The 58,593-nt window shown below is 31.7% G+C and overlaps 3 protein-coding genes and 2 non-coding genes across 5 annotated transcripts; 2 read left to right on the top strand and 3 right to left on the bottom strand.

Annotated features, from left to right (window-relative positions):
- The first annotated feature begins 4,062 nt into the window (after window positions 1-4,062).
- LOC25496881 (ATP-dependent Clp protease adapter protein CLPS1, chloroplastic) lies at window positions 4,063-7,261 on the top strand. Its single transcript, XM_013597590.3, has 3 exons — window positions 4,063-4,220; window positions 4,831-4,975; window positions 6,569-7,261. Exons 1-3 carry the CDS (start codon window positions 4,145-4,147, stop codon window positions 6,828-6,830), a joined length of 483 nt encoding a protein of 160 aa, XP_013453044.1. The 5' UTR covers window positions 4,063-4,144; the 3' UTR covers window positions 6,831-7,261.
- A 15,572-nt stretch (window positions 7,262-22,833) lies between these two features.
- LOC25496879 (protein ASPARTIC PROTEASE IN GUARD CELL 1) lies at window positions 22,834-24,889 on the top strand. Its single transcript, XM_013597588.3, has one exon. It carries the CDS (start codon window positions 22,928-22,930, stop codon window positions 24,401-24,403), a length of 1,476 nt encoding a protein of 491 aa, XP_013453042.1. The 5' UTR covers window positions 22,834-22,927; the 3' UTR covers window positions 24,404-24,889.
- Window positions 24,890-28,697: 3,808 nt separating this feature from the next.
- Window positions 28,698-31,921, bottom strand: LOC25496878 (40S ribosomal protein S7-1). The gene is made up of 6 exons (XM_013597587.3): window positions 31,771-31,921; window positions 30,164-30,253; window positions 29,986-30,059; window positions 29,772-29,895; window positions 29,097-29,279; window positions 28,698-28,974 (listed from the first exon to the last, which is right to left on the bottom strand). Exons 2-6 carry the CDS (start codon window positions 30,236-30,238, stop codon window positions 28,855-28,857), a joined length of 576 nt encoding a protein of 191 aa, XP_013453041.1. The 5' UTR covers window positions 30,239-30,253; window positions 31,771-31,921; the 3' UTR covers window positions 28,698-28,854.
- On the bottom strand, window positions 30,460-30,598 carry LOC112416145 (small nucleolar RNA snoR136). The gene has a single exon (XR_003006458.1). It is a non-coding gene; the product is annotated as a small nucleolar RNA snoR136 (small nucleolar RNA).
- On the bottom strand, window positions 30,691-30,776 carry LOC112416167 (small nucleolar RNA SNORD25). The gene has a single exon (XR_003006475.1). It is a non-coding gene; the product is annotated as a small nucleolar RNA SNORD25 (small nucleolar RNA).
- Window positions 31,922-58,593: the final 26,672 nt, after the last annotated feature.

The raw sequence follows: 58,593 nt of genomic DNA, 5'->3' as shown, positions 1-58,593 counted from the left end.
TTCTCTGTTTTCGATATCCACAAGCATATACTATTATAAACCACTAGCAACCGTGGCTAGCAGCATGAGTAGAAGACACAATAAGAACCTAAAATATCAACTAAAATATATGAGATATCGATGAAAACTTTAGTATATAGTTCATGTAAATAACATTCCATGTTGATGATGAAAACCTTAGTTTATAGTTCATATAAATAATATTCCAAACATTATTGACAAGGTCGTTTCTATGAAATTGGAGACTCGGTTAATAAAAATAGGTCCCTAATAAAATAAAAACACAATTCTGCAAAAAAGAAAGGATTATTATGATTAATTAAATAGCTTTTTAAATTGAGTGATTAAGTGATTATACAATTGGATGGTTTGATAACATTGAATTCTTGTTCAAAAATGAGAACTAGAGTTTAGAGGATAGATGGATGTTGAATAGGTGGTGGTTACCCGTGTGTGGAGGCGCGCGGCTGCAAGATGGAGGTCGGGATGGAACATGAGAGAGGTTTAGAAAAGAAAGAAGCAGTGTTGTTGTTGGAGGAAAGAAGAAACAAGAGCATGTTTTTTCCCTTTGATTGTGGGGTGGGTATTGTTATTGATGGTCCAATTCGGTTGAACTGTTTGCACCCCCTCAAGAACGGATCTGGTTATTGATAGTCGCACAAAATATAGAGGCATTACTGACCTGTAGAGGGTTTAGGCACTGAAATAATATTTCACGCAAGGAGATGTGGCTTTGATATGCTTCCTATTTTATTTAGTTTTCATTTTTTTTTCTAATCCAATCCAATAATTGAGCAGTACACACTTATGAGTGAAAATAGAAAAATGACAATTTAATTATAAAAAAAATGGTGCTATAAGGACAATTTAAATTTACCATGAAGGAAATAAACAATTTCGCCGCAACTAATGGATCGAGATAAATTCACGTTTCACTAACCTTAGTTCCTGTGCTTTTCATTAGGATCCCATAAAAATTTCAAAGGGAGGTTAAGAAAAACTCTTTGGAAAATAATGTTATTGTAATTTGTTTGGATTTTCATGTAACATATATAAGGCCGGGACCCTTTTAAATTTGCATACACATTGTGCGTCAAGTGGTCAAGTATTCATTAACGTGGATTATCTAATACAATTTTATTTTGTATTATTATGTTTTGTTTGTATTTATCCCAAAACGATCAATGTGTCTTCTTCTCATCTAGCCACAATTTAAAATGGTGAAGAATTCATTCATCTCCTTATTATGCTACCAAATCACTAACTGCCCCTCAACCATTAAGATTGGAGCTTCTTCAAGGCTTTCATATTTAAAATTACATTTATAATAGCAATTGCTCGTGGAAGTAGACATCGGAGAGAATTCAAAGTGGTTTTCTACACTTTTAACATGTATGAAACTTCATCTCAAACATGCAAATGATAATAAATAACAGTTAAACACATTTTATTTTATTTTTCGCATTTATTTGACAATATCATAGATCAGTTTGATAGTTAACATAAATAATACAAGAATCGATTTAATATTTATATTTTGTCTATAATTATTATTAAATTATCCTCATTATCTGTGTGTTTTTCTCATAGATTTCTTTCATTTGAGGTAATCCTGTTTCATGTAAGAATGACAAGGGGCGGAGTGGAGACGTGTTTTACTTTCCTCGTCCCTATATTCTACTCCTAAATACTTATTTGTTACCTTACCCGTATCTAATAGGATGAAAAATCGAATCTCATCCTCATCCCCAACAGGTTCGGGGTATCCCCGCTCCATCCTCGTAGTGGATAATTTTTTTTTAATAAAAAAAGAAGTATTTTTAAGCCACATGTTCAATGTTATAATGCATTATCCAACAAAGAGAGATGATGACGATCGATAGCTATGGTTATGGAGAAGAGAGAGACCGAGGGTGTGAGGTGTAGAAGGAGAAGAGGAGAACTTACAATACAAAAGTGAGTTTCGTTTGAAAGACTAGGATTTTGATTATGTAAGTGAAATGATTTAGGGTTTGAGCTTCTATTTATATAAATAAAAGGATAATATATTGATTTTTTTTACAATGGACGGGTTTCTATTTAGAGTTTGAATTTCTATTTATATAGAAGGGACGAGTTTGTGTATGAATTTGGGGTAAGTATTTATATCTTCATTACTCGTCTCATACCCATGTTTTGAAATCAAGAAAAACCCAAACTCATACCTAACCCAGTAAAAGCGGGAAAAACCCGTCAATTCAAGTTTGATTTGGGCTTTGTTTGTCCTGTCTAGTTTCTTGTGTACCAAGAGCTCTTTAAAAAAATGTGTACCAAGAACTGAATGTTATATAGATGTATTTTATTTTATTTTTTATATAAAGATAAATTAATAGTATTAATTAAATTATAGTAAAAGGGTAATGCTAACAAATGTCTTTAGGGTATTTGTTAAGAAACTCAAAGTTGAAACTTTATGTTGGAAATTGTGTATTTAACTTGTTGAAATACCAAAACATTACTTTTTCTACATAAAATTTAACAATTGTTTTCTTTTTTCAAATCATTAACTAGTGTTTTTTTTTTTTGTTGGTGGCCGGAGTTTGAACCACGAACCTTGCATATATTATGCATTGTCCATACCAACTGAGCTAAGCTCACGAGGACATTAACTAGTGCTTTAAGAACACTTGTTAGCATGACTCTAATTAAAATTATGTTTATAATAAGAAGAAATGCACCTAGTAGTTCATGTTCCACTTAATATGTTTCACTAATTTGACAACTTGATTAGCTTAATTAAGAAGCTCTAGAGTCACGATTGGATTGCTGATTTGTGTCATATTCTTCGGAAAGGCGACTCTATTGATTGATTGGTTAAGTTAGGTGTTAAAAGATTTGAGAAATTATTACTTTTAGATACAGCTCCCTCGAATTTATCCTCCATGTTGTTTGTTGATGCGCTAGGCATCTCTTTTGCTAGGCATTAACTTTTTTAGTTTTTTCTTTTCATTTCTATTTCTCTATTCCGTTTGTAACAAAAAAAAAAAAGGTAAAACCTCCCGTAAAAATAAGAATAACTAGGACTAGAGTTCGATTATAAATATCGGTAACATCTAATTCAATTGATAACATCGAGATTGTTAGACTAAACATTCTTTATAGTTATTCAGGTTTACATATGTAATTAGACATGGCAACAAAACCCATACCCACGTTTATCCGCCGGACCAAACCCAATTTGACGGGTTTTCCCCGTTTTGACTGGGTTTGGGTATGGGTTTTCCCCGATTTCAAAACATGGATATGGGACGGGTAACGGGTATATATGTACCCACCCCAAACCCATACCCAAACCCGTCCAAAATGTAAAAAAATACTTTATGTTGATATGTCATGTTATTTTGTTTGATAATTATCATGTTAATAAAAACTTACAATGATATTTTGTCAAAAAAAAAAAACTTACATTGATATTTAAAGGATTAAATAAATCATTCCGTCTAACAAATGTTAAAGTGTGCGTATTGTAGGATAATGTATTACAATGTTGCTCTTGGGGATGTCAAAAAACTTCTATTTTTTTTAAAAAAAAATTATTCAATGTGGGGACGGGGATGAGGCGGGGATACCGGAACCCGTTGGAGACGGGGATGAGATTCAATTTCTCATCCCCGTTGGATATGGGTAGGGTAACGGGTAAGTATATGAGAATCGGGTATGAGGACGGGGAAGGTAAAACTCGTCTCCATCCCGCTCCATTGCCATGCCTATATGTAATTTATCCTTTGTATTTATGACGAGTTTTCAAATGGTACTTAGGACTCCCTCAATTCAAGAAAAAAAAAAAACTAAAAATAAAAGAGAAAGATTATAAATTTCAATATTTTTGTATTTTTTCTCAAAAAATATTTGGTTGGAATTTATTCGTTCCATTATAATTTTGCAAATCCATATGCACCTTATCTTAACCACAAATATTTCTAAAGTACATAACGTGTCACCTTATTGACTTGTAAACTCAAATTCAATGTACACCTTACATTTTGTCACCCCCAAAAAAAATCAACATAGTAAAACGACAAGACAACATTACATTATTTCACTCCCAAAGTATAGAACTAGGTGCCACATCTTGCCATTATTATTTCCAATTGCCACCACAACCATGAAAGCTTCATTACGCAGTGCTACTCCACTTGCTCTAATTTCACCTAACCAACTACTCAATGCATCCACTCCTGGTAATTATAACTCATCTACTTTGTCTAGATGCTTATTTTCACTTTCTTGAATTCAAAACTGTTTTTCTTTGTTAAATTCATCAACATAAGTAGTTTTTAATTTTTTTTAACCCTCGGATTATGGAAAAGATCTCTGGTAATTCAAAATTTGATCGAGAATTAATTAAAATTTATTTAAGGAACGTTTCATCTTAGAATTTAGATTGAGTTTAGCTCAACCATGCAAAACTAGTTTGTAAAATTAGAATTGTCCCACTAATAATATATTTAGATGTGTTTCAATTTCAACCAATGTAAAACTCTTGTCATTTTAGCCATAATTCAAACTCCGATTCTTTGAAGTAATGGATATTAACTATTAAATTCGTTAACTATTTAATTTCAACTAACTATTTGAGTCTAAACTCACTTGGATAAGATATTGATGAAATTATGTAAGAGGGATAAAACTATAGTTGTTTATATTTATGATTTTTTTTTCAAAAAATTAGAGGGATAGAAATGGTTGCTAGCTAATATATTTCAGCTCTAATTTTAATACATTTTTTTTAATTTTATTTGATACATGGAATATTAAAATGGTTCGGATATATGAAATTTGTAATTGCAGGGGATAAATATTTTGGTTTCAAATATAGCAAGGATAGGAGTACTGTAATGACAATGGTAGCTAGTGGAAAAGGTGGTGGTTTGTTGGAGAAACCTCCAACCATAGAGAAAACAACACCCGGTCGAGAATCTGAATTTGACTTAAGGTAATCCTGAAAAAAGTTATGTTATTTGAATATCAAAATACCGATATCTTATATGATATTTTATATATTTATTTCTATTTTTCTCTTACTTTTTATCTTATGGAACTTAGACTAATTTCAAAAGTATGCATACAAACCAAATGATTCCGTATTTCACATCAAATTTTGATGTCAAAGTACCATTACTCTAATGATAACATTAGAAGTTGAAAGATTCGTGTAGTATACGTTACTTTAAACCGTCTCAAATTACCAACATGACAATTGGTTCAAGTAAAATTTGAGTCAGAGAATCTTTGAGGTCTTAGGTTCGAGTATTGTGGATAGAAAGAATGTTCATTAGGTTCTTAGACATATATTAATCATCGACAAGCTGATAGATACTTCGCACCAAAAAAACAGCTTCAAATTTTAAATTCAAGCTGATAGACACTAGTAATTTTTTTATGGACTTATATTGATAACATGAAATATATAGTTCACATTAAATATTCTTCCAATTGAACTAAACATGTGAAGGCAATAGAACTAATTAAAGTAGAATGGAAAACATGCTGATCTTTATATTCAAGTTTCCTTGTCTGCTATAATAGTTGTGGTCACTGGTCATTTCAATTGCTAATGATTCCACCCTTCATGTGTAGTTTAATTTAAATGTCATGCTGATAAGTGATAACAATGTTGAAAATCAGTCTTTTTGCTTTCACAATTACTAACATTTAATTATAGGTCCACCATATATAATTTTTTCATTTCTTAGATAAACTAATTAAGGCATCATTATCAAATTGTCAAAAGAAAATTGGATATATGAATGAATGATTTCTTTCACTTCTTGTGTCTTTGTAAAGAAGTGTACTATGATGAAGTCTTTCTGCATGTGTAGTCCATTTTCTTTGTATTTCCCTGTCTCGTTATATCACATAATCACATTAATTGAAAGGCAAAATGAGTAGTCAAAACTCAAAACCTATGTAAGTCATGTCATATATAGTGACCGATTTAGAGATCGAAAATATCAAATCAATCGTTAACATTAGAAATTAGCAAAGATTTGGGAGTGTGATCCTCCTCAAGGTCTCAGATCCGATTCTTTCCGATGTCAATTTGGGTAGGCTAATTTAATTTCTTAAAAAAAAAAAAAATTTAGAAATCAGCGGTTTAAAAACATTTCGTAAATCAGTCTCTATATTAGTCAAAAATCATTTACAAACCGATAAAAAAAATATGATCGCTAAATTGGTCGTCTAATAGCGATTTTCTTAGTACTTTAGATTGAAGGCGTGTTCCAATGCCTGACATGATATTAACACTTGTGATTATATGCATCATTTCTATTTTGCAAGCCATTGACATATATGATGTATGTGTCTGTATCCATGCTACATAGTTCAAAACCTTTGATAACAATTCCCGTGAGCTTAACTCAGCTGGTAGGGATATTGCATATTATATGCAGGAGCCGGGGTTCGAACTCCGAACACTCCACTTCTCCACAATTAAATTGTGTGAGCTCTAGCCACCAGGCTACTTGATCCAAAAAAAAAAAAAAAAAAAACCTTTGATAACATATTTTTTTGTTTTTGTTACTAGGAAATCAAAAAAGACATCACCACCATACAGAGTAATGCTACACAATGACAACTATAACAAAAGAGAATATGTAGTGCAAGTGTTGATGAAAGTGATACCTGGAATGACAGTTGATATAGCAGTTAACGTCATGCAAGAAGCACATATTAATGGATTAGCAGTGGTCATTATTTGTGCTCAAGTTGATGCTGAAGACCATTGCATGCAATTGAGAGGAAATGGTCTTTTAAGTTCAATTGAGCCAGCTGATGGTGGTTGTTGAGTGTTGTGACCATCCAAAATTTAGTTGTCTCAATTACAATACCTCGCATTCACCACAGTCGGTAAATCGGAACGTCAGATGAAGATCAAACGATTCATATTTTAATTTTGATAATCAAAATTATAATATGAGTTATTCCATCTTCATTCAGAAGGTTCTGATTGATTGACTGTGGTGATTACTGATTACAATATAATCAAACTATAGGGTGCTACGTGTATATTATACACATTTTCCACGGTGTCCTCCTTCCCAATCATTAAAGATAGTTTGTATACAAAATTTGTGACAAGACATTGAACGGTATATATATATAGTGCTAGTTAGTACCAATTTCCAACAAATCTTGATAGTCTTTAATCTACAAACTTGGAACATGTATAATACTTCCTCTGTCCTAAAATGTATACAAAATTGTGGTTATTCTTGCACTTGACATAACCATAATTTTGATGATTTTATTGAATTAGTCATCTAGTCAACTAAATTAACCAAATATCACATGTGTAGGAAAAAAAATCAGTTTCTGAATATCATTACTCAAACCAAATTCAAAGCATTATTATATGTTTAATATGTTGTTGTGTGACTTCTTTAACCAACAAGACTGATAACTGTATTCTATCAATGCTTATGACCATAAATATTGTTGAATATAAAATCTAATAACCGAAAGTGATTAACATATTGTTGACACTTGACAATGTCTCTTAAATTAATTAAGCCAGAATGCTCGACTAGAAACAACGTAAAATATGCAAGTTACACCAACAATAAAATCTTTTTAAGGTTGTGGGTCATCCTCGTAAAGTAAAAGTGCTCCTGGTATTGCGGGAATGGTGAAATTTTTAATGGGAATGGAGAATCCTCAATGAGGATTCAGGATTGCTTTATATTTTTAATCATCAACCTATTTAAGTTTGCTTTATTTTCTGTAGATACAATTTGGATGGAGGATTGTCCTCGTCATATTGCTTCTTAAGTTGCAGTCGATATGATGCTTAACGAAATATCTTTCACGTCAAAAAAGGGGGGGAATGGATTCGCATCGGTTTCCGACCCATCAAAGGTTGACGACTAATTCATGAGGCATGCACACTGACCAAACGTTGTTCTCCCTGAAAATCGAATCTGATATTCCTCGAGTACATCCTTGGAAGGAGCTCCTTACCACTGGAGTCCAAACAACTTAGTTACTTTAGTGTGTTTTAGATGCGTTAGAAAATTATGTTAAGAGAAAGGTAGAGAAAAAGTTGCTAAAAAGATGCACGATTCAAAATAACTATAAGTAGGAACATAATCATAAACAAACTTCAGCTAAATTATTCGTTTGCTTATGGACAAACAAACTTCCTCAAAGTTACAATTTAAAACTAAGATTAGTCTGATATTGTTAACAAAAACATTAAAATTAGATATACCTTTTATTCTTTCATAGAAAGCGTTAACTAAGAATATGTGAATTGCTAAGAAAGTCACACTTGACACTCTAATGTACATGTTTTCAAGCCGTGACCAACACTCCCTGCTATTAGATGTGAAACATGTGATTTTTATTAGCATTGAAACATGTGATTTTTTTTGAAGAGTCTCGTTAACGAATGTTTTAAAATATTTTTTAAGAATTTTTAATTAATAAACTATTCATTGAAAAAAACTTAATAATTTAATTTCTGATATATTGAATGTACAAAATTTTTATATAATACCTTTAAGGCACTCATTAGCATTATTATTTTTTAAATAATTTAATCCAAAAAAGAAGTGATGGAACTACTCCAAATTATCAAAAGTCTGAGGCGTTACATTTTTCAAAGTGACATAGGCTCTCCTTGATTTTTCTTTCTTTTTGTGCTGAAATATCCAGAACGTTCTAGAGTGTGTAGATGCAATGGATGCAAGCTGTCATGTGATGTCATCTTAGCTGGTTTTGATGATGTCATCTCATTTCTTGTGTAGTACGATCAAAAGGTTTTGGAGAATGTTATGGTCTATGCTTGAGATCATTCTCGACAAAACAAATCTTGTTTTAAGTCCCATTTTTTTTTTTTTTTGAGATTTTTTGGAAGAGATTAATAATGGTGGAAAACAATAAAATATCACTTATTTTTGTGATTTTTGGAATTTGTCCGGACAAAATTAGGGTACAACAATTATTTAGGAAAATTATAACAAGTGCTCCTAAGGTACTGGTTAAGAAAATAAATGTAGTTATCTTAGAACATATGTAGTCAAAGTTTTAAAAGTGTAAAAAAAAGGTGAGGTCGACATTATCCCTTGATGAATTGAGGATAATTTACCTCTAATGATAAGTAGGATTCAATTATGGAATGAAGAAGACGAATATCATATGTTGAATGAATGAGATGAAGAAGTTTGATGTTCTTGAGATGAAAATGGTAAATGAATGTACGGAAAAAAAAAAAAAAAAAAAAACCTACCGATGCGACCTACATTACCTCTTGATGAATTGATGGTAATTTACTTCTATTGACAAATAGGATTCAATTCTGGAACGAAGAAAAAGGAGATCACATGTTGAATGAAGAAGATGAGTTTTTTTTTTTATATATTTTTAAGATTAAAATGATAATTGATTGTAAGAATAAAGATAGAGAAAATAGAATTTTTCTTTGATAGAAGTAAATTACCTCCAATTCATTAAGTGATAATGTAGGAAAGATATGTTCTCAGTTATACTAGTTAGCATAAACCAAGTGTTATTTGAACAACCATTTGGTTGACAACTTATGGGACAACCATAATTTATAAAGAAAAAGTTGTTATTTGCACAAAATCCAACACAATAGAGAGATAAAGTAAAAAATAATGTGAGTATGAGAGAGAAGGTTGTCACATAAGTTGTTACAAAATTGATGTTCAAATATCATTTCTCTATTTAATAGCACCCTCTCTAATAAATCTAGCACATTATCTACTTGGCTAGTACTCATAAGTAGATTCACTATAGCAATCTGGCTTTTTTTTCCTCATCCTTTACCTCATTAGGAACTTGTATTCCTCCTCCACAGTACACCATGTACAACCACCCATGGTTTGTTTGGCACTAAATGACCATCAGTCTATCACCCTTGTGAATCTCGCAAGACTCATCATCAATTGCAGCCACCAAATTTGTTCAGAAGGAACCAATAATGTTTCTTTTTAGGCTCCCTAATATATCTAAGGCCTCATAAATACACATTGGGTAGTTCCATCAATTTTTTTGGGGACTAGGGTATTAAATAAATCGAAACATGTTATGCCAATCGGACTTAACTGACCTTCTCATAACGCACAATTTAATGGATATGGAACATAGCATCTTTCTATAAATTCTCCAAATTAAAGTGTGCACTTTAGGTGGAACTTGTGCTCTCGACACACAACTCCAACTCCAATATATGTAGGACTATAGCCAAGTTTAGTGTCAAGAAAACATGAATGAGGAAAACATGAAATTATCTACCAACTGGCAACTACCTTCCAGTTTATACATGATATTCCACCCTTGCTTGGTTAGGATGGCTTGTTTAGACGTTTTCAAATCAAGAAATTCCATCCCTCATTTCAATTTGGGAAGAAGCATATCTCTCCCACTCCCACACCATCCAATGAATACCTTTGTTATGGTTCCATCCTCCCCACCAAAAAGCATTAATTATCCTCTCGATGTCACCAACAATATAAATAGGAATAAGGAAAATACTCTTCACATAAGAATAAATAGATTGTGGTACCGACTTTATCATAACTTCCTTACCCGCTTTAGCCAACGCCCTATCCAAGAGTTTATTTTCCTTAATATCTTATCCCTAATATAAGCGAAATTTGTCTTGTTGCTTCTCCCACTCATTGAAGGCAACTCAAGGTAAGTAACAATTATCAACGACAACATGTGACGAACACCAAAAATATTTGCGGCGTTACAAAATTTCTTTGTGGATTCCTCTACATAGATCTTTATCTTATAATATTTGGAACAAACGATTGGTGGCCATGATCAAATATAATGTGGACGTATCCTTTTTAACATTAAGTTTATCCTGAGTGTGATATTCATGCTTGGAAAATCAAATTATTTCTATTCCACCACTACCGTTCATGAAACTGAAACCATAGACTTGCTGGAATATATCAAAGTGGCTGTACTAAACAATATGATGCTCTTGCTGAAATCTCTATATGATGCTCTTGCCACCACCAATGTTCCTCTTAATGAATTTGGTGACCTTATTCCTTAATGTAGATGTCTCTTACTTAATTGACATTGTGGTGTCGTATGTTAGAAAGCAACTAAATATAATTGCTCATAATAACTTGAGCATTCTTATCTTATCTCAACATAGGCCTTGTATTTTCAATATTGTACCTATACTTTTTACTCCCTCCGATCCTATTTATAAAAGATATTTAACTCAACAAAAGTTAATGTATATGATCTAAATTATAAACTTAATACATTAGTTTTTGTTGTCTTAATACATTTTATAAATAAGACCAAATAGAGTATTCAAAATGAGTTAACTTTGCCTTTGAAAAAGAAAAAACAAAAACTTATCTAAATGACTTAATATCTATATCGAAAATTGGGTGTTTAGTTTTTCTAGAAATAGACTTGGACCAATGGTGGTTGCATGACATAAATATGCAATGAGTATTACTTTCCCCACCCTATAGGATTCTCGCCCGCCCTGCATTTTTTTCAAAAATGCCCTTGAGGTTTTCGGATTTCATAATCTGGAATCATGTTTACTATTTCGGATTTTATAATCCGGACAATTCTTATGTATAATCAGCCATCAGAATCTCTCACATTTCAGTAGTTTTGAGTTTTGCTTTTAAAAACAACAAAAAAAATTAAGTAAAAAATGCTAAAAACCTGTCAAATAAAATCATAAAAATATAAAAATTCCACCAAAAAATTCTAAAAATCAAATAAATCTAGTGCAAAACAAGTAGCCCGAAAACCTGATTTTTGACTAAGAACAGGTAACAATGATCCAAAACAAAAGGATAAGAGTTAGGAAGATTAATATTGTCCCTAAAATGACTATGTTGGAATATTTTATTATTTATTATATTCCAAAACAAAAGTAATTATCCATGTGAATAATAGGATACCTGAATGTGACTATTATTTGACAGGATTTATCACCTCATTTAATATATATTAAGATTATCTAGTAACTGCAGTTGAGTTGGTTGAAACAATAATGTTGCCCAAGTAACCTCTGTTGCGTAGATTCGATTCAACTGAAGTTACAAAAGATGTAGTGTGTAATTATTTATGCGAGTTTTCGTCGGCCCCAAGGAAGGCACAACTTGACCGGATAGTTACATACCTGTGATGGTAAATATGTGGTGATTATAACGTAATTATCCATGTGTATAATAGGATGTCCAAAGGTGACTATTATTTGACAGGACTTATCACCAATGTTTGATCATTACATTGAGAGTACCGCTTGCAGTTAATTCTTAGCAATCCAAAGATTGTGTTTTAATGGTGCGCTTGGTATCTTGTTAAGGTCTTTTATTTACAAATAAAGAAGCATGTTTGATGTTGTGTTAGTGTAAACTTATTTAATTATTTAAGAGTTTACATTCACATATATTATGATAAACATATGACAATTATAAGAATTTATTCTTTGTCAAAGTAAATTGTCAATGTTTGATCATTGTTGTAAACTACCACTAGCAATTGATATTAATGTTTGAAGACTTGATATTGATGATGCACTAGGTATTTTGGTGAGTACTTTTGCTTCTCTTATTCTCTTTAAACTAATATAGTTTATGTATCTGTTAATTTAAGTTAAATTTTAACTCTTAAAAATTCTTTTAGGAATTAAAGAATAATATTAATATTGTTCTTGGATCTAGACCTTAGATAAGGGTGGTGAAACTCACATTCTCTCACAAATTCAGCACCTAATGTGAGAATCAAGTTTGACAAATGAATATACACCAAATCTCTTAGGTCACGTAAGATCATAAAGCCAAAATATCATACGTATTAGAGATGTTATTTAGAATGACAAAAATTTTGTCATATTTTCTTTGCTTAAACTAAGGTGTTTTTTAAAAGCAATATAGAGAAAGACAAGCTCTCATTGGAGAGTGGGTATTTCGTTAAGGTTATTAGGCAAAGAAAATGTTAGGAGCACATTATGTAAACATTTAATCTTGCTAAGACGCTAAAAATTCGACTATCATATGACTTGTTCGAAAATTCAATAATTTCGACTATCATATGACTTGTTCGAGAATTCAGTATTTTGTATTATCTTTGCACAATTAAGTTTATAACTGTTACAGTTAGAAATGATCGTTTAAATGATCAATTCATAAAGTGTGCAAATAAGAAAGGCTGAAGCAAGAGAAAATAAAATAGTGCTCATTCGAAAAATACCTCAAAAGATAAGGGCAAATGAAGAATGGTAATCTTGACTGACTTATGTCCAATGATGTTGAAAGATATGTCAATTAAGAATGGACAAAGTCGATAAAGATTTCTTTATTCATTTTTAAACCAATTTTAGATTGTCGTTACTAGCATTTTTATTTTTATTTTTGTATTTAAAAGACAATTTAGTGAATCATTATTTGAATTAATTTTTTGTTTTAATTTCTCTTTGATGAAATCAAGATATTTTGAGTTTTATTTTCAAACGATGATTTCAATGTGTCTTTTAAGTTCAATTATTAGAGTCAATTTAGTTATGACTTGTGACATTCTATATTGTTTAAGGTTTTGAAAACTATAAGATTTTCGTCCCACAAAATTAAGGAAATTTTGAGACATAAATTGTTAAGTTTTCTTGAGGATATTGAGTTTGGGGGAGAGATATGGTAATAGAACAAAATTGAATGAGGAAGAATTAGTTCTAAACTAATTCATATAGTTACTTTTATTATAGTATATTTGGATCTTCATGAGGACATTATTGTTCTACCTCTCAATTAAGTTAAGAAACTATTTCATCTTGATCAAACTCAACACCTTCAAGAATTAGGGCTTCTAGTGTCATAAAGAGTTGACTTGAAAGAGAAATTCTATTTAGTGTAATTGAAAGACTCTATTAGGATAGTCATGACACTAGTTTGCTTGTTATAGTTTTGAAGCTACATAAGATGGATGTCAATGCATTGTTTCTCAATGGTGACATTAATGATACAATATGGTGCTACTTAAGAAAACTCTTGTGTCAATAGATACAAAGTAGATGTTTTGCAAAATCATGAAATCCACTTATAAGTTAAGAAATTTGTCTCTTTATTGGTAGGACATATTCTCGTAAAGCAATTATCTCATTTGGTTTTGAGATAATATTATGGAGAATTGTGGATTTAGCAAATTCAGTGGGAGAAAGTTTATATTCATAGTTTAATATGTCAATTTTATTTTATTTAGTCAATCATGATATATGTTTGTTATGTGAAACCAAGGAAATCTTTAACAAAAGTTAGTGATGAAAGATCCTGGAGACACCTCTTTTGTATTATGCATTTCAATACTTAGAGATTCTTCTCAAGGTATTATTCAGACATCACAAAAGAGTTATATCAATAAAGTTGAAAATAAAATGACATAATTTTTGGATGACCTCAATCACCGAGAGAGACTTTTCAGTCTTAAATATTTCCCATTAGGAAATTTATGAATTCAGAAATTTAAGTATTTTCCTACACTTTGCCTATATGTTTTTTATGTATGATTTCATTATACACATTTGGAAATAACGTATATAATAAGATGGTTTGACAGATACTTGAGCAATTCAAAGTTTGAATTGTTGAAAAAAGCAACCATAAAGATTATTAAAGAGAACAAGAGAGCTTATGCTCACGCAAGAGATCTGACAATTTGGAGATCATTTATGTGTCAGACTTTGGCTTTTGGATGTAAGTAGATAATACACATCCTAACTCAAGAAATGACTGTAAGTATTCATGTCACTTGGTTGCATATTGTTAAAAGTATTGAAAGACCGCTCAAGTTATATAGTGACATAATTCAGTCGTGTAGTTGTTTAACAACAAATTTCTAAAAATTCATTACCTTATAGATTATTGTTGTTAAATGATAGAACATGTAGAGACAAACTTTATGCTAGCTGATCCACTAATCAAAGACATGACACATAAGGTCTTCATATGGTTGTTGTCATTAAGGATGTCTTGGATTAGTGGGAGTCTCTTATTTTATGTTCTATACTTTTGTTTTGATATTGATACAGACTTTATGTTATGATTTTCTGCAGAAATAAAATTCATGAGGTTATTATTGCTATAACCATTTCTGTATCATTTGTGCAAATTTTAAATTTGCAAAACTTCAGTTAGATCTCATTAAAGACTTTAGTTGGATCAGTTGGAAATAGGCATGATTCAGAGATCACAATTACATGAAATTTCCATGCCACTCATCCATATCAATCTATGTCATCAAGTGCATTGGTATGGTGGTCGCCGGGGTTCCGTCACGTTATACGTCAGTGACGACAGCCGCGGTGGTCCCATTATTAATGTATGAGGTGGACCAGATTGTAAAGTTGAAATCTAAAGATAAATAGCATTCAGTTGCGCGCCTAAAGAATTCTGATATAATTATTAAGATATGTAGCCCAAGTGGGAGATTGTTGGAATATTTTATTATTTATTATATTCCAATATCATTATGTGGGAAAATATCGTAACAATAATTATATTAGCTATTTATCAATTGTGGGCCTTAGTTGATTAGTGATCAAATTAAGTAATAAGGCTGTTAGATTTCTAATTGGATAATTAATTAAATATTTAATTAGTTGATATGGACTCAATGAGTGGATGTCCGGATGGCCCATTAACGGAATAATGGGAAACCCTAATGGCCATCCAATATAAAAGAGGCTATGGTCCCCAATATACCGTACACGGCAAACTCTCTCTTCTCCCCATCTGAAGAGAATTTGAGGCATAAAGGTATCGGTTGAGGAAGAACCAAATCAGCCGCCGCTAACTCTATTGTGTGTTTCAGATCATCTCCTCTCTTTGGTTATCGTTGTTGATGAGAGGGCTGCCTTGAAAGGTTTATCCAGGTATTCCTAATACCCTAATTCTTAATATCCTTGATAAATCAAACATGTCGTAGATCCGATCATAATCATGTTCAATGTTTTGTTTGCTTCCGCTATTGATTCATAATTGTTGAACATGTTTTATGAAATCTGTTTATATTAAGACCTAAATTTCCAACAGACTATACATGTTACAAATATGTTTAGGATTTGTGCTGATACAGATTATATAATCCGAACTATTTTACCTTAAAAAAGGGTGTTTAGGGGGTTTCCGGATTATGTAATCCGGAAACATCATGTAACGCGCCCTATTTTTTGAAGTTTCCGGATTACAAAATCCGGAAAAATCCGTAACTCCATTTTTCATCATATAACAAAAGAAAACATCATTCCAGATTATGAAATCCGAAAACCTCAAGAGTATTTTTGAAAAAAACATAGGGTACGCGAGAATCCTATAAGATGGGAAAAGTAATACTCATATGCAATCTTTATGATCCGACTCTAATATTTTTCAAAAAAAAGAAAAATTATAAATTATTGTAGTGTGAGCTAAGCCGACTCTAAATAGACGCTAGTAGCGTCGGTGTCGGTGGCCGACGCTAAAATTGGAGGCTAAAATGCAGTTTTCTTATAGTGATAGCCATCATTCATAAATAAAATGATATGCAGCCCAAACAATATCCTCAGCTGTACGTAAGACCAAAGTTTCTATAGAAAAATAAAAAATTGTAAGACCAAAGTCACGGTGTATATTTTTCTTTTAATTTTTGGGTAAGTTAATGTTGATAAAAATTGAAAGATAGGAAGTTAATTTTCTTCTTCACTCTCATAATTTTAAGAGTGGTAATACTTTACGATGGCAACCAAACAGTGTACTTGTAATTCAATATCTGAATATTTAAATAGCATGTTGTGATTGTATTTACCTAAATATACAAGAAAATTGATGTTGACACATTTGGTTTGGCCAAGAAACACGAGTAATTTATTCAAATACCCTTCGGCAGTTAACTGACAAATTTTGAAGGAACCGGCTGCAGTTAACTGCCGATGATCTTCTGCTACAAATCTGGCAGAAGATCTCTTATCCATTATTCGTCTCATCTTTCAATTTTTTTCTTTCAAATCTCTCTAAAAAATCCAACAAAATCCAACCAAATTTATTCAGCAAAATCACAAGTAAGTAATTATAATGCTATTAACTTACATTTTAGTTGTTATAAATGTTTTTATTTATTAGCTTTTGAGTAGATTTATTTTATTTTAGTTTTTGAGTATATTTACATAATATAATTCATTTTTAGAGTAAAGGTTAGTTGCTTAATTTAGTTAAAATGTTTGTATAATATTTATGTTATAGTTTAAAATTTTAGGGTTATATTTTAATTTGGTGTTTTATATTTATTTTTTTATTTTAGTAAGAGTATATGATTTATTTTAAGAGTAAATATAAGTTGAATAATTTTGTTATATTTTACGTTATAACAAAAAAAATTATGTTAAACATAAGTTGAATGATTTATTTTATAGTATATGATTATTTTTTTTTATTTTAGTAAGAGTATATGATTTATAATTTTAGGGTTATTTTTATGATCTTTAGAGTCTATGTATAATTTGCACATCAAGTGTTTGATGAAATGTTTGAATGAGTTTATCATTGATTGTTTTTAATTTCTTATTGTGTAGATTTGAAACAATGGCCGGGTGGATCGACGTTCATGCACAATTCAACGGCGGAGAACCTCAAAGGTTGAAGGTTCGGTGACTTTTTGTAACGTTAAGAGGTCTCAAGGATGAACTGACTGAATTCAACCAAGGAGTCAACCCCAGAGACACAAGGAGGGTTGAACACGTTCGGTATAAACGTCCAACATTCGACGAGGGGAGAGTATCATTCACTTGGGTGGAATTAACGAATGACGAAAACGTGACGAGCATGTTTTGGGAGCACAACATGTTCTAGTGGATTGATATGCGGGTGACGTTGCTGAGATCAACTGAAGATATCATCAAAAGTTTGATTCCGCCAGAAGATCGTCATTAGGTACGGAATGAATGCACCTTCCAGCTACAACAATTGTCTTCCTTTGAATGGGGTAATTCAAACATGCCAAACGGCAGGACTCCAATGTTCGACCGGCATTCCCATTGTTCCTGTCAAAAGATTAAATTCTTGTTAGGCCAGTTAAAATGAAGGTATTGAAGTGCCAATGAATGAACCTCATTCTTTTGACACTTGAATACCGTCATTTAAACCAAACCTAACAAGAATTTAATATTTTGAATGGAACTATGGGAATGTCGGTCGAACATTGGAGTCATGTTGCTTGACAAGTTTGAATTTACCTCATTCAAAGGTAACATAATTGTTGTAGTTGGAAGGTACAAACGTTCAAGTGCAACAACTGTCTTCCTTTGAATGGGGTAATTCAAACTTGTTAAACGGCAGGAATCCAGCATTCGATGAGCATTTCGAATGATGGTATTCAAGTGTCAAGGAATGCACCTCATTCTTTTGACACTTGAATACCATCATTTAAAATTATCATCGCATACTGGAGTCCTGTTGTTTAGCAAGTTTGAATTTACCACATTCAGGGGTAAGATAATTGTTGCAGTTGGAAGTTACATTCCGGAATGTAATGTTATGCAATGTAATGTTATAACATATATAGTTGAATATGCATAATACATGTTGTTTTGAATGGAACAATAATTATCATATTTATTAACTTTTCGAATTTATTTATTCATTACGCAATTTTAATTAGTTGAATTCACGTTAGATTTAATTAGTTTTTATTCAAATATGCAATTATTCAAAACGCGACTTTAATCAAAATTATTCCAAATGTGATTTTATTCTAAGTACCATAATGTCAAACAAAATGTGCGCGACACAAAAATAAAACATAAAAAAATCCAAAACAATTAGGCATTAAAAGTCATTACATTCATTCTTCCTCATCACACAAGTCAATCGGGTTGCCCGCTACAGTCCCTGGGGCACCTTGTTTTGGTTGAGGACCAAAATAGCATGTCCACCCGCTCCTCCTCAACCTCGACTAATTGTACACCGGCACCTTCGAACCCTTCTTTTTTTCAGAACCATTACAAATAATTTCGTGCCATGTCATAGGCGATTTTTCTTTGTTCTTTTCATCACCCTGAACGTTACCCTGATTCTGATTCTGAGACATATCTACATTAAAAAAAATGGCGATCAAAACCTAAACTAAACAACAATGCCATAAAATCGTAAAATAAAAAACTAAATATAAACCTAAACTATCATCAAAACCTACACCTAAACCTAAACAATTCTAACAATTCTACGACGATTCATCAAAACCTAAACCTAACAATTCAATAAAAGTTCTCTAACCATTCTAACCTAAACTATCCTAACATATCATAAAATCAATAAAACCTATATAATCGAAATTTAACAAAAAAATACAAACAATTCGACCACAAAACAACAATTCAATAGGATTCAAAAAACTTACTTGTTTTTGTGATTGAAATTGGCTTGGAATAGCTTGAAATTGCTCAAAATCGCACCTAGGAGAATCAAAAACGTATTTTACTTGTGTGCCTCAGCCTTATGAAATGTGTCAACAACAATTTTCAATATACAAAACCAGACAAAGTAAACTTTTTGCCCTTATCTAAGATGAAATAAATGTGAGCTGTAAATGATGCTTTCATATGTATATATCACTCCCATTGTGGGAAAAAAATGGCAAGGTCTTCACCATTTAAGACCTAGTACCTAATAGGTACTCCCATTGCAGGAAAAAAATTTGGGGGTTTTCTAAGACATGGGGTCTAACTTAAGACCCCCATCTTTAAGTGGTCCCCACACACTTCTTTATTAAAATAATATGTTAGTGGTGGAATTTAAATGATTAAGAGGTAATGGTGGGACCCATTTAGATTTTTTGTTAGAAAATATTCATTGGAGTGACCGAGTACCTTTTTTTTTTTAAAGAAAGAGTGATCGAGTACCTATTAGGTACTATTATTATAAAATAATAAAAAAGTGATATGTACAAATGAGACCCACTTAAACCTTCAATTTGAGGGTCTCCATTGTGGATGCTCTAAGGAGTCACCTAATTTAACCTCTCTTATATTTTCGAACCTGCCTAATTTTAACCTCGTGGTCCTTCTTTTTCCAACTTAGTAAATTATCACTCTCATTGTCGATTATTTTTATAGGCGTGTTTGGATTAACTTAATTACTTGCATTTATCTTTAGCTTAAAGAAGCATTTGGCAAAAGCTATGCTATGCAGTCAAACAAAACCGCATTGCTAATGTGATGAATTGACAAAATCACATACAACAGCAAAAACTACACTTTAGAGATTCAACAAAATCACATCGTTAGTGAGATTTAACTAAACCATGAATGACTTTATTATTAATAAATGTTGGTCGAACACAAATTTTGACATCAAAATTGTATGTACATACTATTTTCAATTTTTATCGTTCTTACTCATCGATTCCGACACCACACACATCTTAATTATATTCATATGGTATCATATACAATATTCGACTTTTGTGTGTTTAAATAGCACACTTTTTTGGGTATCGTTTATAGATACAAAGTCCATACTGTTGTTTAACGAAGATTAATCTTCATTAAAAAATTTGTAGAATATAGAAGATAAGTTCCATCTTTCAATTTAATTTTCACTATAGACAAAAGTCAATGATCAGATCCACAACAACTTATTTAAGGAGTCAAACTCTCTTACCGCTTAGATCATCGGTACAAAAACACCTATTTATTAATAGTTAATAAAACTCAAGTCAACTTCAAAATATACTTAACATTAAAGAGAACTAAACATAGTACTACAATTACCAAATAACTTTTACATAAAAGCCACCACCAACCAAAGTCCAAAATATTATGACCATAAGAGCTACCGCTGCTCTATGCACATCTATCTGTCACATAAGAAAATTCACCGTAGCCTACTCATTTGAGTTTGAAATTAAAATTACTTTGCGTCCTTCTTTCTTACTTGCATAATATTAAGTTTTTGTTTTGTTTCTGTGAAGTAGTATAATTTATTTATATTTTTGAAAATTCGTTAATCTACATAAAGACCGACTAGTTTATATGATTGATTTACATGTCTCTCGAGAAGTTATTTGGTTGTAAGGTTTATCCTACAACCTTGAGGAACTCGGTTCAAGACTCGGGTGAGAGAGAAGTTTATATGATCGATCCTATTATCTACCAGTAGAGAATTCAATTAATGATAGAACAAAATTTCAGATGAAATAACACAAAAATTATTAACATTTAAATGATTCGAACTTAATATTTAAAGAAGAACACACTCCTAGTATCTAAACCTTCACCACAAACCAACCAACCTCGAAGAAGTACTATAATTAAATTAAGTTATAGTAACAAGAAAGAGTAATAAAAATGTTGCTACCTTCCCCTCAAAACATAAAAATAAATGTTGCTATCAATACAACCTTTTAACTCATAGCAGTCTAATTTCACTTTCCTCATTAAGCATTTCTTGAGAGTAAATTAAACGATCTTCCCCTAAGGGTAAAAGTATAAAAATAGTGGGAAATTAATAAAATAATTTATTACGTAACAAACTTTAACAACTTCAGTTTGATGTCATGTGAAATGGACAATGATGTAACAAATAATCCTATTGTGTATGGTGATAAAATATCATGATATTATATAGACAAATCTAAAGTTGGGAAATTTTAAATGGATAAATAAAGTGAATTGCAGTTGTCTATCAAAAAAAAGTGAATTGTATTGAGATAGATGTGAATGTATATTACTTTTCCAAGGAGTGAAAATACCGAGTTTTTAATAAAAAAACAAATTTCATAAGCAAAGACTTCCTTGTGAATGTAACAAAAACAAAGTCACAAATCATAAGAGATAGTATTTGTAGTTGCACGCGGTTGATATCCTATTCAAAAATAAAAATTTAACTTTATTTATATTCGATAACGCTTAAATAAAATGACATAAATTACTTCTAATTTAATCAACGTTTAGAGTTTAAATTCGAATTTGGGTATGCAACATGTTAAAATTCTTGAAAAAAGTTTGGTGTCGTTTGAATTTCATTAAGCTCGAAGGATTAATTTCACACTATTTATGTGAGTGCTTTCTTTTTTTTTCAATTATTTCATTGATTAACCTCTTGAGTTTTGATTTTAGCTTCTTATTTTGAGATTTTTACAAATTGTTTGGTAAAATATACGTTGTACCAAAAAAAAAAAACCTAATGACCAATAAACTTATAACATATATAAGCAATTTTAAAATTCAATTATGATTGTGGGCTGATATGTATCACTTTAAAATCAATATTCTTTTTTGACAAATTTTTAAAATTAATTTAAAAGCTGAAATAATCTTCTTAAAATCAATTTATATTGATAATGCATCGTTTCTAAACTATTAAAATTGAATAATCTTCTTTAAAGAGAAAACAGAGATAAAAAGAAACAACAAAAAATTAGAATAAAACAATTGTACATAATATACATACCTAGATTAAAAATATGAAACAATCACATAATATACAATTGTACTCTTTTTTTTTTTAGGAAAATATACAATTGTACTTTATTTTACATTCTCCTTGTACTTATATTATATAGTTTCTCGACCTAAACAACCAAAGCAAAAATTAATTTTCAAAACTATAAAATCCATTTATGTTTCATCGACGTGTCTGTTCAAAACTATTAAATCCCTCTGCAGATAAAAACAAAATTACCAATCAATTAATCTTCTATTTTTTCACAAAGCATTAAACTAGTCCTCTACTTTTTACCATTCCAAAATTAGCTACATTACCACTATTTACCAAACTCCTTTTTCCTCACTTTAACACCTTCATCTACCAACCAACAAACTCAACAGATCCAATCACTTTCTCTCTCTATTTTTCAAACCAATAAATCAAGCACTCAACTCCACACTCCCTCACTCATAACCAAAAAAATGGCTTCCAAAAAAGCACTTCTATACTTCAACTTATCACTTCTCATTACAACAATCTCTCTTCTTCCATTTCCAACTTCCTCATCTCGCATCATTACTTCACACACCTCCCTTCTTGATATCTCTTCCTCAATTCACCAAACCAAACAAGTCCTTAACTTTAACCCTAATAACATTAATCTTGTTGAAGAAACCCTAAACCAAAAACCCGTTTTTTCAAACTCTTCATCTTTCTCAATTCTCATACATCCAAGAGAGAATCTTCTCAATGAAAACCATAAAGACTATACAAAACTTATGCAAGCTAGACTCACTCGTGACTCAGCCCGAGTTGACTCACTAACTACAAAACTCGAACTTTCTCTAAACAACCTCAAGAAAACCGATCTCCACCCGGTTCAAACCGAGCTTCAACAAGAAGATCTCTCCACACCAGTTTCCTCCGGTTCTGGCTCCGGCTCCGGTGAGTATTTCTCCAGACTAGGCATAGGTCAACCACCAAAACCCTACTACATGGTTCTTGACACAGGTAGTGACGTTAACTGGATCCAATGCAAACCATGCACAGAATGTTACCAACAAACTGACCCAATATACGACCCAACTTCATCATCAACCTATCAACCCATGACCTGTGAAGCAGAACAATGTCAATCACTCGAACTTTCTGGTTGTCGTGATGGTAAATGTCAATACCAAGTTTCTTACGGTGATGGCTCATTCACTGTTGGAGAATATAGCACTGAAACAGTCTCTTTTGGAAACTCCGGGTCAGTGAACCGTGTTGCTATCGGTTGTGGCCACGATAACGAAGGTTTATTCGTTGGTGCAGCTGGTTTACTCGGACTTGGTGGTGGGTCGCAATCTTTAATTTCGCAGATCAAAGCTTCATCGTTTTCTTACTGTTTAGTTGACCGTGACTCGGGAAAATCGTCAACTCTTGAGTTTAACTCGGTTCAACCCGCTGATTCAGTACTTGCTCCGATGTTAAAGAATCAAAGAGTTAATACGTTTTATTATGTTCAGCTCACTGGTATTAGTGTTGGTGGGCAGATGGTTTCTGTTCCGGCGGCGGCGGGAGATGGTTCTGGAAGTGGTGGGATTATTGTTGACTCTGGAACCGCGATAACGCGGTTACAGAGTCAACTTTATAACTCGGTTCGCGACGAGTTTAAAAGAATGACTCAGAATTTACGTTCTGCTGATAATTTTGCTTTGTTTGATACTTGTTATGATTTGTCTAATTTACAAAGTGTTAGGGTTCCAACTGTGGCTTTTCATTTTGGTGAGAATAAGGTTTGGAGTTTGCCGGCGAAGAATTACTTGATTGCGGTGGATTCTGCCGGAAAGTTTTGCTTTGCTTTTGCTCCGACGAGTTCTTCTTTGTCTATTATTGGAAATGTTCAACAACAAGGGACTCGTGTTACTTTTAATCTTGCTAATAATTTAGTGGGATTCTCAAACGATAAGTGCTAGATTTGGACTCCGGAGTCGGAAGACCCGGCATTCACGCGTCCGAGGACATTGGTGGTCCTCTTATCTTGATCGGATATTGATGGCCATTTTATTTTAAATTTGAATCGTCTGATCTTGATAAAACGAGCATTAATGTATCGGATGTGTGAATGCAGGGAATGATGACTGCAGGAGAGTTGGGTCACTAGATTTGTAGTAAAGGTTTATTAAGTATTTAACCCCCACATCTTGAATATAATAATGTTATTATTATAATTTATTATAATGTTGGAGGGGAGAAATTTAAATACTTATAGTATAGGTTTTACTAGATTGTTATAATTATGGCTTAAGTTGTAAGTTTAGTGAAAGGTATAAAGGAAAAACAAAAGGGCTTTGATTGAATTGTTTGTTTGGGTGGTAAAAGACATGTACCCAAATAAACATTTTACCTTTGAATTGTATGATTTCTAAATTGGCAGTTTTTATAATGATTTATTTATAAAATTAGTGTTATTTGGTTAATTTTTATTTTCAAAAATGGTATTTTTTTTATATGGTCAATAGCTTGACTTGGGTAAATTGTTCAAGTCTTTGTGGTTGTAAGATTGTAATTTTAGATAAAAGGATAAAGGGCATGCAAGCATTGATTGAATTTTTTGGGTGGTAAAAGGGTCCTACACAAATAAATTTTGGCCTTTGGATTGTGTGGTTTATAAATTAGTGGTGTTTGGTTAAATCTTATATATTGAAAAAAATTTGTTAATTTTGTATATTTTGAATGGCTTGATTTGCAAATTAGTTCAAGACTTGGGTCATTTTAGTTTTAAAAGATTAGAGAGTAATTTAAGTGGTTTCATGATTTGTAAGTTTGTGGTGATATATATTGTTAAGGGTTGCATGTATGCCACGTGGTAAACAAGACGACAATGATATGAGATTAAACTTCACATGGGTTATGTACTATTGGTTCTATTTATTATTTTAGATAAACAAAAGGGGTGATGGATATTTGTCTCCATCGTTTGTATTTAGTTTTTTATTCTTTCAAAAAATTATCTTATATAGTTAATTTTTATGCAAAAGAAAAAGATTTATAACTACTTCAAAACCAAACAATAGTATGATTTTAGACTTGAATATTATATAATAAAATAAATTTTCTTGATGATTTAACAATTATGATTAATTTATATTGTAAAAACTTCTTTGTTATGGAGAAAAAAGAAAGAAAACTTAATGTTTTTTTATAACATCGTATTTATGTAGTCGAATCTATTTAATGGAAAAAGATTTGATTGTTGTCAAAAAAAATTCATGCATTCACGCAGCTGATACATTTGTAATAGTTGAATCGAGTTCGAAAATTCCAAAATTAAAGACTTTTTTTGGTATTGAGCTTGAAATCATAGGATGGGTGTAAATAGGATTCTCTGTTGTAACTAAAATGACAATCGTCCGATCAATGTTTTATTATGTGATATTTATTACTTCGTAAAATAGTGTTAAAACCTTTGGGGAGGGAACCCTGATCTATTACTTCGTGAGTGCCTTAAATTTATGAATAGAAACTCACCTGTGATAGGTGAAGATTAGGGTACTATGGTAGGTCCCATTAATAAATAGTAGGGTACGTGTGATAACCTTGATTGTCGGCAAAATAATGCATTGATTCACGGATGAATGGATGAAAGTAAAAAAAGTTGACTAGTTTCGTTTGAGAGTTAAGTTTTCTTCTTGCTGGAGGCCACTACCATTCCCAAATTCAAGAACATACAGTGTATGTTTCAAATTCATTCAATAATGACAAAAGGGATGATTTTAACAACAAAATATGACAAAAGGAATTAAAAGAATTTTATTAATATAAATTTGTGGTGAGTATTTTGATCCTTGTGAGCTTAACTCAGTTGGTATATATGGACAATGCATACTATATGTAAGGTTTGGAATTCAAACCTCAGCCACTATAAAAAAAAAAAAAAAACGAAAAGAAATATTTACCTGATCACAAGACCAAATGCATAGTGCTTAGGTACACACAATGATGGACTTGTTCCCAAAAGATTTATTTATTATTAAAAAAATGTCTCTTTATATGTGTGTCTAAACACTGTATATTTAATCTTGTGATCATAGAAAACTAGATCCTAAACCGATTTGAGTTAAAAATAAAGAATTGAACGTCATGGTTTAAACTTGAAAGAAAAAATAATCATTGATCTTGAATATTAACAATGTAAAAGAAGTTTATAAATCTTAAATTAAATAACAAAAATCATAAATTGTTAAGTCAAACAAAATCATCAAGACAATGATTAAGGTTCAAACTCCAAACTCTTTATTTATAGAGTTTACGATTTGGTTTGATAGAAGTTATCCTCTGGCTGGAAGCTGTGAAATCCAGATACGAGATACGATACGGATACGATAATGCACCAATACGTAGATACGGAAAAATTTCAAAAATCAAAATACGATACGGCTGGGATACGTTAATAAAAAAAATTATATAATTATAACCTTTTTTTTTTTAAGAAGTTAAAATGAAATTTATTAAAATCACAATGAATCCTAACCAGCACAAGAAATGCTAGACAAGGTGTTGTATTATAACCATTTTTTTAATATGCAAATATATTAACAAACACAAGAAATCAGTCATAGGCTCGTAGCACATCAACATAAATATAAATAATATTGACGATTAAGAGAGTGGTGATTAGTCAATTACATACACAATATATACCAAAAAGAGCACCATCGGTGCTATACTATATCCAAAAAGAACATTGTTAGTGTTATACTATATCAATCTAAAAAAGAAACACTATATCGAAAAAAGAACACATAGTACTCAAGAGTTAAGTTATTTTAGTTAACATCTCAATTTCCTATCTTCCATTTCCATCAATAAGATACAAACCAGCTTCCAAATTTGGTTCATCCAAAGACAACTCTACTAACTCAATTACAAAAAAAAAAACAGAAATCAAAATAATATAAAAAAAACACACTTATCCGTGCGTATCAGAACAAATAGAAGTATCATTCGCTATCCGGAACGTATTGGAAAGTATCGAATAGTTATTTTTAAAAAAATAAAATTTAATATTCATATACTCTACGGATACGTATAGGAAAGTATCGGGCAGATATCGGTGCAGGATACGCAGGGGATACGATACGTCATCCATTTTGAAGTATCATGCTTCAGAGGCCGGAAGCCATTCCTAATTCCAAATTCATTCACAGACAAAAGGAATGAAAAGGATTTTATTTAATATTTGTGAAATTAGTCTTTTTTCTAAAGGGTAAATATCTCTTTTCGTCCCTGTAATATTAGCGAATTCCGGTTTTAGTCCCTGTAAAAAAAAGATTTAGATTTTGTCCCTGTAATTTCATATTCTTCCACTTTTGGTCCCTCCTTTCATCACGTCAGCGGAATATGCATAAATTACATCCCTGTAATTTCAAATTCCTCCACTTTTGGTCCCTCATTTTACGTGTCATGTATGCAGATTCTGCTGACGTGGTGGAATAAAGGACCAAAAGTGGAAGAATCTGAAATTACAAACAAAATCTAAATGTTTTTTTACAGAGACTAAAATCGAAATTCGCTAATATCACATGGACAAAAAGAGTATTAACCCTTTTTTAAATATACAAGACAGGAAGTATACATTAATTTTCACTAACGTATTAAATCATGAAGAATAATGGGCAATCAGATTTAACTTTTTTAATGTTTTTAATGTATTAAAAAAATGATCAGCATGAGATGTTAGTTGAATAAACTTTTTTTTTTAAGGGTATGAATAAGCAACTTATTAAGCACTATCATATACTCCATTGTGTATGTTTATGTATAACTTTTGAAAAGTAGCCTGTAGCAAGATTCACACACACATATATATGTGTGAAAACTAGAAGAATCTTGATCTACCATCCGTAGTTCAAACCGCAGCCCTCGTATGTAATGTGCCTTGAGTATAAGCTATTTCTATAACCAAAATTATATAATAAAATCAACAATTTTATATTAACTAACCAAGAGAACTTCTAAAAATAAGGTATGATTATTTTAGACTATTTTTTTTGAAGGAGTCTATAGACAGACTTATGGAAACAATTTAACAATTGTTTTAACTTATTTTAGAATAGTTAATATAAAATTGTTGATTTTATTATATAATTTTGGCAACCAATTTTATATTAACTATCCTCAACACCCAAGTTATTCATCACATCGTTGTTTATTATGAAAAGTCTTTTGGGTTTGCTTCCATTCTAAATTGATAAACTTAATACAATGTAGAAAAAACCGTCATTAGGATCCTATAATAAATAATGTATCATAGGCTACATTGACAAACAAAATCCAGAATCATAGAGAACTTTAACAAAATTTAACCAGAAGCATTCATCATAAGCAGTTCATAAAAAAAATCCAAAACTGAGAATAACAGAACCTAAGCCTCAGTAACAGGGTACTCAAACACAACATCTTTGCCTGAAAGTTTCCTGTAAACTGCAGAAAAGGTCTCAAGCTTGTATTCAGTATTGTTTCTCTCCTTTGGGTCCAAAAACACCTGTATACACAGAACCACAAGAATTCAATTAACACTATTTCTTAGTCTTTTTAATCGAAATATATTTTTTATTTAAGATTTGTGTAACTTATGGAAGTTGTTTGGCTATAACTATAGTTTACCTTCATTATCTTGGATCCATCAATTCTGTATCTAGTACGTTTGCCAACAATCTCAGCAGGTAACACGACATCCTCGAGCATTGCCTCGTGGACAGCAGTGAGTGTACGGCTGCGTGGACGCTGAGCAGCAGAGCCTTTCTTTGGAGGCCTGACGATTCTCCTGGTGGCAATGAGGATCACATCCTACAAGTTACAAGTTGAAGGTTCATAAGAATACAATAAAATGAAGCATCGCAAACAAAACCGAGAACAAAATTTTCATGGCTATTGTTTGGTTTCATCAAATTATTCAGAGTATGTTTGGTTTGGCTTCTACTCACGACCACCACAAGATTACAAGGCATTAATTAGAACATGAAAAGAGAAGCTACAAAGTGGAGTTTCCATGTAATAGTGAGTTTTTGCTGTGATTTTGCAAACTGTGACGCCAAACCAAACACACGCACACTTCAGCTGAATAGAACTACTCCAAGTAAATATAAATTAAAGCAATTTAAAAACCAAGCGGGTTGCAAAATAGATGAAAAAGACTAGTAGTTCTTCCAAATAAGGACAAAGAAATTGGAACCAAGAACTGTCGGTTTACAGAATCGTGACAACAGATGTTACAGTTAGAAACAATAACTCGCAGTCTAATGAATCGATAAGAACAAAGGTATACAAGACTTTGCTTACCTTGCCACTGAATTTCTTCTCAAGCTCCCTAACGAGCCTGACATGAATTTTGCGGAAACCCTTCCTCAATCTGTAGGGGACATGGATAACCACAGCCTTGCGGTTGCCAGAAACATCAACTTGGCTGTAGGTAACAGAAAATGATAGACATGACTCATGAGACTCGGAGAAAACAGAAGTATTTTCAAACAAACCATAAAGAACGCATCCTTACACTGCAGAATTGATGTATAAATCTTTCAGCTCACTTTTGAGCTCATGGTTTGTGTTTTCCAGATCAAACAAAGCCTGCAACAACAAATTGAAAACAAATAATGATTTAGAATTTGTCATAATTGAGACTAATCAGCAATCACAGAAAAAACAATAATCCGTGGTAATCAATATATAACCTGTCCAACTGACTCCTCAAATTCAGTAGGCTCGGCACCCTTGTCTTTGCTGATTTTCTTCCTTGAAGTAAACATCTTCACAAGTCACAACTGTAGGCAAAGAAGAAAATAAATTTAGTAAAAGCTTAAACAACAATAAAAGCTGAAGAAGCAAATTCATCATCAGAAATACCACACTGATATAAAAATTGTGAAGAAACAAGATCCATAAACCGCAAATTGAGAACAAAACTCACGAGTACCAAACAAAAAAACTGAAGTCGTTTAATCACATAATAATCAAGTAAAAATCTGATAGATTTTGTTCCCCGACGTCCAATTACAACATCATAATTGCAGTAGTGGATAGCGAGGGGAACGCAATTATAGGCTTCAATTAAACATTGCAAACACATGAAAAGTGCAGGCATAAATTAAATCAAAATCAGAAGCCACAAAATATGGAAAAGAAATCAACAAAAACGAAGATTTAAAATCCAAACATATAAACAACAGAAACATTAACAAGAAAAATGGGAAAATAACTGGTTAACTCAGTCCCTTAGATGTTCATAAAATCTGCGATCATACCCGCAAATCATTACAGGTCTGTTAAAGACTCATCACTGTTAACTAGCACAGCCCAATTTTCTCAAATGATTCAAAATCGATAAAAGCATCAATCAAAAACGATTTTTCATAAAAATTTACAATTTAGTTGTTCTTGCGTTCTCCCAAAACCAAAAAAAGGGATTGTGGAAGTGAATTGAAAGAACAACACATATTACTATTGCTTCAAGGGAACGAGTCTGAATGGGAATTGAATTAATCCGCATCGACCAGATAGTGAAGCCTACTATTACACCGTAGATTCCAAGTTCAATGATACAGTAATCGCAGTAGACTAAATGTAATTGGAACAAATGCAAGCAATAAGCTATGAATTAACGATGCTTTAACAAATGAAAAAACAAACAGAATAAGAACACCTTATAGTTAACACATAATGTGATATAACAATCTCAACTAAGAACCTATTTGGATTGACTTATTTGAGCTTTTCTACTGGCATTATTTCATGAGACAGTTTGGGGGAACTTATGACAATTTTCACAATCTTTTCAGCTTATTTTCATAACTTCTCCAATATAGCATATACAAAAAGAGATTAACTTTGGGCATGTTTGGATAAACAGTTGGCTTATTTGCAGCTTCTAGCACAAGTGCTTATCAATATAAGCATTTGTGTGTAAGCTTGCATAAGCTATTTTTTCATAAGCGCTTATAATGATAAGCACTTTTTCTATAAGCTGCAAATAAGTAATTTATCCAAACAGCCCTAAAATTCATGTCAGATCATAAATCAACAAAACCAACTAATTAACGATAACAATCAATACCAAAAAATTGATAAAATTGCAACAACAAAAACAACCCATTTTCTTAATTTCAAATGCAAGTTCTATAAAACCCTAACAAAAGCAAAAAAAACTCAAAACCATCAAATCATTATACAAAAAAAAGGTTTAGAGAGAAGCTAAAAATGAGAACTTTGAATTCAATTAACATGGATTTTACATGAGAAATCAGATAGAGCAATAAATTGTAAAAGGGTATCTGAATTGTACCTTAGCTGAAGAAGATGCAGATGCAAACTCCGGCTGCTGAGTGCTTGCTGTGTGACTGTATTCGCAGAGAAGAAAACCCTAATGAAACACTCTTCGTTTATACCCGTTTGTTAACCTATATTGTTTTGGGCTTGTGTTTGGGCCAAAATATATATTTACAATTTACAAAAGGAATTTTTTTCCAACTTTTTTTCTTAGGAATTTCTTTTCCCACCTTCTCACTTCTCGCGTGCCATCCAACATTTTCAAAATACATAGTTTGGATTATATAATCTGAACTATTTTTCATAAGTTTTAGATTATATAAATTGAATTCTTTCAAATTTTAGAAGAAAAAAAAAGGCATGTTGCTTTGGTTTATTCAAATCTTGTTTAAATACCATTTAAAAAATAAAATATGAAACAATCTAAATACTAGTTTGACATGTATAATCTCGAATGTGTCAAATCCTCAATGGCCATTTCAAATATGAATTATAGTGTATAAGTTGGCAGTTTCAGGTTATATAATCCAAAAATGTAAAACATGGGTTCAAATTATATAATGGACTGTGTCAACATAGAAACAAAACTTATGTTCATTAGTTAGCACCTTTTTTTTGGCAAATTAAGGAATTCATATTGATTTAAACATGCATTAGAACTAATTATTAGCAAAATATTTAATGGAAGGATATGAAACTATGTAATTAAATAGAGATTAAAAATTGTAGCACCAATTCAAAAGTTACATCAACAATTCCAAACATAAATTAAGAACAAAAATTATCTAAAGTTACATCAAGTAATAGACGCGGATTCACTTGAACTAGCGTATTTGACTCTACTCATACAGGTAGAAGACACGGTCATTGGTTATAATGCGATTCAGGTGCGATCTTGTCGGATTTTTGACAACTTGACCCTTCATTGAAATAAACAACGTGGGTGCCGATCCTCCCTGTAAGCACCCTAATAATCTCTACCCCCAACTCCCTCAAAGTGGTGAAATATTCAAGTATGCATCAACATCTACATATACCAATTAGCACACAGGAAATAAAAATCACATTTAAAATAACATTTTAAACAGTTACCTAAATTACAATTTCAATGTCATACCTGAAGCAATGTCTTGTATCCAGCTAAGTTATTTATCTCAAAATGACATTCATTGTTAAGCTCTAGGTACAAGTGAGCAAGATCAACCTCTCCCCATGCATAATTGCTGACTAGTTCAAGGTCACAGACGTATTTCAGGTATGCCACATCAACATAGGTGGCACTATTGTTAGTGAAGAGTGTGATGTCAACCAAGTAAAGCAGATATGTCTGAACAACCAGGTCTCGGTTCTGCTACATCATATCTTGATCACCCTCAACCTCATCTGCAGTTGCTATCAAAAGATGATTAAAAAACTCCTCTCTTAAGAAATTGTAAGGTGCATGAGCACCTTCATGGCACCCATCTAGAACTCAGCATACTCCGATTTAGCCCATAACAACTCAACCATCATATCTACCACAATAAGTTAGGAAACAATAACTTCATGGTCCAGGAGAAGGCCCTCGATGGGGAGATGCAACAGACATGAAACATCATGTAGTGTCATTGCCATCTTCCCAATCAGAAGATGAAAGCTAGAAGCCTTGTCGTGTCATCTCTCAACAAATGCAGACAATATACCATATTCAATAATGTTATAAATGACATGCTTGAGCCAATAAAGACAACTTATATCTAGGGCCTGTCTAAACAATGACTCATGCATCCTCCCCTGTTCCCCTCATGCAAAGCCTTCAACTTCTTCTTGTTGTTCACACACATTGAATTGCTACAAAACGCAACAAACAAAAAATAATAATATCAGTTTACATAAATTAATAATAAACATAGTGCAAATATATATAAAATGGAGAATCTAACTTCTCTTTCAAACATGTGGCTTCCCACGTGATGATAGTACTGGTGAGTAGAGCTGTCAAAAATAGGTCGAGCTAATGGGCTGGCCCATTAGCCCATATTTTTGGGTCCGGCGTAAAAAAACTAGCCCAAAAATGCACTCAGACTTTTTTGGCCCATTTGGGCCATACAAAAGTTGCGTCGGGTCGGGTTGGTCCATCGGGCTTTGGGCCGACCCATTAGCACATATTTCATTTGATTTTTGTTAAAAAAACAGTATATTTTTTTAAAAATTATCAACTAATTTAAAATTTATTAATAAAAAAATATTAAATAAATAAACTTAATAAATATGAACGAATTTAGCTTAAAGTTTTAAAGTGTTAGAAATTATAAATTATTAATTTGATTTAATTGAAGGAATAATCTAGAGTTTAACTATTATTCAACGTTAATGTAAAAATTATTTACATTTTTATGTCCAGCCAATCATATATTAGCAAAAAAAGAATGGTGAGTAAATAATACATAAAAAATACATATCAAAGAGTGATAAAATTTAAAAAATAAAACTAAAACGGGTCGGGCCCGGGCTAGCCCATGCCCCACATGGGCCGAGCTATAGAATCTGCAGCCTAATTATAAATGGGTTGGGCCGAGCTGGCCAATTTATGTAAATGGCCCACACGGGCCGGGCTGGGTCGGGCCAGTCCATTTGACACCTCTACTGATGAGCACAAACTAGTGCTAAAAATAAATTGAGTCGAATCGAATTCATCTAAGCTCAACTCGACTCAATAAAACTTGGTTTAACTTAAAACTCGGCTTAAGTTCGACAAGAACTCATTTTTTTGCTCGTATTAAACTTGTTAGGTAAAAGATAAGTGTTTCAATATTATGCTAGTTAAAAGATGGTCTTTTGCGAGTTAATTAGTTAAAACAAGAATATGTATTTAATTAGTAGTGTATAGTTTTAATATCTCCAGGAAAAAATCTTGAACACAAATTATCATACACCAATTTTAATTCAGTGTAGATTTAAATAGCCCTATAAAATTTCTACATTTCATGTTTAGTCTTTATAAATAATTTCGTCAATTTTTTTTTTTTAGTAACCTAGTGTGGCTAGAGCTCACACATTTTAAACGTGAAAATATGGAGTGTCTGAGGTTCAACCCCAACCCTTGCATATATATATATATTGTTCATACCAACCGAACTAAGCTTACTAGGATAATTTTGTCAATTTTTATTACCTACAAAACTATGCTACTGGATTTAGCATCTATACTTAAGCATATTTACATTTTTTAATGATTATTTTCATACGAATGTTATAAAAAAATTATTGCAAAAAATAAAATAAAATAAGATTTTAGTTCTAAATGTTTGTTACTTTATTTTTGCTAAAAAAATTATGTTGCTTATATCTCGACCTTTTAGTGCTTAAAAAAAAATTCAAATTCAATTAATCACAGGCTCAAAGAATCTAAATTTTTGTGGAGGAAATTTTATAATATTTTAAACATGACTGTAAGATTACATCATAAAAAACAAGATTGCAAAATTATTCAAAAATTGAAGAATATTAAAAGGTTGAGATGAATATAAGTTAAACAAGTAAATGTTTGGTTATATTAATCCCAGTTGTTATATGATGGACACTTTGAAGTTTATTTATATAAGGGTTAACAATGTTTTATACTTTATGGCATGCTGATTATGCATATATGCTTATGTGGCGTGCTAACTGTATAATTAATTTTATTTTTATTTCTTTAGGGTACGTGGCATTTGTGTCTATAAATTTTTTTAAAAAATATAATATAAATTCATTTATATTAATATAGAAATAAAAATAATTTTAAAAAATTGAAAATTAAATCAGGAAATTTTTTATTACGAAAATATTTTCCAAATTTTATGTTTTTCGTTTAAAAAATGAACTTTTTAATTTCGTAAAAAAAACGATTTTTTTTTTCTAAAATTTTAATTTCAAATTTTTTTTTTATAAAAATATGGAATAAAATTTTCGAAAAAAAATCTGAATTTTTTCTAAATTTTCCAGATATTTTTTTTTTTGAATTTCGAATTTTTTTTTTCTATTTTGAAAATTAAACTCCAGAATCTTTAAAAAAAATCCGAAAATTTTGAAAAAATCTTATCGTTTTTTCGATTTTTAAATTTTTTGGTTTTTTTTTCCAGATATTTTAAAAATAAAATATGATGTGGACAATTAAAAATAAAAAAAAACCAAGTCAGCGCCACATATGCGCATTTGATGAGTTGGATGGAGGAGGGGTGTTTTCTTGGAAAAAAAAATTTTACAAGGATGCGAATCAAATCGAAAATTTTATAGAGGCGAAAATAAAAAATGACCTATATTACAGGGGTCAAAAACACTATTAACCCTATATAATATCCTACTACACATTTTGTTCGATGTGGGGTTATTATTTTTGTTTTTCATTGACTATTCGTATTGTAAGAAAACATTTATGCAAAAATGAACCTGTTCTCTTCCAAACTTTCCACCGATTCACATTGTCTCAAACGTGATGCTGCCTTTTCAAAACAAACATGACTCTATACTATTTAATTTTTTTTATTCTCGTGTAGCTTCGTCAGTTTTGTCATGCTACTAATCACTTGTTTTGTCATGATTGAGATAATGACTTTCTTGGATACATTTTTTAGAATCTCTTTGATGTGTTGCAATGCATCATGCTACTATTTATTTTAGAAGAGAAGTTGAGGAAAAATAAATCTGCATTCCCTCTTGAGTTGTGGTTTCTAGAATTCTTTGAGGGATTAACATGTTTTTTATTTCTGGAGTTGGAAAAAAAATAAAAATACTGAGGGAGCGTTCAGGTTTGATAGGTGAACACAATCATTCTTCTGTGAATCAAATACTGCTTCAGTGCGTGGTCAATTTCTCTTAACTCAAACCTTGTTTCGACGATCCAAACGGTGAAAAGGTAGACCCAGGTGTTACAAACCTGTTCTCCAAAAATCAGCCGTAAAGTATTAAGAGACTTAAAGAAGTTTGAGAAATGACATAAAAACAAATGAGACTCTATTGAGACGAAAATGTTATGAATCATTATAATTCAAGGTTCGTTGAAATAGGATAACCTTAATTAAAGCTCGACTTAAAGCTCGACAACTTTTATAAATCAAGAGTTATTTTGAGGTGCTAGTTTATTTTAGAAAAATAAAACTTCTAATAATGTTAATTAACTTTTATTGAAAGAAATAAAATAAATAATAGTAATAAATCTTGACCATATTGTTAATCTTTAAATCTATGGTCTCATGGGTAGAAAATTATCAACTCGTATTTTCTTGATCTCTCTCAAGTTAGGCCGTCTCTCCATGCTTCTTTAGTTTCCTTTTTTCCTTTCTCTTGAGCGTTGGTGTCGTGAAACTTTGAGAGACAAGGGAGGTTTGAGTGAGAGTAAAGTGAGATTGTGAGTGTTGGAGTGAGAGTTGGGGAAATGAGCAAGAGGAGAAATAAAGGTCTTTATTTGGAGGGACTTTGATGACTACAAGAACTAAAAGAGAGAAAGACATATTTGTTTGGATGAAAAGTCATTCCAGGTAAGGGCACCTATCCACTTTTAAGATATACTTATACATGCTAATTTGTTGTGTATAATTGCGCATTTTCATACGTGTTTAATATTGTTTAAATTCCAAAGTGAACCATGAGAAAATCACATATGGTATAGTTAAGTTGTAACATGTGACTAGAAGTCCATATACCTATTGAAAAATATTACGTCCATGCATTCATAGTTACGTGACCACTAGAGAGGAGTCACGAGGTGCAAACCGGAGAGGTGAGTAGATACTCATCTCCTTAGTGGCGTTGCCACAACCCTCTACGGAGCGGTATTAATTCCGGAATTATATGCATCGACATATAGGCATTGCATTAGGAATTGAGTCTTGATATTTTTAATAATCTTAATTTCTACTTGTTTCCATACGTGGGTTAAAATGAAATCTTTAATCCACGTATAATGTTTCTCTATTTATGCTTCATGTATATTTGTTATTTTCGGATTGGCAACCCTTTCAGTGGAGGTGTGGGCTATATGCCATAGATTATGACGGTACCATGGGATCTCAAGACGCTTCAATAGGAGACATGAACACATTTCATGGCAGTTTGCCAAGTAACTCTCTGAATCTTTATGGCTTTTGTTTCACATGTATTGACTGTTTCATAATGAAACAACAATTCGTAAATCAAAATTTACATCAATTCTTTATCATACAACAGACAAGTGTTGCTAATACACTCAACAAGAGTTGTAGTACTTTGATTTGATTTGAGAAACACTTGTTAAATGCAATAATATTCTTTTGTAGAACACAAAGCAAATTAAATCTACTTTTCTTCTTACCTTTTTCACTTTTTTTCTCAAACAACCCTCCTTGAAGAATGGACATTATTTTGTTTTCCAATACTCCAAGATTGATTGATTGTATTTTAAGCAACTTGGCATAATATTTCACATTTATTCTTTTCTTCTGATTTTCTTAGCTCATATTTCATTGTAGTTTTGTTTTGGTTTTCTTAGCCACAAAAGAAGGTTTTGGCTTTGGCTGCTGTCAGATTTAGAGTTCAATTTATTTGGTTCTTTAGTAGCAATTACATGGATGCAATTACATGGATAACTCCAAGTGCCATAAATAAATTCCAAGTGCCAAAAATGAATCTCCCCAACGATCTCTTCTCTTCCGAACTTTCCACCGATTCACACTCTTCTCTCAAAGGTAATGCTGTCTTCAAAACAAACATGACTCTATACAATTTGATTTTTTCATCCCTGTGGTTTCATCATTGTTGTCAATGTCAATTGCGGATATTGGGCTCACTCTACACCTTTCCTATTGGTTTTGTCATAAAATCTGTAATAAAACATATCTTATACTCCTTCTATTCCTGTGTGTAAGCACCGTTTGCATCTAATAAAAGGGTACTTAGATATAGGGACGGATAGAGTAATAGGTAAGTAGGTGTCTATCCTAATAGTGCATTTAGTAATTAGGTGCTAATAATTCAATTATCGTGATCACTTATATTATTTGGCTAACACAACTTTAAGTGCATTTAGAAATTGACTCTCATTGGCTAGAGAAAAAAAATTAAAAAACGCATACCGAGGATACTTCCAATCTTCACAAATGAAAAAATAACAGATTTTATGACAAAACCAATAGGACCAAAGTTCACTACTCTTATATCCAAGTTGGGCATGATCAACATCTACCATATTGCATAAGGAGAAATATAGAAAGCAACAACCAAAACACAAGTGATTCAGGTAACTTGCTTCACAAGTTACCTCCCCAAGTTTTCAACAAACAAATATTGCCTAAGCATTGCATACCGGAAATAATCTCTACACATATTGTGACAAAGAGCTTTGTCATGTTTTTTCTGTAAGAAATTAAATTAGTCCATCTAAATTGACACGATGAGAATCGAACCTAAAACCTTGACAAGGCGCACATTCAAAAATCTCAAGGCAACACCACGAGAGTTTTCCCATATTCATTCAATACAATTCAATTATTCCAATTTATTCTAGTTTCTTCTTCGTTTCTCAATTTATTCTAGTGTTATCAATAAATAATCTTACACTGTGAGGTGTAGGATTGGTACCAAAGGTACATATAGAGACTTGAAGATTATATCAGTCTCTATTGGTACCAAAGAAGCATCATTTTTCTTTACTATTTATTCAGTTCTCTAAGTGAAATCCACAACAATACTATTTTGGCTTTGACAAATTTCATTGTCAAGTATATAGAACTGGAAAGTACTATAAAAAATATTCCACCTACATCACCACATTGTTCTTCATTTTCATGTTTCTAACTTGAGAACATATTCACGACTATACAATTCTTTACAGAAGTATTTCTTGATTCTTAAAAAAATATAAAAATGCAGCAACTTAAAAGGAAATGCAAACAAATTTATAGAAAATTATATTGGTCAAAAGATGGTGATTTGAGTACATGGTAGAAAACAAAGTATTTCAAATCGATATGTGATATATGCAACTGAAGTACTTACACACAACCAGCTGAAACATCAACCAAACCAACCACTCAACATGTTCTTTCTTTCTACAACCTCTTATTTAAATGCTGCAAAATGATTCCACCAATTAGAGACTGATCAAGAGAACCAAAATCAGATAGAGATTGGTTCCATGATTGACAACCAAAACATGAAAATGAGAAAGAAGAAATCAAAACTTATTAAATAAGAACAAGAACTATCTACGAAAGCTGATCCTAAACCTAGAAAGTAGTATGTTCCTTTGAAAACCAAGGAAAAAGAAGCAGAGGTGGTAATTTTTTAGGGTTCAACCTCCAAAATTTACCAGAGTTGTGTGTGCTTGCTCTTTGGCAGACTTGTGCCCCGAATCATGTTGTTGTTCACATTCAGTATGTGCTCATGCGTCACGTACCATGCTGGTCGTTCACCTTAGGTGGGTGTTCTTCCGTGTCATGGACCGTGCTGGTTATTCACCTGTGGTCTCTGATCTCCCATGTCACAGGCTTCTTTGGTTGTTCTTTTGCATGTTCGTTCGCTCTCATGTCACGAGCCTTTTGTAACTTATAAGTGGGTGGGCGTCGGTCCATACAAGAACAGTCACAATATATACTATTTAATGAGAAATGAAGATGAAAGTTGGAATTTAGATGAGAAAAACAAACTTTGAAAGTTTGGGCGGCTGCTAACTAATGCCTTCTAACTTTATTACTGGGTTGGACTTTATGAGCTGGGTCGATAACAAGTCCGGTTTTTAAAACATTGATTTGTTATGAATGAAAAAACATGTATATTCCTGGGTTAAAAAAAAACTTGGCAAGTTTTTGGTTTTTGTCGCTATATGTATATTTTTGAAACAAACCCTATAAGTTGTTAATGTTTTAGTTTTAGTCTCTACGGTCATCATCTATTACAAAACTGTGTATGTGGCAAATAGAGGATGACGTACTAGTGAGAGGGACAGAAAAAGAAAAATTCGTAGAGGGGCCAAAACCAAAATCCGTATCTATGCAAGTACGTCTTATTTAACCCGCCGTTTTCTTTGGGCTGACCTGTCTAGACTTCCAAGGTTGTTTCCCTGGCTCTTGGTTATTTGTGGGTGATTTTAATGATGTGTGTTAGGGGCTCATGAGAAGCGTGGAGGAGAACTCCACCTTTCATATATTTCCCTTTCCATTTTCTATCGAAGTTCTTTTCCTCTTTACAACTTACTATCAACATTAAGCCTTGATCAGTCAAATGATTTGAGGATATAATTAACAAGTTCATGAGTTATTCCCTTTGATAAAACAAAAACTAGTATAACCTTTTAAATACTTTGAATTTGTCCACTAAATTTTAGAGTTAAAGCTTCTATGACATATATGGATCTATCCACAAAATTTCAAGAAGAACAAATATGATGCAATATTTATGCCTGTTAGAAATGCTAACTAGGGAAACTAGGCCATACTTGATAAATCTTGAATGACATACAGTAGGAAAGGTGAAAATTTCCTTTATCTTGTTCCGTTTTGATTTAAGCCTTATGATTTGGAACTCATTTGAATAGTCATGAAAATAGTTGTGTATAAATTGCTAAAACAGAACATTGATAGTTTTGATTTAAATGAGTTATCATGTTAAAAACTCAGGAGCCTTTTGTTACTTTGAAAATTCATAAACTCTAATCGAAAGTGATTCAACCTTTAAATTTCTATCTTTTAATTGAAACACGTAAGTATACCTATCCAAGCATTTTATAACAAATCTTTCGCTGTGCTCTTGTCAAAGTTAATTTAAGAAACTTAGCTTAGTCAAAAAGGTTTAAGCTTTATGCCATTGATGGGTCAGTATTCAACTTTCTATATTTTAGTGTAAGATCAACTTAGTAGTCCTTTTAATTCTAGTTAAAACTTTGAGTAAATTACACTCTCCTCCCCTCAAAGATGCTTGAATAATTACACCCCCTCCCCTCTTATGTTAAAATATACACTCTCCTCCCCTCTTATTCAAAACATATTAGAAAATATTTCATTCCCCTCCCTTGAGAGAAGCTTGAATTACATTTCCCTCCCCTCTTAAGTTAAAATCTACGCTTTAGTCCTTCAATAGTTTTTTTTTTTTTTTTTTTTTTATTTCTAAAAATTTAGCAAAAAAATAATCTAACACACTTCAAAGAAAAATAGCATTGCGGGTTCATTTTAATATAATCAACTTTTGAATACATATCTTTCTCTATTTTTTATTCACAATTTCATTAACATATAGTTTTAAAGCCTTTTATAAAATATGAAACAATCCAAAATAAAATTCAAACATCTTTGAGCGGAGGGGAATGTAATTTACTAAAACTTTTTGATAAGAAACTCTCCCTCTGCGTAGGGATTGACTTGTATCTTGTAAATTATTCAATTGTCATACAAAGTTGTATATAACTCTGACGTTCATTTTGAAAAGGAACCTTTAATTTATTTTGTTAATAAAAGTTTACGACTTATGTTTAAAAAGGTTTTAACTTCGTTCTTAAAAAAAAAAGACACAATTTTTAGTGTTAAAAATCGAGACGTTACAATGGGGCTAGCATCTTAAGTCTATCTGACACTTATTATACTTTACTATAGGGTTAAACATAAGGTTAAATATGTATTAGTTCCTTCTAAATCATCAACTTTTAAGTTTAGTCCTTATTAAATTTTAATGGTAATTTTGGTGCTCCATAATATTGTAGTTTATATGAATAATTTTAAAAAACATTTACAAAAAAAGGATACATTTAATTTTCAAAGTAGTCCTTATAAAATGTAAATAGAGACTAATAGATAATGAATTTTTGTTTTTAGGAACTAAACATAAATACTTAAGACTTTGTAGGGATTAAGAACAAATTTAAACCCTTTACAGTCTAAACTATACAGGCAACAAATGTTTCAATATTATGTTAGTTAAAAGATGGTCTTTCACAAGTTAAAGTTAAAACAAGAATATGTATTTATTTAGTAGTGTATATTTTGAACGTAGAGTTAAAATGTTTTAATCCCTACAAAATTTAAACATTTTTATTTTTAGTCTTTTTGAATAATTTCGTCAATATTTATTACCTACAAAACTGTACTGCAAGCAGTTTTAGTCTCAACACTTGAGCATTTTTACATTTTTTAATAATTTTTCTAATACATGTTTCGAATATTATAAAAAGCTATTGCACGACAAAGTAAATAAAAAATTATATTTTTAGTTCTAAACCTTTGTTACTTTATTTTTTTCTAGAAGAAAATTCACATTTAATTAATCACAAGTCTAAAGAATCTAAATATTTTAAATTGCATCATCAAAAGTAAAATATGACCGCGAAATTATTCAAAAACTAATAAATATTTTAAATGATAAAAGATTGGAAAGATTGGAAAAGAAATCACTTAACATTGAACATGTAAATGTCATGTTTAGTTATTTCGATTCCAACCTATTAAATTTGTTACTCTTCGAGGATTATAAATAATATCATACTGCACCTTTAGTTCGATGTGGGGTTCTTTTTTTATTTTCGTTTACTATTCATACAACAAGAAAGCATCTATCCAAAAATGAATCTTCCGACGATCTCTTCTCTTCCAAACTTTCCACCGAGTCACACTCTTCTCTCAAAGGTAATGCTGCCTTCAAATTCAAAACAAATAGGATTCTATACAATTTGATTTTTTTTTTCATCCTTGTGTAGCTTCGTCAGTGTTGTTAATGTCAATGGCGGATTGGGCTGACTACATACTGTCGAATCTTTTTGAGCCAAAGATATTTTCATCCTCGATATACTGGGAAAGCTTTTTGAGCCTCATGCTAATATCACTTGTTTTGTAAATATTGAGATAATGACTTTCTTGTATCAACCAAAGTTATGCCTCTGCAGACTACAATGATTTATAAAAAGCATACAAGGTTATCCAATTCTGCAAGATTGTTGCACTCTACCGGTGAGAAAATGAATTATGTACATGTGAATGCTCAAAAGGGACTATGATCGTAAAAATACTAATTATTTTGAAGAGATATAAATTATCGAAGGAACTATGTTCTTACGACCATTCTTAATTCCAAAGCTGCATTATATCTCGAAACCGGCTTTGATCTTGAGAACACTTTTAATTTCGACATGACAGAAATGAAAGGGAAGAAGTGATTGGGAAATACATCAAATAGAAAGAAAGAAAAGAGATTTCTCGATAACTTAATAAAACTCTTTATTGTATTTTTGAGGTGGAAACTTGTATATATTGATCTTTTCAATAATAGAAATAGAATTAAAAAGAAAAAGGATAACAAGGGAGGGAGTTAGAGTTGTAGTTCACTTTAACCACCAAATTATCAAAGGATAAAGTGAAGCTCCTTGAAATATATAAACACTGTGACACTATTTGTTGTGGTGGATGTGGGACATTCTTAGTCATCTTTAATCTTATTACTTTCTGTAGAATCCAATATTAGTGTTAAGTCACAATCTCTCAAGCACAGTACAAAACAACTTTTCAATGAAACTGACCTATCAGAACCAAACAAATAAAATATCAAAGTTCTCAGCACAAAGGCTGCAACATGATTCCACTTAATAGAAACTGATCATTAGAATTAAAACCAGATAGAGATTGGTTCCACAATTGACAACAAAAACATATAAAGATTCCTAAATTAAGCAACTATTTTACACTTCCACAGATTAAAGACAGTACCAACAGTAGTACACTTCCAGTTCATGCATCAAATAACAGATTTTGTTGCGCATACAATAAGGTCCTCAAGATGCATAGGTAACACAAATTATTATCTATGAGAAAACAGTTTATTCCGAAAATCAAAACGAAAGGCATTACTAAATTACAATGACAAAAATTATTCAACTAAAATTAGATTATAGGCAAAGAAAGACAGGTCATAACAGTAATGCTCTATAGCAGAAAAATAATGTTCTCCAATGATTTTAGGATTGTCATTCCCTAGAAATTTCAGAATGCCTCCGCTTAGAATAAGTTATTACGGACAAGAATTTTGCAGCGTAAAAACAAAAAAGTTCATCCTTGTACTTCCCACTCCTTTGTAACAAAGATCAACGATCATAAATACTTGTACTTCCGCTTACTCACATCAAACAATTTGAATGCTTACTCAGAATTAGTTACACACACAATAACAATAACTATATCATTAACTGAATTTAACTATATCATTATTATCAGACTTGTACTTCCCACTCCTTTGTAACAAAGATCAACGATCATTTGGATAGTTAAATCAAGCCAAACTAGTTCATCCTCTTTTCTTATAAATAGTTCATCCTCTTTTCTTATAAATAATATTAACCAACAAGTTTATCATAAATACCACAATTATGTTTAAACAATGAAGTGCATTTCAGTATGAAAATGTCAACTATTCACATCATTCATCATTGTCAATATAATAACAGACTTACTTAACAACAGATTTGCAAGTTACACTTGATATAATTCTTAAAATTCATATTTTCTGTTTGGAAAACAAAAGTTTAGTTAATTTGGTCTCAGGAGCTTACCATAGTCAGGACAAGCCTCAAGACTAAGAACGTGGTTACATATATACTTAAAGATTGTCCATCAGCGAGGTCCTAAAGCTGACATAACAAATACAATCACTAAGTTATGAATTAAAAAAATTCTTTAAAAGAGGAAATAACAAAGAGAATAACACATGATTTCACATAACAATTAAGACCAAGATTCTAGTCATTCATGTCAGGTTATATATTAACGAAACCAGTAATTAAGAGTAGCCGTCACTACAAAAGAAAAATGATAAAATGCAAAGAAAACCTTTTTTTCCTTTCAAAAGGAAGTTCCCTTGAAATATGAAAAGTGTCAAAATCACCTTATTTTCATTAGTACTTATTAATTTGTTTTTCAAGTAATCTATATGAATACACCCAATTTTTCGTAAATATACAAATTATTATAGTTATATGCCAAAAATCTAATACTATATAGTTTCCATTCATATTTTGTAGGTTTGGGGACATGATTACAATGGAACAAAGACTCTTGACACAAGTACATTCTCTAGAAAAGCTCAATCGAGCCAAGACAAAGAGCTTCAAGGAGAGATGAATGCGAGCAATTCCAAAGACTTTCAAGGAGAAAAACAAGAGCGACTTGTTGGGTGGGCTACATTTCGCCCAACAAAGTGAGACGATTTAGTGACTATTTGAATATCAACGTGCTTTTCCCTCTACTTGAAGAAACCTCGAGTCGCTGGGCGAGCATCACTTCACCCAACGAACCTTCACTTTTGTACTTGCATAAATAAAGTTGTAATGAGAATTTTTTTCGATAGTTTTTGAGTCCCAAGTCTCACTCTAGAGAGAGAAAGAGGGTGATAAGAAGTTCTTCACCATAGGAAGCCATTGGAGCTTGGATTCAAGATTGTTGATGCTCCTCCTTCACCATTCTTCTCTTCTTTGCTAGTTACTACACTTATGGGTAACTAATCTCTCTGCGTTTGGGATTAGATGTAGGCAGTTACGATTTGGATGTATTACTATGGATTTGGCTGGTTGTATACAATCTATTACTCAATATAAGTTTTCGTTTAATTTTATCTTCAATGCTTTTTTCGGCATGCACTCTAACTGATATTTTGATTTAGCAAGTGCAAGACATCATCTTGTTATCTAAGGGGTATGTTTTAAGCCGTGTATAGATGCTAATACTTACACATAGAGTTAGGTTTATATTCATATTCACCTATTCGGTCATACGCCATCAAATCAATCAGCTATTTTGCCCAGCAATGGAAGTTGATTGATACAATGGATTTCACGTTGTTAGGCATACATATGAACGTACGATGAGGGATAGGTGGACCTATATCCGAATCTTAGAAAGTATATGATCAATCGATAAGAACTAGCAAATGAATAGCTACGGAAGTCTAATCCTAGCACAATATTTCCTTATATTTCTAATCTGTTTACTTAAAATATTCAGCAGACAACTCTTTTTAAAGCTTTTATATAAAAGTTTGCCAATTGAGAATGGTCTAAATTAAAGCGCGGTCTATGTGGTTTGATGCAATATTTTTGATACAAACAAACATAATGCGTATTGTTCTTCATGAGGATACATAAACCTCCTTTTATCAAATTACATCGTTGCTGGGACTGCATCAATTAGTTTAGATATAGCTTGTTTGCAGTTTTCTGAATCAACACATAGTTCTCTCTATTTTGCCCATTTGGTTGGGAGATACTAGCTCGCTAAGCCAACAAAATAGAACCTGTAAATTTTTTACATAGCTTTTTTTTCTTCTTCTTTATTTTCTGATTTTTAAACCACACTTGGCTACTAATTGTTGGTATAATTGTGTAATTTCCTTGGTTAACTTCACTAAGACTCGAATATTGAATGAACCGCAAGGAAAAACAACAGCAAAACAAGGAGGAAGAATAAACAAGTTCTATGAAGGATATCACAACATTCTACTTGAACAAATATCAGCATGGAAGGAAACCAAGAGACACCAATACCAGCAATCATATTGAACAACAATAGTCCGATAAAGTTCGCAAAGTCAGTGAAGCCTTTGAACAACCAACGCCAGATGGAGACCAAGACATGAGTTATTCACCAAAATGGATCATGAAGATCCAATATATCATTTGGTAAAGTTCTATGAAATAAAAGAAAGTCCTGGAGAGCTTCTGACAAAAAGTGGAGAACATGTATATGAGGTTGTTTCCTTATTCACTTATTGGACGAGCCAAAGTTTGGTACCTTAACTAACAAACAATAACTCTGACAAACTGGAACACTCTGAAAAACAAATTCATCACAATGTTCTTTCCCTAGAGTGGGATTTAAGATGCTAAGACATTAATGCTTGTCTTGTCACAAGGTTCCAGTGAAACACTATGTGAGGTATGGGAGCAATACAAGGCAATGCTCCATAAGTGGCCTAGACATGGATTTGACAACATCAATCAAATCCACACATTCAAATATGGTCTCCAACAACAACACAAACTCCTTCTAGATGCAACAACTGGCGGTTCAATCATGTCCAAGAATGTTGCAAGCGTCATCAAGATCATTGAGTCCATGGTTGTTAATAGTCAGAAGTCAGAGTACAACAAAGGGAACAATACGAAGAAATTAGGCATCCTAGAGCCTGAGAAAATGATGTCTTGCTTGCACAAAGAAAACTCCTACTTCAAAAACCAAAAAAAAAAAAAAAGGAAGGAACAAACACACTATAACATTACTGTTTATACACGTAAAACGGATAACTCATTAATTGTATGAATATATTGTGTAAAACTCATCTTATTCAAACAATTTCTGAATCATCCATGAGCTATATCGGCACTCTGAAGTTTATAAACCCTATCACACTACTTTCTTCTATCAATGTGGGACTTTGTTTAGTGTGCCTTTTCTTGATTCTTTAAGCTTAAAAAAAAGAAACATAAAACAATAATTCAGCAGCAGCTCATCATCCCTATAGCATAACTATATTTAATGGTACGTGTTCTATAAAATTCGTCCAATTATGCTTTATGGATTAACATACAAATCTAGTCCAACTCAAATTCGCTTCTTTTAATTATTGAATTCAACTATATTTCTATGGAACAATGGTACATTAGAGGGACAAGGTGAAGTGTGTTGTCAAAAGTTCCATAAGGACCCAACTCAGTTATATAAGGACTTACCTGATTGAAATCAAGCACTCTCAAATAGGAGTAATATTCAGATATGCAATATCACTTGGGGGAATTTTCCATCCTGCAGTACAGGTTCATCTTTTTGTCTTTACAATGTATATCATCAATCTTTTATCATTGCCACTGCAACATTATTGTTCAAGGTATCACAATTATGCGAACTAAAATTATGTACATACCGAAGTGGTTGTTAAAGAGTCACACATAGGATAAAAGATGTCATGACCATGTGTTTATAAGTGGGGTAACTCTCATCTCGTAAGCTACTTTTGTCGAGTTCAACACAAATGTTAAAGTCCCACATTGGATAAAAGATAGCTTAAACAACCCATATCTATTTTATCAAGAGTTTAAGAAAAGTCCATGAACAATTTGGACTGTGGCGTCCAAGTTTTTAATGTCTATGCAACATACTCGGATTCTTACAATTGGGTATTCTATGCATTCAAGACATCGGCAACCGTATTTAAAAAAATACACTCTCCGGTCACTATTATAAGCAAAAATCAACATTTTAGGTTCATTTATTAAATGATGTATGTAGTCTATAATAAATACCATATACATTATTAATTGAATGAATCTGAAATGTTGATTTTTGCTTATAATGGTGACCGAAAGGTGTGCATCGGTAATTGTTTGATCAAGTCAAACTGTCTAGATTTAAACTTTATGTTTTGAATTACAAAAATATTAAAATCTGCATTTTTTTTTAGACCGAATGATCTTGACCACTGTATCACAAATCGAGTGTTAACACGCAAACTCGCTCGAGTTTACGTTTTTAGGTGGCAAAAACGTGTTAACTCGGAGGTAAACTCGATTTTTGGTGAAATCGGAAAGTTTGACGAGTTTGACCGAGTTAACACGTGTTAAACTCGGTAAACTCGTGTAAACTCGAGTAAACTCGTCCGAGTTTACGAGTTTACCTTTGAGTTTTTTTATTTTTTATTTTTGGTTATTTTTTTTGTGTCATTTTATTTCAAAATCCAATTGTTTTTTCAATCCTAAGGTGCTGAAATTTTACCTTTACAGTTAACACAACTCGGTTTTTCCATGTTTGTTATGTACATAAATTACGCCAATGCGTGACAATGACATACATTGAATGTTAGGGAATGCATTCAGAAACTTGTTATTATTGATTGATTTGAAATCATTCAAATATATTATTTGCTCAAGTATTTATGAGAAAATGGAACAATTGAAGTTAAAGTTACAACTGAAGATGAAAAAGAGTTTAAATGTACTGATAAATTTTGTTTTTTATTGTTAGAGTTTATTATTTAAATGTGGTTAATTGGTTATGTTTTGTTTAAATATTAGCTTACATATGCTATAAATATATATAATAAATTTTATATAATTTTAATTTTAGGTAAACTCGTACGAGTTTACGAGTCGAGTTTACAATTTAAGTTTACATAGCTAAAACGAGTTGTGGTAAACTCTCGAGTTGTAAAACATTAATCTTGACCGAGAATCCATTGATATCATGAATGTGTGTATTGGTGGCAAAAAAAAATTCGTGCCCGGGGATATCTTTTTGAAGTGTAGGAAAAGAAACATAAAAACGAATAATCCAATAGCTCTTTTAGTAAGCAATCATTTATCCACCATCGCATCAGATTTTAGTTGCTCAATTTGCTTCATCAAGCAATCCTTTATTTGTTCTATGTTTGGTGTGTATCGTTGAGAAGTGTATCGTGGTGAATAACATTGAACTGTGAGGTTTTGTGATACTTATAATCTTGCATTTGTTATGTGTGCATATTTTTTTTATTTATTTAATTTTTTGTGAATTGTGAAGCCTTTACGGCTGCAATTGCACCTTTATTGAACGACAATCCATGTGAAGACCATAATTTACTATTTTATTACTCATTAATTATGATTCGGTGCACTGGTCTATTCGTCCATCAAGCTGTCACTAGGAGAAACAATCCCAAACAACTGTCTCTCTGTCTCTCTTTGTCATTTGCGACTGTGAGCCCAAATAAAAATCATCTGTGGTTATGACCAAACAAGTGTTCCTCCCATTTATGTGTGTGATTTATCTAGATATTTTGAAATTTATATCTTTCAGATTAAAATATGTTAATGCTTAAGATGGAAGAGTTTTAATTGGGGTTGGAGATGAAGAAGAAAAAAATAGAGGGAGAGGAATGAACAAAATTTACGTTTTTGGTTTTTGATTTTGGTTCCTCCTTTCAAGCAACTTATCATTTATCTTGACACATAAGCCTGCTTTTGCCAACTCACCCTTCGCCACGTCTTTCTTTGTCTGCCACCACTACATTTTTGTAACGGGTGTTAACGGGAGGGACTAATTGCAAATGGTTAACAACTTATAAGGATGGTTTTGAAGAAAAAAAAGATACAGGGAAAAATTGCAAAAACACGCGAACTTACATGAACGTTTTGCATATTTAAGCCAAATTAAAAATATAAAGTTTTTTGCTTTCAAATTATAAACAAATCAAACTAACTATCTATGAGTATCTATTTCAATGACATCAACAATATAATAAAAAAATATAATCTAAATTCTTATTATTATTTTTAACGAGAACCAACAATATTTATTATAGAAAAAGTTGTTTAAGGGTATAATTGAGATAAAGTAAGTATAGATATACTCATTTAGTTTGTTACACTCTTTAAAAGATAAAGAAAAAAAATTCTGGACATATATATACTTATTTCGTGTTTGTTACACTTTTATTTTAATATTTGAATTTACTTTTATTTATTTGTTATATGTGTTATTAGTATTAAAAGTTGAGGATAATTTTGAAAAGAGAAAAAGTAATAGCACAACCTACCTTAACAATAACTATGTTAAGGTAGGTCAACAAAACTTCAAATTATACAAAACATTTTGTAGTTTATAAACAATATCATACTACATCTTTTGATTGATGTGAGACTTTTTTAGTGGTTTTCTTTCTTGCTTAGTATGCATAACTAATTGTTTGGGACTGTTATAGCAATGCAATGCAGAAAAAAGATATTAGTGATATATTCTATTTGTGAATGACATAAATTTCAGTTAATGATTTAATCGTAGAGATCGTTTAAAATATTTGGCTAGCACAATTTTATCTTCTCTAATTGATACCATTACAACACCATATGTGTTGAAGTTGGGCTGCCAACACTTTGCTTATTGTTTATGTTGCAATTTCCTAAAACAAAACCATATGTTATCATCATAAGTAGGTCAATTTATATGAAGTTATCATCAACCATATTCAAAATCCTTGTTATTTCTTTTCTCCTTTTATCCGAAATCCATTACATAAACAATTAACCCAATGATAGACTTCAGACTCCATTCAACAATCATTCCAATTTTATTGCATAAGTTGGTGCATGAAACACCTATAGACAAGGACTTATAGGCAAGGCAAGGCAAAGCAAACTTACACAAATTAAAGGGACATATAGTTTACAATTTCATAAAAGAGAAAAATTTGAGTAATGACAAGTACATGTATGTAGTTTACGACCCAATCGAAGGGTTACAATCCCACCATCAACTAAAGGGAGTTAGAGCAATTGTGGAAGCTAATGGGATTGAGATTCATTGGAGTCACATAAATGACGCAATCACGCAGTCGAACAACATCGGATATAATCTACCGTGGAGATTTACCTTCTTCAATCTTTTCCACTATAAGGAAACGACGGAGTATTAAGATTTTGTTCCAAACTCTTCTGCGTAATTGGAGCCTTTTATGGATCTGTATTAGCCATGAAATCTCATAAATTATGGCCAATTCGTTTAAAGAAAGGTGATTGCCAATTCAATTAATAATTCCAATTCATTTCATTGAGACCAGTTCTACCAATCCACTGCAGTTAGTGAAACAAATATACTTCATGGCAACATTTGCAAATAAGCCTTTTGATTTCTACTTTATCTTATTACTACATTTGCAAAATAATTTCACTTTCGCCAACTGCCGGGAGGGACTACTTGACTATATGACTGCAGGCAATCCAGATCCGAAGCTAATGAGTAATGACAAACATGTCACAGTTAATTAGCAAAGTTTTACCTGTTAATGTTCTCCCAAGGTATAACAAAAAGTGATCCTTCCTATATAGACTTCAAGATATAACATTGTTCTTTATTTACTGAATTGATACATACCAAGAGTTTAAGAATTGAAACTAAACAATATTGACTTCTCCAATTGATATCATTAATAATACCATTTCTACTCTGACGAATTTCATAGTCAAGAATACAAAATAGGAAAATACCAATGAAAATATACCTCAATCGACACAACCAAAGAACAATGTTGCACCAACGTCTGGCTCTCTAATTTTCTTTTGTAATGCTTCATGATATTTATTGCTCAGCAAATTACGAGCACCACTCAATACCGCGACAAAAGAACTAATATTGGAAGTGGATGTCGAGCTCAACAAAATGTTGTTGCATGCGTTAATTTCATATGATAACTGAGCAAACTTTCTATACTCCATCTAATTTCATATGTTAAATTGAATCGATTATTTAAAAAAAAGAGAATTGAATCGATTATTTAACTTAAATAATAAAAAATAATGGAGTTATACAAATGATGGAAGCACAATTAATCATGATGCAAGTGTCACTGATACAACTCCCTATTTGTAATAAACGAAGCGCTTTACAGTTTATAAACATTATCTTAGTAGTTTGTCGATGTGGGATTTTCTACAGACCCGTTTTCTTGGCTATTTGAAGTATAGAAAAGAATAATCCAATAGCTCCTTTCATAAGCAATCATTTTTCCACCACTGCAGGTGAACTAATATAAGATAAAAGAATAAATCATGATATGAAAATCGATCAGATTTTAGTTGTTCAATTTGCTTATCAGAATAAAGTGCAGATCAGAATGACACTTGCATTAAAATATGACAATTATCTTAAAACTAATTAATATTGTTCTTTCTAATTGTTCATTTTTTCCAATGTATGGTTGTTGGTTAAAGAATAAATAGTGCACCGATAAATGCATTTGGAAGATGACAGCGAGATGAATATAATCATGGGACACTCAAATATTGTCTTTAATTTTCTGTTGTAAGCGTAAAACTACCAGCACCACTGAATACTGCGACAAAAGAACTGATATTGGAAGTCGATATAGCCCTTAACATGCAACTCTGCAAGACAAAGAACGCATTGTTCACCATAGAACTGGTGAGCCTATCGGTGTCCAGTTCATTAATCCTTCTATCCGTTATAACATTCTCAATCGTTAAAAATCCCTCCAAAATGACATAAAACCCTGTCAACTATCCTGCGCAACTTTGTTGTAGCTACCACTCTTGAAAACCGTGGTAGCATGAGGGAGCAATTCCAGGTCAACAGAAAGTTAGGCTTTTGATCTTCGAAATCATCAATTCAATATAATCCTCAACAGCAGAATCTCTTCCAAGTATAACTGAACCTCTCTTGAACCAGGTCCATTGGATTCTCCTTCAACAACATCCATTAATTTCAGATGATAGCTTAGCAAATTGTTGTTCAATATTATATAACAAAACCCTTTGAATCACATTCCTCTTGAAGCTCACACATTGCATATACAATACCATATTCCCCACATAAACGACTCAACATCTCACTGTTCTCTTCAATAGCCAACACAATGTCCTTAAACAAAGAAGTTAATCATGCAACAAAATTCCAACAATAAGCAAAAATTAACCATCAAGTTCAGTATACAATATCTTACATCATATTTGCAGCATTGTATACATAGAAATTAACAACAAATCTAATGATGCAACTAATTGATAGTTTACACTTAACAGAATTATTTATTGATTCTTCAAAAAATATAAAAAATGCAACAAAAAGGAAATGCAAAAATAATATATAAAAATACAACAAATAAAACAAATTTTTTTTTTCAAAATCGAGTTCTCTATTACTCCAACAAATTCAAAATGAACTAAAATCATTGATCCAACTTTAATCGACTTCGTTGCCAAAAAAAAAATTATAGAGAATTTTTTATTCTGATTAACATTGATTTTAGTTGTACATCCTAGACATCATCATTATTGTTTTTCTTCCTAGAACTTTTGTTGTTTTTGAAATTCAAAAATAAAAAATGACCACTGAATAATTGCCGGTTAAGTGACGACCGCTACAATGCTCAAAGTTGTGCAAGGAATATTATCAACCACGACGCCTCCACGATAAAACAACTCAGCTCACTATTGCCAGTTTACTATTGTGTTGTAGGAAAAAAAATCGTTCAAGAATTACACCCTCAAGCCGAAGGTAGAAGAGCAGAAAAAGTATAGATAAATCAGAAGCATTAGTTGTTGTATCGAATGAACTTGGGGTATCTCTATTTATAGATAGATTTTGCAACTGGTCCGTGAGAAACTGGGCGAACACGCATGACGCAAACCTGGTCAACTAAGCAAAATGGTGCAAAGAAACTTGGGGAGCAGTAGGACAGGCGTGGATATGACGGCAAGGAAACGGAAAATTAGCTGAAACAGCTGGAGCAGATAAACATAGGAAAAAAAATGTGTGCATTGAGAAACATGTTTTCAAATAATGTTAAAATGAATTAATCAATTTACCATATTATATCTCCGGTCGTTGTGGGACTATTTTGAGTCTTTTCTTGCTCTTTATGATTTACAAAAAGAAACGTAAAAGAATAATTCAGCAGCAGATCATAATCTTCTCTTTTGTTTGATTTGATGATAATTGTTTTGCTTTCACTTTTTCCCATCTACTATTTAAATACTTTGTAGTGCCTACACTAATCTGTATCAATTAATGTATAAACCTTCTTGCCAAAGGTAATCAATAAGGACTACATCTACTATCACCGTTAATACACTCCTAACCTTTGTTGGAGTTAAACTCAAAAGGGAAATGGGCATCCTGATGCACTAAAACTCTTGCATACGTAGGTTTTGGAAAGGGGTCCCGCCATTTTGGTGTATTGTATGCAAGCTTGCTCCGTTTTTTACACAAGAGATTGTTTCCAAAACTTGAACTCGTTGTGAAGACTTATTGTACCACAAAAGATACACCCAAGGTATAACAAAACGTGATGATACTTTCTATAGAGACTTCAAGGTTAAATCAGTCTCTATTGGTACAAAGCATATGAAATATGAGCAGTAAGCAGGCATGTATTTAGTTCACCAAATGAAATCCTCAACACATTAACAAATTTCATTGTCAAGTATATAAAACTAGAAAGTACCTCAGCACAATATTGTTCTTCAATTTGATGTTTCAACTTGAGAACATATTCACTACTAACATCCATGTTATTTAAAGCAGTTGCAATATCCATCCCTGTCTTTTGCACACAAACATCACCCATATAACATCTTACAATCATATACATAAACAAACTTCTCATATTAAGGGGCATTGGAGCATATAGTATACACTTCTTTACAAAATTATTTATTGCTTCGTTAAAAAATATAAAAATGCCACAAAAAGGAAAAGGAAATGCAAAAAATTATATAAAAATGAAGTAAATAAAACATTTTTTTTCCGAAATGGAATTCCCTCTTACTCCAACAAAAGCAATTCGAAACAAAATGAACTAAAAATCGTTGATCCAACTTTTATTAGAATATTTAAGTATTAGGAGAAAAAGAGATAAAAGAGCTTAATAGCTCAAATGAAAGTAATATTTATAGAAAATTATACCGATCAAAAGATGGTGATTTGAGTACATGGTAGTCTTACTAATTGAGTAACAACTTTTATCGATTCCGTTTCAAAAAAGAAAAAATTTACTTAGAATTTTGACTCCAATTATTTGAGAATGCTAGTAAAACACATTTTAACCAACACTTTTCAATATATTCTCTTTGATTTGTTAAAATATACATGGATCCCAACAAATCATGTGGGTCCAATATAAATTTTGTGTGACTTATGTGAATTTTGGACCATCAAAAGAAGTATCGTTCCAAACCCTTAACATATTGTGGACCATCAAAAGAAATATTGTTCTACACCCTTAACATATTTGTGAACTATCACTACATTTTAATGTTATGCTTATAAATCACTTTGCCTAATTTTTAGCCTCGTGTTTGGGAGGTTGTGGACCATCATTATGATATATAGTTCTATATCCCCATCCTTAATAAGGGAGATCCTTTGATGGCTTAGGGAAACCATGTGTCTCACACACATGGGCGAGCAATAACTTCTTGGCGGTTTAGGCAAAGGGTGGTTTATATTAGTATAAAAGAAAAGTTTGGCTTCAAGAAGGAGGAGAACTTTTCATATAATACAAAAACATCAGTGCCCTTACTGGAACAACATCAGTGGGGATGGAAACGATTGTACTTCTTGCAAGTACAAATTTTGACTTATTAAAGAGTGTGATGAAAAGTATGTGTTAAAATATATGTTGCTAACATTCCTCTTTTTATTTTGTTGTCAAGTATCCTATTTGCTACAAATTTACCTTTTAAGATGAGTAACTGGAATGTCCACGGTTCAAACCACGACTCATGCATATATTATTGTCGCAGCCGCAGGTCCATCACTTTCATTACATCGATATTATTTCAGACATTTCTAATTCATGGTTTAATTCGAAAACAATAATATTTAATAATTGCACCCACATTCATGGTTTAATTTGTGATTCAATTTTCTTTTTTTTTAAATTGCACCCACATTTCAATTTTTAGTATATTTAAACGATTACAAAAATAATAATATTTAATAAACAAAACAATTTTACACTAATATCTATGGAAATAAAATTAAAAATAAACAAATTTGACATAGAAAATTTGATTTATTAAAATTATAAAAAAACTGATCATGCGGATGAAAGTAATTAAAAATGATTAACTAAAATTATAAAAAAGTTAATCATGCGAATGAAAGTAATTAATCATAGGTTCTATTAATATAATTATGAACAGTAAACTTGTGTGAAACAGCAGTATAGTGACCAATTGATGCATCACACAACCTCCTGATCAAGACAATGTGAAAATGAACCTATGATGATTTTAAACTATATGATGCCACTTCTTTGTGTCGATTTGGGACTTTTCAAGTGCCCCACTTCTTAGTTGCCCGAGGGTTATGAGAGTTTCATAAATGAAGGATTTGTATTGGCCATAACACTTTTTCAAATAAAATTATACTCCTTTTGGTTACATTTATAAACAATTTTTTTTTTTAGATTCATTTAGACTATATTATAATTCAATTATATCAGTTATTTAATGAATCTGAATAAAACAAAAGTTGCTTATAAATGTGATCGAAAAAAGTATAATCTCTATCACAATTCACGGAGGCAACCATAAGACTTTCCAATTCTACTGGGCACTATAGATAAGCAGGTGTCTATCCTCATACTGAATTTGGTAATTAGGTGCTAATTGTTCAATCATAGTGATCGCTTATAATATTTTGCTAGCACAATTTTAAGTGCAAAAAATAGTTCCAATTGGTTCTGCTTCCTTATCTTTCCTCTACTCTATTATGCACACAATTGCAACTCGATATGTGTTGAGGTTGGGCTGCATGCACAATAAAAAGAATATAAAAATAATCTTGTAATATAAAGGATGGAAAGGAATATAAAAAGCAAAGATTTGATTTGTTTAAAAAAATGGTCCTAGAAGCATAAGCCTTGTTCAGTTAGGTCATGAATGAAGAAGACCGTGTGAATGACCATAAACATTCATGATTCAACCAATTATCTTGAGTGAGAATTGCAAAAGCTCTCCGTTTCCAGGCCTACATTTCTGCAGATTAGGCCCCTGAACCCTGCATATAACAAGAGTCCATTCACCCTGCAGATTAGGTCAATCGATGAATGAGACTTTATATACGGTATCAGTCTATCATACAATACTTTTTGTCCATGTGAGACTTTATATAGTGCTCTTTTTCTTGGCTTTTTAAGGTTTAGAAGAATAAACATAAAAGAACGATTCAGCAAACATTATCCAACGTATTGACAAATAATCTGTAAATATCGACCAGATTGTAGAATTGCAACTTCATGTTGAATATATTTTTTCACACAAAAATTATATGATATTTATTCATTCAAATTGATAGAGGACATAACTTTAATATAAAATGTTGTAAGA

The sequence above is a fragment of the Medicago truncatula genome, chromosome 6, assembly GCF_003473485.1.
Source record: "Medicago truncatula cultivar Jemalong A17 chromosome 6, MtrunA17r5.0-ANR, whole genome shotgun sequence".
In the NCBI taxonomy this organism is placed as follows: Eukaryota; Viridiplantae; Streptophyta; class Magnoliopsida; order Fabales; family Fabaceae; genus Medicago; species Medicago truncatula.
This window is presented reverse-complemented; position numbering and strand designations above follow the sequence as displayed.

Bases quoted from the DNA above. Each gene is read 5' to 3' on its own strand.
- LOC25496878 (XM_013597587.3), bottom strand. From the start codon at position 30,238: ATGTTTACTTCAAGGAAGAAAATCAGCAAAGACAAGGGTGCCGAGCCT. The intron at 30,060-30,163 runs GTTATATATTGA...TTGTTGTTGCAG, and splicing joins TTGAGGAGTCAGTTGGACAG to GCTTTGTTTGATCTGGAAAA. The intron at 28,975-29,096 runs GTAAACTATAGT...CTGTGTATACAG, and splicing joins ATGGATCCAAGATAATGAAG to GTGTTTTTGGACCCAAAGGA.
- LOC25496881 (XM_013597590.3), top strand. From the start codon at position 4,145: ATGAAAGCTTCATTACGCAGTGCTACTCCACTTGCTCTAATTTCACCT. The intron at 4,221-4,830 runs GTAATTATAACT...TTGTAATTGCAG, and splicing joins ACTCAATGCATCCACTCCTG to GGGATAAATATTTTGGTTTC. The intron at 4,976-6,568 runs GTAATCCTGAAA...TTTTGTTACTAG, and splicing joins GAATCTGAATTTGACTTAAG to GAAATCAAAAAAGACATCAC.
- LOC25496879 (XM_013597588.3), top strand. From the start codon at position 22,928: ATGGCTTCCAAAAAAGCACTTCTATACTTCAACTTATCACTTCTCATT.